This window comes from Eulemur rufifrons, chromosome 28, assembly GCF_041146395.1.
Source record: "Eulemur rufifrons isolate Redbay chromosome 28, OSU_ERuf_1, whole genome shotgun sequence".
NCBI lineage: Eukaryota > Metazoa > Chordata > Mammalia > Primates > Lemuridae > Eulemur > Eulemur rufifrons.
The window spans coordinates 1,463,647-1,535,735 of record NC_091010.1 but is presented as its reverse complement, the minus strand read 5'-3'; positions in this window follow the sequence as shown (position 1 = coordinate 1,535,735).

The window sequence follows — 72,089 nt, the reverse complement described above, 5'->3', positions numbered from 1 at the left end:
ACTTGCAGCTTATCCTACAGTGGGTCCCAGAGCCCAAGCCCCTCCCAGCCCTGCTCCCTGTACCCATCTTTGCTCCAGGGTTGGCTGGGAAAAGATGTTGTATTGGTGTTTCTGGTGCCTGTCCCCTGAGTAGAAGGACAGCTATCTTGAGGACAAATTCCACTTGGAATGAATAATGTAGAAGAGAGAGAAATTTGGGAAGGAAATATATATCCCATTATTTTAGAAGGAAATACACATTCCAATTACTTTGGGTGAAAGAACAGCCATAGATCCTAGTGACCTTGACTTTAGGAACCATCATTTCCAACACAGAAAAACAACAAGAGAAACATAACAGGTTCTAGGATAATGAACTCTAAAATAAAATTCCTTTTAGGAATAACAGAAGAATCTTAAGAAATGAATCATGAATGATCTCAATGAGACAAAAAAGGGATAAACACTTCCCCTAACACCTATTTTAAGAAGATATACATAGTGGATGGAAAAAGGGGATATCAACTCAGGGTGGATCAGTAGCATGCCCAGGATGTTCAAAAATCAAGCTGAGGCTACTAAAATAAAAGAGCTTAAGATAATATAAAGGGCCTTTTCCAGTCCAGGTTGAGGAAATGCCTGGGAGCAGTAGGGTTCTGGATTTGTTTGTTTGTTTTGGAATATTTGAATTATACCAGTTGACTATCACAAATCCAAAATCTGAAATTTTCCAATGAACATTTCTTTGGAGCATCATTTCAATGGTGAAAAACTTGAATTTTTCAACATTTCAGATTTGGGATGCTCAATCTGTACTTTAAAATAAGGAGACATGTCTACCACTTGGAGAAACTAGTGTAATGTTAATAGAGGATAGCAAGACAATAGGGATTCTCAATACTTGGGTTACCTTCATTTTCTTCAGTAAAGAGAATTGTGAACTAAGAAGTAGAACACGTATAAGAGAGAGAACACTGAAGTTCAGGAGAGCTGAGAAGTTGATGAGTAAGTACCTGGCCTTCTTAAATGAGTTAAACTCTCTCGGACCAAAATCATATCTCATGATGCTAAATAAATTTGTCCTTTTGAGAAATTATAGATTGAAGTGTAGGTAGAAGACTACAGATAACAAATGAGTGAAATTTTTGATAATAGAAGTACTGGATTCCATAAATTGCAGACTAGAAATCCATGTGCTAATCTACTGTAGAATTTTAAAGAAACATTATAGACACTTATAGATATTGATACACATATAGGTAAATCTTTGGAGAAAACAGGGACTTTCTAACACAGTATCATAGTAACCTAAGCTTATTTTTTTCTAATATGATTGGTAAGCTGATATTCAGGGAATGCAATAGACATAAAGGATCTTAACTTCATCAAAACATTTGATTCACTGTATGTTAAGTTTTATTTCTCATCAGACAAGAACAAAATTTATAAAACAATGTGTTGGCGGTAGTGTGACTTCTTTTCCTTGTCATTAATTTTTTCTTTTCCTGATGTTTAATGCTTATTAACGATATATATGTATCATATGTGTATCAATATCTACACGTAAAAATTAAGTGCATAGACCAAGCTTACTCATATGTAAATATAGTTCATGAGACATTATTTCCATGGCTTAGTCAATCACCAATATTTGGATCCTGTGTTTTGGGGAATAGAGTAGGCAGACATAACTTATTTTTTTAAAAGAAATGGGGTTGATCATGACTTCCTACATGAGTTAATGATAAGATGCAATTGCTAAACTGCATTAAAAGAATGTTTTATCTTATGTGAGAGGTAATAGTGTGTGTGTGGTCTGTACTGGTTGGATGATATCTGAGGTGCTGTGTTTAAATATGGTCACTTTATTTAAGGGGGATGCTAACCAAATAAAATATGTTAAAAGGACAGCAACTGGAATGGTGAAAGGGTAAAAAATCATACGAGGAAGAAAAGCCTAAGGATCTAGAGTTTTCTCCTGGATATAAACCTAGAAAACTAAGTCTCATTTCAAATACTATATGGAAGAAAAACAAATGGTGGTACAGACAATTGAAGACTAGCAGGAGACAGACTCTTTGCTCAATGTAAGAAAGATACCACCTAATCACAGGACAGGTTGTGAGTTGTCCATCAGAAGAAGTATTTAAATAGAGGTGGTATAAACATCAGTCAGGGTAAGAGAGACTGAAGAAGATCTCCTAGGTCTTCTTCAGGATTTGAAGGAATCGAGATTCCCTGATTTTAACTCTACCTCTGCCTTTTTAAATTAAGAAAATTCTTAATAAAAATGAATAACAACTGGGAATGGTCGAGATTGGTGTTCCCAAAACTAATCACAGATTCTGTAAGATGTTAATAGACATGCTGCATTCCAAGAAGGTTGAGAAATACTCTACATTACATGTTATATTTGGAGTGTTGATCCACAATGCACACGGTTACCAAATCTGTGGAACCAGTTTTTGACATGATGCTTTGGATGCTCAGTTCACCACACAGAAACCTTACTGTGATGCAAGACTAAATTTCTTTTGAAGAAAAAATATCTTAGATTTCTGCTTTCAGAAATTAATCAGCAAAAGAACCTTACTAAGAAAGAATGTAATTAACTGCACATTGCCTCAAAGGACTTCAGGGCTGGAGGAAACCTAGGATTTAATCATTTGGGCCACTCTCTCATCTAGTGCTCAATCCTACTTTATACTTTCTTTATTACTGAAACAGTTCCATGATCTCAAGAGAATAAGAGAACCACTTTGTGCCAGACACTGCTCTAGGCACTATGTTTGTGTTTTTATTTTAAGCTTCATAACTTATATGAATTATTATCCCTTTCTATAGGTAAAAATGTGGGTAGGTAGGACTGCATGCCACAATGCCTGGTCTAATTTTTAGATTATTTTATGCAGTTAGTAATGCTGATATCTAAGCTCCACAGGGGCTACAACATTGAAGACTTGGCAAAAATCCCTACACTTGTGGAGCTTACACTCGATCAGAACATATATGAAAGCCCAGAAATTTAGAGAATTAATGAATCACATTTTTTCCTCAAAATTCTGGGGACAGGAAGGGAAGCCTGATGCTGATCTTATTTTCTTCCACTTTCTTTTCTTTTCTTTTTTCTTTTCTTCTTTCTTTCTTTCTTTGAGTATCATGCTTTTAACTATCTGGATGTTCTGGAATATTTTTGTTAGTCTTAAATTTAGATTTTTCTTTGCGTTATTTCAAAGTTTAGCTATAAGGTTTTTTTTTTTTTTTCTCTCTCTCTCTCTCACTATATCCCCTGTCCCCTAACTATGCCTGTTACTTTGGATGTTCTTTCAATATGAGAGGCCACGTTCTGGGAAAAATTGTCTCCTATTATTTGTTTTTGGTATAAAAACACACACACATACACATATTAGCATATACATTTATTTATATGGAATCCTATGTATCTATTTTTCACATTTCCAATCTCTTCACGTAGAATTTTTACCTTTTTTTGAGTTCTATTAGAATTTCTTTATCTTTCTTCTCATTCACTTATTCAGGTTTATTCAGTATTTAATCTGCTCTTCACTGCTTTGTTTTAAAATTCTGAAACTGTGTTTTAAATTTCCAGTAACATTTTTGTTCTCAGTTCGTTTTTTTTTGTTTTTTTGGATTAACTGATCTGATTCTAAATGATGCCATACCGTCCTAATTTTACTTTGAATAATAATTTATTTTCTAGGTTTTCTTCTGTACAAAAAGTCTGTTTCAAACAGGCCTATTTGCTTTTGTTGATCAAATTGGTCTTTTGCAAATTTCTTGGCTCAAGGGATCCTCCTGTCTTGTCTTCCTGGGTGGCTAGGACTACAGGTGCATGACACCACGTCTGGCCTAATTTCTTAATTATTTCATGCAGCTAGTATAATGCTGACATAAACTGCATAAATATAACTACAAATATAAGCATTTGAATAACTACCAAAAAACCTGAATTCATTGCTCAGTAACATAGTTGAAATACACTCATCAAATAGTTTATTCAAGGAATACAAAACTGGTTTAATATTAGGAAATGTGTTAATATGATTCGTGACATAATTGGATCAAAGAGAAAAACCGTATGTATCAACTGAAAGATGTAGAAAAGACTATATGATAAAAATCAGTATACACTTCTTAAAAATTAATGTGGTAAATTAAAAAAGGAAGATACCTTCTTTTTAATTGTTAAGACTATCCACCTCAATTCTCAGGGATATATAATGTGAGGAATAAAGCAAAGATTCTTATTGCACCACTGTTTAATATTGTTCTGAGATTTATAGCAAATGTAGATAAGCAAAGGGGGAAAAGCTATAAATATCCAGAGAAGCTATTTCCCTAAGAGAAAAATATACAGGTTAAAACAGTATAAAGTATTATTCTAGTACACAAAAGCTACTGAATTTTACACTTAAAAATGATTAAAATGGTAAATTGTATGTTGTGGTTTGGGTTTTTTATTTATTTATTTATTTTACCACAATTTAAAAGTATATGCACCCATAGGAACAGAAAAGGGTGGTGGTTATTCCTATAATAAATGTATGTAGTAGCAGGATTTCTCATTGCGCTTGTGTGCCCTGCACTCCACCCCAAACACATCACAATGTTCACTTCACCCGTGGATTATTCATTTCACCTCCAGAAAAACCCCTGACCCTGTTGATCAAGAAGGCAGATTTGAGACAGTCCATACTTCCCTTCTCCCAGTAGATACGTCCACTGAAATAAATCCTTTCTTCCTTGACATTCCCCATTGTCTCAGTAATTGGCTTTCTTTGTGGTGAGCAACAGTGAACCCCCCTTGTGGGTTCATTAACAATTTGGAGGCTTGCCCAGGATTCATTGCTTGTGGCCTGGTGGCCATAGACTGGGGAAAGACTTTAAAGGCTCCTTAGCAGCTGCCCAGCTGAATTTCTGCTGTTGTTTGGTTTTGGTTTCTCCCACCAGCCTCACTGTTACCAGCCCCAAATGTATCCCTGATTGTCAGGGAAAGATAGACCTTTGACCTTTGGATTTTAATATCTGTGTCCCAGTGGATAAATGGTATTTAAAGGTAATCCATAGAGGAAAGCTCCTCTCTTCATTTGGGGAGTTTCTCTGGAGTTCCCATTTGGGTTGAGACCCTCAACCATTTGGGAGAGTAGGACCTAAAAGCTCCTCACTCCATTTGGGGGGCTCCAGAGAAATTCCTGTTTGGATTAGAAACCTCACCCATTTGGAAAAATAAGACCTCCAGCGGTTTACATTTGACACTCCCTAGACTTATTTATTGAAACTAGAGTCTCTCTGATATATAAGTGTATTTGTGTGTGTGACTATGAGAAATAGAAATTTGATCCCTAAATATAAAAATAATCTTTTCAACTACATTCTCCAAAACTGATGTACACACTAAAAATCCTCTGTCTCTGCCATTTGGGCTTTTATGCCATCTGGACCTAGGACAGGTCGTTTGTGGTACCGATTGGTTTAAAATAAAATTCTTGAAAACTTGTCTCCAGTCTCCCTCTGTAAAAATTCATTTAAAAGTACTCTGTTCTGAGTTTTGTTTTGTCTAACATGGTGATCCCAGGCTTGTTTTTAAACGTCTTAAATTTTTCTTTGTATTAAGTGTTTATGTATGTTAGTATGCGACATATAAATGTACTGTCTATTAGAAAAGTTTTAAAAAATGCCAGATATTTTAGGACTCCAGCTGGTCTCTACATACTATGTTCTGTTCTTGTACACATGTTTAAACTGATGGAAAAATTACCTCAAAAAAATTTCAGAGCTCAAATGGTCAACCTGCCACTATAGAATTAAAATATAGAGTTTGTTAAATATTTTTTTCTGCCTACTTGTAAACTGTGGTTGCTAGGTTACTGGTATTGAAATAAAAGTCAGTGTCTATGCTATCATTTGTTCAAAGTCAATTGAAACAGCCAGTTCTGACAACAATGTAAACAATAAAAACCCATTTGAAATTGAAAAAAAAAAAGGTTAAAGAGGCCTTTAAAGAAAACTCAAATGCCATAAAAGCTGCTTTATCCAAAACTTTAGTCCATAATTTTCATTACATTACCTGTTGAGATGACTAAAATTCGGCCATGTGAGAAGTTCCAACTTTGTCAAAAACAAGTTGATCCAACTATCTTTTACCAACTAGTCTGAATATGGGATAAGCCAAAAAAAAAAAAAAAAAAAAAAAAAAAGACATACTTGTGTAATACTGCCTGGCCCCAGTACTTTCTCAGGTCTAGGAAGATATGGCCCCTTTATAGATACCTCATGTATAGTCTTTTTAGTTCTGTATCAAAACAAGCCAGATCCAATTAAATGTAAGACTCTAGTGCAGAAGACAAAAGCCTTCAAAGAGGTCAGGAAACAAGAAGTGAACCCTGTCTTGCCATCAAAAAGAAAGTCCCTTGTTGCAGAAGACCTTTAGACAGCCATGGCAACAGCTCCACCTGTGGCTGCAGCAGCCCAGGTGCAGGTCTTGGCTGTGGTGGCAGCTCCAGCTGCAGCTCTGATTTCTTTAAGAGATTTCTAACCTTCCTGCCCTCCCCCAGCTTGTGAGTCTAAACCCTTTCTTCACCCCTGCTGGCTCCTCCAGCCATTTATCCTTTGCTTTCTTCCTTCTCTGAAAACAGTCATGGGAAACATAGGGACATGTTCTCTGCTTCACACACTCAGCAAGGTACAGAATTTGCTCCCAGTCCTCCCTCCTTCACAACAGGGCAATTTCCTTTGAGACGGGTCCCTGCAAGAAAAATAAATGAAAATGGACAACTGGCTAGATTAATATGGGTTTATAACCCATTTAACACTTCTGATTTATACAATTAAAAACAGAATAATCCTGCCTGCAAGGATGACCCAAAGTATATAATTGATCTATTTAAATCTATTTTCACCACTTATCATCCCACATGGACAGATGTCCAGAGACAGTTTAACATACTGTTAACCACATTGTCCTAAGAAAGAACTCAAAAAGAGACTGACCGACTACATGCAGAGGACCCAGGTAACCAGGTGAGAACTAGAGCTAATTTAGCCATCCCAATACATGACCCCGACTGGAACCCCAATGCTAGAGATAACAATAAGATTCAGTATTTTGAGACTACATTATGGCTGGGCTTAGGAAAGGGTTCCCCAAAACTAAAAGCCTGAATAAGGTTGAGAAAATAAGACAGGAAACAGATAAAAAAAATCCATCAGCCTTCCTAGAAAAGATTATAGAGACATATCAAAAATACACTGATATAGATTCAGAAAATCCTGATAAAACAAGGTTAATTAACAAGAACATTTTTGGCTAGAGCATGTCTGAAATCCAACAAAAGTTACAGAAGTTACAGGGGGTTCTCACTTTGCCCATATCTTATTTAGTTAAAATGGCTCATAAGGTCTTTATAAACTGTATACAGACTAAGAAACAACAATAAAAATTTATAAAATAAAACAACAGACAAAATTTTTGACAGCAGTTCTGATGAAAAACTCTAGGGGGGTCCCCTCAACCCCTGTTGACCACCATCTCACAGAAAAAAAAGAACCCACTATTGGACAGGAGAATGTCAAAAGCCTTTTTTTGACTATTAAAAAAAAAGACAAAAAAAAAAAAACTTATGACTGTCCCAGCATTGGGCATCCTGGATTTACACAGCCTTTTGATTTGTTAATCCAAAAAGGACAAGGAATTGGACTGGGGGTATTAACCCAAACTTTGGGGGCTCATAAACATCTCATGACCTATTTCTCTAAACAACTAGGTATAATGGCAAAAGGATGACCCACTTTTTTGAGAACAGTTGCCTCTACTTGTGATAGTTTACAAAAAACTAAAAAGATTACACTTGGACAGCCAGTGACTGTTCATACTACACATTACGTGTTATCCCTACTAGAACAGAATGGGGGCTATTTGTTGACAACTGGCCATTTGGACAAATATCAAGCTACTCTGTTAGATAATCCTAACGTAAATTTTAAGACAATGTCTACCTTGAATCCTGCCATCTACTGCTTATAGATTCTCACCTCTCTAGTTCATGATTACATTCAAATCACTGACCAAGTCTATTCTAGGTACCTAGATGTGACTGATCAGCCCCTGTTAGACCAGGATAAAATATTCTTCACAGATGGGAACAGCTTCCGGGAACATGGACAACACAAAACTGAGTATGCTGTGGTTGCCAGCCAACAGGTCATTGAGACAAAAGCCCTACCCACTGGGATGTCTGCCCCGAAAGTGGAATTGATGACATTGACTAGAGCCCTATATCATAGAAAAATAAATATATCACTATATACACAGACTTTAAATATGTCTTTATGATGATACATGCTCATAGAACTATTTAAAAGAAACAAAGATATCTTACTTCTAAAAATAAATTAAATATGGGCCTCAAATTTTTAAATTATTAAAAACAGTTTTACTGCCTAAGGACATAGCCATTAGGCACTGCTGGGGACATCAGAAAACAGACACTCATATTACAAAAGAAAACACTATGAAGTTTAATTGCAAAAAGGGCAGCCTGACTAATAAATTGTCAACTGACTCTAATTCCTTCTTTTCACTTAGGTAAACATGATCCCCAATATTCTAAAAAGAATCTAGAAAGAATTAAAAAACAAAAATTCTCAAAGTGGAATAATCAAAATTGACTCACAAACCCCAAAAAGGTCCTCCTTTTCAAATGTCTTTTCAGACCAGTGCTTAAACAGAGTCTTCAGAGTGCCCATGTTAGATGAGATGCCACCTTCCAATAAACACAGCCCCATATGCCTGGGCCCAACTTACAGAAAACTATTCAAACAATAGTCCCAAACAAACTTACATACTTAGAAAATAACCCAAAGCCTCCTGAAGCCTCACAGCCACCCCTAAAAGAAAAAATATAATACAAAAGAGTTTCCCAAGAAAAGACTGACAGGTAGGCTGTACTGTGATGCCATGACTCCCTACAAATTTTCAATATTTACTGGTATTTCTTGATATTTTTTGAGGATGGGTTAAAGCTTATCCCACCAAGACTAAATAGACATGAAAAGTTGCTATGGTCCTTCAAAAAAAAAAAAAAAATATTCCTAGCTTGGACTTCCATAAACTCTCCAAAGTAATAACAGAATAGCCTTTGTTGCCAAAAACACCCCAAAAGTATCAAAATTTTAAAAATTAATTAAAAACTATTAAGACATTTATCATAGAGACCCCTTTGAAAAAAAGAACTAAACAGATAATGAAAACCTTAAAAAAGACTCTCTCTAAAATTTGTCAGGGGACCAATTGAACTTGGCACAAAGTGTTATCCCTTGCCCTGTTAAAAATTCAGGTGGCCCCCAGAATTAAGCTGGAACTTAGCCCCTTTAAAATTTTCTGAGAGGCCATTCCTAAGAGCCTCCAGCCAGGGCTTACCCAATAATTGTCTGCCCCCAGTGATGGAGGCTCACTCGTATGTAAAACAGCTTGATAATATACTAACTGATATTTCTGAGTTTCCTTCTGACAGCCTCCAGTTTCCAATGGATGTGCCCCTTTATTCCATAAAGGCAGGAGATGAGGTGTAACTGAAAACCTGGAGAAACCAACATCCTAAAAGTCAACTATAGCCACAATGGATTGACCCATTTGAGATGCTCCTGACAGCTCACTCATCAGTTAAACGCACAGGAGTTAAGCTGTGGATCCACCACACTCAGATAAAAGAGACACCCCTACTGGAGACCCCCACATCTCCAAAATTCATCACCTTCTGAGAGACTAGAGGAACAGTGGACTTATGAGCCCTTAGAGGACCTAAAGTTACTCTTCCACAAAAAGAGATAAGTAACATAAAGTTATATGCCCTATACATCTTACTTGTTCCTTCAAAATTTTTGTTTGCCTAGTGAGATAACTCTTTAGTTAAGATTTCTCAAACTGTCACCTCCTCCACTAACATGTCTTGCTACTGGTTTTGTCATCTTAAACCTCATTCAGTACAAGACCATTCTGACCCTATAGTTGTCCCTGTATACAATTTCACTAATGTACCCTCTGTACATTAAAGTCATAGAAGTCTGTCCCTTATGTCACCTACAGGGTATAATGAATAACTCCATATCCAGAGGTCCCATGTTTCTTTTGTACCCAGCCCTTTATCAGACATTATGTACAAGGTGACAGTAGGGACCCGTGCTTTCACAAGTGTACTTCCTACTGGACAATTGTTCTCTCTAAACTGACCACCTATTATAAAAAATTGACAGTTACAGTCTCTTCAATACCCTGTTTAAATTATTAACAAATCTTTTAACCCCTCGGACAAAGACCATGAGACCCCTATCTGTACTATAGTACGCCAACAATAACCGTGTCTTCGAGACTATGGGAAACTGACAGCCTGCCAACTAACTCCCAGAGAAACAGAATCAACTCTCTTATTACAGACCCTTAGTTTAAAAATATAATCTTAATGTTACCTAAAATGGTTCTATAAACCTTCAAACAAGAACAAGTACTGTTTGTACAGCCCTTAGATATATTTTTGTCCGTGGAGACAAAAAAAAAACAAAACAACAACAAAAAAAAAAAAAACCTTCTTGGACTTATAATTACTTAAGCAGGTAGACAATGGGGGATACTTGTTTATTAGGACTCCTCATCACTCCCTTCTCAGTCCATGACAGATCTAAAGTTGCTCATTAGACCAGTTTGCTAAAATTATTTCCATGAATAATTAGAAAAATTTTAGACAGAGCCTCGATCTGGGGAGCTCCTAGCATGAGACTACAAAACAGATTCTTGAATTTTCATAAAAGAAAATTTGCCATCATATGAGATAATAAAAGTAGTCATGAGAGGGCCACGTCAAGCTACTTATATTAACCAATCTTGTACGAAACTGGGCTGAGATCCAGACAGATTAATGGCTATGGCAATATTTCTCAAAACTCATAATAATTGCTCTAAGTTTTAAAAAGGGGTTTAGTGGTCAAATTACAATACACTATATCCCTGGCTCTTACAGAATCAAAATGCACCTTTATATATCAAAAACTAATCAGTCTAGCAGTGAATACAGTCTAACTCAGCATTCCACAAATTTATCTACTTAGAATCTTTTTCTTCCCTTGTAGTAATATGGATTGAATCTTACATGAATACACACAACTTGGGCTTCCCATTTTAATAGAAATCTGAATCATCCATTTTAATGATACTGTCAGATCACTAGAAACTTACAGAGCTAAACCAACTGCTTTGTTCTACATGGAAATTCCTCCACTGATTTGAAGTTTATTAAACTGTTTTTGGAGAAAACTATTCTTATGTAAAATATCCACACAAAAATTATTTTAAAGGTTTTTTTCCCCTATATTTTAAAAAAGATGATGAGACAATACTAGCTATTTAGAAAATAACTTTTTGTCACAAAGTGGCAGGAAGAGACTCACAATGGTCTCTCATCTAAAGCTTCTGAAATTATTCATGACTACTTCCTACAAAAAAATGAATCATACATACTACCATTGAATCTAAAAAATGAGAATATCTGCAGAAGAAGCCATATTAGGTATCAGTACCTAAGTCATAATAAAATTTAATTAAGAATTTTCAATGGAAGTCCAGGAAAATTAGGTACCAGAATCAAATAGAAGCAGACTTACACACAGACACACACACACACACACACACACACACACACACACAGAGCCCCAAGATGTTCTACTATGTATTAAAATACAAAGGTCAAGAAGGCTACAATAAAAGAAATGACAGTGCACAGGAAAAAAGCAAAATTACCCAAATGACAAGCTGGTACTCCCCTACCTTGAGGTTTCAGTATGGGCACATGACCCAGGACTAGTCAATCAATCACAGCTCTGCTGGGACTTCCCAAGAAACAGGGGAGAAAGGCAGAGCTGTATTCTATGATGGTGGGTACTCAGGAGCTGCCAGGGCCCCAGAAATATGAACATAGAAAGATTTAGAAAGATGTCCAGAAAATAAAAACACATCAGTTACCATGCATCATATGTGAATGTCTTAAAAAATTATTTTAAAAAAACCTCTAAGAATGTTTGGAACCTGGGAAAATATTTTTGATCTTATGATTAGTGGTTATGACTAAAATTATATTTTAAGACCCACTACTTTTGTATTACCAATTTAAATTAAAACTTAATTAAACAGCATGAAATTATGATGGGGGAAAAATAAGACTTAAAAATTAATCTCAGGTCTTAATGTAAACATCCTTCAGAGGAAAAAAATCTGTAAGCCACCACTAACAGTGACTACTTCTTTTCCTCTAATCTAAGATTCTATTACTAATAGTTATAAGATCCATCTCAATTACACAGATGTTAAAAATATAAAAATATATACAACTTAGAGTAAATGAAATGTATTATTAAATTTAGTGTTAAATTTATGCAATTATAAACTGTCAAGAAATTATTTTTCTTGTCAAAATGTTAATATTAAAGGGAGAGTGTAGTGACCAAGAAGTTAACTGACGGAAGTGGCATATTTTAGAGGAAGAGATTGATTTTAACATATTAATTTCAATATATCCCAGTTAAATAGAAGCAGCGTCTGGGCTAAGTGCTGGGCACCCACCATTTAAAGGCTGGCTTCGTTGACTGGCCTGCTCTGTCATCCCTGTGCTGCACACTATTAGTTCTATGGCCCGTAACACACGCATTTTAAGTCTCTCAGTTCCAACGTGAAGTCTGATAATTTTGTCTGAGTCCACACTGTCTTACCTGGTGGCCTTGAGCTGGCGGTTCTCTCCAGAGGGCACACAGCCACAGCAGAGCTTCCATGCCCAGGCCAGTGCTCACGCATGGCTCGCTTCTGCTTTCCTGGCCTCTGACAATCCGAACTCTGGCTTCAAACCTCTTCTATACCTGCTCTGTGTCAGTTCTCAGTCTTGTCTTAACTGTTTTAATCCTCAATCTATGATTTAGTGACCATGACGAGCTGTGACATTTCATATACTGTAGTATAACTGTCACCCTTTATATATGTCTTAGTAGCCCTTAACTCCATTTCTTAGACTTTTAAAAACATTTCTGGGTTATGAGTACCTCCATATTATATATTATTCAATGTTACTGTAATATTTTAACCCTAAAGCTTACTTACTTTAATATATTAAAAAAGGTGATAAAAAGGTAGTATTCAAAGAGGTCCATATAAGTCATTCTATAAATTCTGTTCCTATATACCATGGATCTGGAATTTACATTCTTGATCTACCAAGTTTTATTTTTTTAAAACCTTGGAAACTCAATTTATACTTCTCAGAGCCTGTCTTGTCTTATGTAAAACAGGTATAATTCCTAGACTACCTAACTCAAAACACTGTGAGGATCCAACGAAATGGAAGAGCAATATATATACTATATAATGCACAATAAATTATGAAATGAAGATTTCACTAACTTAAAAGCAAAAATTAAACATTTAGCATTCATTGGAAAACCCATGCCAAAACAATATCTTGGGCAAATATGCAATTTGGCTACCTACTAAAGTTAAAATGAAAATAGTCACACACAATCACAAATGTTCTTTTTTATTAAATAAGCAAATACATATTTCCCATGTTTTCTTTCATATAGACTAACATATGTTCTCTCTCTTGCTTTTTTCATGTAACATATCGTAATGATCACTTGCAGGGAGTAAGCTATGCTCCCTGCAAAGAGGTTTTTTCTTCCGATCAGGTCTCTCAGGCAGGGGTCATCGCAAAGGATGAAAAACTAGTAGGAAAAAAATAAAAGTAAAATAATGATAATAATAATACACAGAGCCAAACATATAGTTTACAAAGTAAAGGTTTATGAAAATAGATATAAGGAGGGTATCCGGATGGATTTTTTTTTTCCCACATAAAATATATCAAAGACTGAAACTCCACACAGGTATTTTATAGGGTAGATACAGGCTCAAGTACTACTTCCTAATATCCACCACACTGAATGTCTCTTGTCTAATCACTTGCTCCTCAAGCGAAGGCCCGTTGCTTAGTGTGGAAACCAGGGCCTCACACCATTCTCTGCATATAGCAGATATCCAACTAAGAGTTGGTGATTAAAGTTATGCTCCTTATTTGATAATGTTTTTGTGAGGTGGCAGTGTGTGGACTGTGCCTGATCCCTGTATCTATTGGCCTTGTTATCTGTGTCCCTTATTTTTTTCTCATGTGTCACCTGCGTATTTTTTCATCACACTAGCAGTATAACATAATATTTGCCTACAGCAGCTCTAAAATTATAATATTTTCTTTTAGTTTCCGTTAGAGAGCTCTGGATTACTCCCTTCATTGCTCTATGAAGGAAAAGTAGTTAGGTGAAATTTATCTATCTTTTTAAAATTTAAAACCACCACTACCACCACACTCTGAAAGACCTTTTGTTGCCAAGCAGATGGAATACAGATAACACATCTTTCACCACAGATTTGTCCCTTGATCTCTCTCAATTTGAACTATTTAAATAATATCTGTCATTAAGCCTTTAAATCAGTATTCTGGTGTTTCTCCTGAGTCAGTAGGACGTCAGATCTTCAGTCAGTTTATGTCTTCATTACAGTTTGGGAGCAAGCTGGACAACTCACAGGTATATGGTATCCTTATAATCAGCCAGTATCTGAAGGGAGCACTTTATACCTAGACTGACTACTCAACAGCATTCTTTGATTTACATCTGCACCTGGGAATTTGACATATTTTTTTACCAGTTCTATTCAGCATTTTAAAGAATCTTATAACTTGAGAATTATAGTTGTCTGCACTAAAAGTTCTTAAAATATATAGTATTTCTCCCCAAATCATAAATATACAGTGTATACATTAAAAAATATTTCACAGATATTTGGTGGTAGGCAATAGTATCTCATGAGAAATCTAAAATTTCTAATTTGTACCCCCCCATATTCCATGTGGTAATAATAGTTTGTAGAGTGTGATTTTTTAAGTCATTGGAAATATATTTTATGATTTAAATAAAAGTTTGATGTAATACTCACTACAATGAATAGTAGCTTTATATGGCAATAATTAGTTTTTCTATAACATAAAGCCAGGTCTTTCATCTGCAATGACCTCCTTTCCTCCTTAATACATCACTTATTTTATAAAAAATAATCTCATTGTGGGTTCTCCATTTAATCCAGAGGTTAACTAAAGAGTCTTATATTAAATATGCATGTGGCTAGAAATTACCTTTTTGGTTACACTTTAACTGATAGTTCTTATTGTCATTTCAGAGTGCCTAAAAAAGATGGCCTGTTGGATTTTTTTCTTTCATGGGTTTAATGAAATTTTTTAGGACTAAAACATTACAATTAAAAATTTTATATTTAAAAATACTATATTATACTATATTATGTCTGTACTGGTCAACATTGCTGCCCATTTGTCTTTATGCTTAATTGGCCAATGTTTCTAATAAAGTTATTTAACATTCTTTTTGTTCATTTATTTGTTGTATACCAAAACAGTTGATTTCTACAATGGCTTAATGGCAACTAATATGGTAAATGTTCCAACTTATTATATTTATGAACCTTTCTGTTATACATTTTTAACATTTTATTATTAAATTTATATGTGTCAATGCCTTGAAATAGTGCCTAAAATGTTGCATATATTAAGTATTACAAATTCTAATTCATGAAGTTTTTACTTGTTCCTATCATCCTACATTTGCTATATAACTTTGCATTTGTTCTGATAAACTATTTTTGTCCGTATTAATTTTCCAAGGCTGTTATAACAAAATACCACAGACAGGGAGGAAGGCTTATACAAACCAAAATTTATTCTCTCACATTTCTGGAGGCTAGAAGTCCAAAATCAAGGTTTGGCTTCTCTTGAGCCCTCTCTCCTTGGCCTGCAGTGTTGGCCATCTTCTCGCTGTGTCCTTGCATGGCTTTCTGTCTGCATGGACACCAGACTTTTTGAACTTAATTAACCTAAATTACCTCTTTATCAAATTGAAGGTTAGAGCTTCAACACATAAATTTAGTGGTGACATAATTCAGTCCATAATATGTCCCAACGTGCCCTCCAAAAATTTGTTTTTTTTTTTTTTTTTTTCTTTTTGAGACAGAGTCTCACTCTGTTGCCCAGGCTAGAGTGAGTGCCGTGGCGTCAGCCTAGCTCACAGCAACCTCAAACTCCTGAGCTCAAGTGATCCTCCTGTCTCAGCCTCCCGAGTAGCTGGGACTACAGGCATGCACCACCATGCCCAGCTAATTTTTTCTATATATATTTTTAGCTGTCCATATGATTTCTTTCTACTTTTTAGTAGAGATGGGGTCTCGCTCTTGCTCAGGCTGGTCTCGAACTCCTGAGCTCAAACGATCCGCCCACCTCGGCCTCCCAGAGTGCTAGGATTACAGGCGTGAGCCACCGCGCCCGGCCCAAAAATTTGTTTTCTTCTCATTTATCATAATACTTTCACCCCATACCAACATTCCCAATAGTCTTAAACTATTGTATCATCAACTCTAAGTACAAAGTCTCATTATCATCCAGATTAGATATGAGTGAGACTTGAGGTATGATTTATTCTGAGGCAAATTTCCTCTCCACCTGTGAACCTGTGAAAGGACACAAATTATGTGCTTCCAAAATAGAATGGTGTAAAAGGAATAGGATAGACATTCCCATATTTCAAAAGGGAGAAATCAGAAATTAAAGAAAGAGATTACAGGTCCCAAGTAAGGCCAAGCATGGTAGGGTGACTATAGATATTAATTTAATGCATATTTCAAAATAACTAGAAGATAAAATTAGATATAATTCTGATACAAATGGTGTTTGAGGTAATGGATGTCCCAATTACACTGATTTGATTATTGGTACATTGTATGCATGTATCAAAAATTACATGTATCTCATAAATATGTACAATTATTGTGTGTCAATTTTTAAAGGATAACAAGGAATACTGTTAACAACTCTAGGTCCCAAATTTGATAACCTAAAGGAAATAGACTCTGCAGATAGATAAAATCTGCCAAAGCTCACATGAGGATAAATATATAATTTGGATAGACCTGTATCTTTTAAAAAAATGGAATCAATAATTAGTAATATAAAACAGAAAATACAAGGCCCAGAGGGGTTCATTAGTAAATTCTACCAAACTGTGAAGGAATAAATTTTACTGATTTCCTAAAATTGCTTCAAAAAAATAAAAGCATAGGTAATAGTCCTTAGTTCATTCTATTAGCCCAGGATTACCCTAATAACAAAACTATATAAAAACATTATAAGAAAAAGAAACTACATAATAACAATTACCATGTATGTAGATGCAAACATTCTCACCATCTTAGAAAATCAGATATAACAATGTAAAAAAAATATACACCACAACCAAATGGGAATTATTCGAGGTATGCACAACTGGTTCAACATTTTATAATTACTTAATGTAATCCATCAAATTAAGAGGCTAAAAAATATGATCATATCAACAGATTTAAAAAGCATTTGACAACCAACATTCATTCTTGAAAAAAATACTCTCATTAAGTTAGGAATGAAGGGAAACTTCCTTAACTTGATTAAAAACATCTCAAAAAACAAAACAAAACCAACCAAACAAAAACAGACAAGGCAAGAATGTCTGCTCTCATAATTCTTATTGAGCAATTCAGCAGTATATTGGATGGCCTACCTAGCAAATGCAGTAAGTATACAGCTTGAAAAGAAGAAATAAAACTGTCTTTGTTCCCTGATAACATGATTGTCTCTGTAGAATATCCCAAAGGACCAAAAAGAAAATAAAGTATTCATGAAACTAATAAGCTATTGTACAAATGTTGCATGATTAAAGGTTAATATACAAAAGTCAATTACTTTCTTATATGCCGGCAATGAACAATGTGAATTTGAAATTAAAAACATAATATGATTTATGTTAGCACTCACAAAAGTTAAATGCATGGGTATAAATTGAAATATGTATAAAATCAATATGAAAAATACTACAAGCTTCTGGAATAAAAAAAAAAGAACACGTAAATAAATAGAGAAGAAATATTTGATTTTAATGAATAAGAAAACTCACTATTGTCAAGATGCTGGTTTTTCCCAACTTGATTGTAGATTCAGTGCAATCCCAATCAAACTCCCAGCAAGTTTTTTTGTGTATATCTTCAAACCAATTCTAAAGTTTATTTGAAAATACCCAGAATAACCAATACAAATGAACTCACATGCAAAAAAAAAAAAAAAAAAAAAAAAAAGAATCTAGACCTAGACCTTACGTCTTTCACAAACCTAATTATAAAATGCATAACTATAACAATCCTAGAACATAACATAGGAGAAAATCTAAGTGACTTTGGGTTTGGTGATGACTTTTTGTCTTGCCCTCAGGGACCCATCTCCTGGCACAGACTTAGGCAAGATAACCCCTCTACCTCCACCCTCCATCTTTGCAGCCAACGGAGGCCCCACCACCAGCTGCTCTTTCAGGGCCAGGCTCTGCCTCATCAGGGTCTAGAATCTCTGAAGATCCAGAATCTGGGGCAGGAATGTTGCAGAGGTTAGGGGTTGAGGCAACACCACACAGGGAAGGGCTGCAAACATAGCCCAGAGTCACCTCTGGGTCCCTGGGCCAGTTGCTTCCCCTCTGACCTCAGACTTCTCACCCATCAAATAGGTACATTAGCACCGAACCCTTAGGGTTGCTGTGAGGATGAATGAGGTGATTGTATACACAGTCAACACAGAATGGTCACCCAGTGAGTGCTCAGTGGGCATTACGCTTAGCAGCCACCCAGAACTGCCCACATAGTAGTGACTGCCCTCAAATCAGCAGGACAGGAAGAGAGCAGGTCACACTCACCTGAATCTGGTCAGTCAGCTCTGCCAAGATACGCCTCTAGCCTGGAAAAGAGTCCCACGCACACAGCTGCTCACAGACGCTGCTATGTCCCTCTAACTGCTCCTGAACATGGAGGCAGGTGAGTACTCAACAATGGCGGCCTCATGAGGTTTCACTACCCCATAAACAATGATACCCTTGGAGGTCAGCAGGACTGGGATTCATTGTCCTCAATCCCCTGAACTGTCAACATGTGTGAGTGCACATACGAGAGTGCACGGGTATGCGTGTGAGCATGTGTGTGCATGCATGCGCTGCTTCTCTGGCGTGATTTGGTTGCTTCATCCAGGGGTGCACACAGGTTCTCCTCATTGTCACCTCCAAGGCATGTGGCTGGCATCAGAGTGCCTGTAGGTTCTCTTCAATCTCTGCCATCCCACTTGTGTCTGTCCTGGGGATTCAAGTAGGGAGGGCTGTGAGCAGTGGGCTAGCCCCCTTCTGAGGTGTAACTCAGGTAGTGTATAAAGTGCTAGGTGTGCCCAGCAGGGCAGGAATCAACACATCTCACATCCTCTTCGCAGTAGCCCTCCAGTAGTGCTGTGATCAGCCTCCACAAATGGGGCAAGGAGGCTTCAAGGACGAACCTCCTGTCTGAGGTCATGTGACAGCCAGCCTGATCGGGCCCCCAGTGACCAGGCCCCACTTTACATAAATTTTTCTTACATATAAAGGTAAACTATTACTACTGTAAAGCAACAATATATATTTCTTTAACACATTCTAACAATCTGTCTTTTAATTAACGTGCTTAGACCACTTGCATTTAATGTAATTATTGGTAAGTTTGAATTTAGTTCTATGATCTTGTTATTTATTTTCCATTTCTGTTGTCTGTTTCTTGTTTCTCTGTTTCTGCTTTTCTGCCTTCTTTTGGGTTCTGTAAACTTTTCTTGGTGTTCCATTTCAATTGTGTTTCCGGTAAGATCTCCTTGTATAAATACTGAAGGGGTGGCCCTGGAAATTGTGATCTTGTATTTCTTCTTCAGGCCATTCCTACAAAAATTAAATCTATGTTGGTCAAAATCCTAACTTAAAAAAAAATCATGTTTTAAAAATGTTTAGAAGTAAATATCCTTATGACCATAGGTAAAAAAGGATTTCCTAAAAAAGTCGGTAACATTATGCAGAGTAAAAACAGATAACTCAATAAAAATATAAATGGCTGATAAATATATGAAAATATACTGAGCCTCACTAGTACTTGGTGAAATGCCAACTAGAACCACAATCAGAAACCATTTCATATTCTTAAGACTGGAAGTGGTGTTGAGACTGTCAAATCAATTACTGGTGAAGATCTGGAGCATGAGTAATCTTGTGTCCTACTCACGGGAGTGTAAATTCCTGCAACCACTTGGGGGGTGATTTAACAAGACTGTTCATGCTATGATTCAACAAGTCATCTACCTTGGGGCCCCAGTACACAAAGAGACATGTAAAGTGTATTTGCAGCAGCACTATTTGCAATAGCGAAAAATCAGAAACAAGAGAATAGATAAATACATGTTGGTATAGTCATCCAATGGAATACTCTACAGCTGTTAAAATGAGTAAACAACATTGTATCAATATGGACAAATCATATCCCAAATTTTATTGAATGGAAAAAGCAACTTGCAAAAGGATGAACACAGTGCACCACTTACATATTGCTTAAAATATGTAAAATAGTCTCTGTATTGTTTGGGAATGTGTACATACATGATACAGTCTAAGGCAAACATGGGAATAATGAAGACTAAATTTAGGTTCGTGATTACCTTTAGAGGAAGATTACAGGATGGACTAGAGAGGGCTATTCAGGGGCTCTGATTATGTTTTTTAAGATAGAAAGTCCATCATGGTGTTTGTTGTTATTTAAAATTTTTTTGTATGTTTGAAACATTCACTAGTAAAATTCATATGTATATCTGCTCATGTAGACATAAATAAACACACATCAAAATCTTAGGACTGTTTATTGCTGAGTAAGAGAATTATGGGTGATTTTTGCCTTTCTTATTTATACTTGTATGCATTTTCTAAAATAGTCTTCTGGAATGTGTATCATTCTTATTATAAGAAAAAAGCTATAAAAATAGTTTTTCATGAAAGGGATGTTTTATCACAAACAGCCCCACAGAAAGAGACAGCCCCACAGCAGAAAGGTCAGGTCATATTTGCTTTACTACAATAGATTTTTTTCCATTTCTCCAACATTTTATTCTTTTGCTGTAGGATGCTGGCCTGAAATCATCACTCAGGTCAGCAGTAGCTAAACCAGTTTATAAATGCTGCACTTTCCACCACACAGCCTTAGCCTGTTAGGTTGTGGATCATCTTCTTGCTGGTGCTTCCACCCATGTCCCCTGCTTCTCCACTGATGTTTCTGTCCAGGATGACTTTCTCCTCATGCACTGCTAGCCTGTTGGCAGAAGGGGGCACAGGTGAGTCCTGCACAGCTTGCCCAGTTGTGTCTGCAGCACTAATGTCAACATAGAAGGTAGAGCGAGGCCATAAGATGTGAGTCAGCTCATATTACTTCTCTTGAATATATACTCCACATTGGAGGAGGCATTAGTTTACGGAATTATTGATCCCTAGTGGTGGACACCTTAAAATAAGGTAGTGGCTCATGGAATTTCCCAATGAATATCTGTTGATGGAATGAATGAATGAATAAAAATAAGTTAGAAGCAAAGGGGTAAACCACATGATGCCAGTCAAATAAAATATAAAGAGAAATGTAATGTTTTATATACTTAAAAATAGTGCTGGACATTGTAAGGACAAATGGCACTATAATGATGGATGATTGTAAATATGGACATAGAAAACAACAGGAAGTAACACAAATCATTAAGTAAAGATGATTAGAATTATATAAAGAACATAATAAATTTGAGAATTCCATTTTAATATTCCAAGTGAAAGACATAGTAGAAGACTAGCAATTATTCTTTACTCAAGAATGTGTTGCTTTCCCTGCAAATGAAAATCAATGCAAAGTATCTGTCTTCATTTTCTTCAAAACCTCTCCTCCTACTATTTTGTTTTATAATCTTTGCTTTTTACCTTTATCTTTGCAAAGTCAAAATTCAATTTTACATGGACCTCTATTTTCATTTTTAGGCTAATGACAAGTTCCCATTTATTTGAATTCATAATTTATTACTTATATGTAAACACCAAACAATGTGTATAGCCTGACATATCTTTTATTTTTGTCTACTATCTCATGTGGAGACTTCAGCTATGGTGAATATGAAGTAACAGAGACTGGATTTATCTATACTCCTGAAACAACTCCCCTCCAAAAAACCCACCAAAATATATTAAATGATGTCAAAGACTCTGGAATTAGTCAACAAAGGTCAGTGATCCCTGGGAGACAAGAAACAGATGAGGGGATCCCTACAATTACCCCAGCTACTTCTTTGAGAAATGTTTAGTGCTTTGTGGCAAGGAGGGAGAATCCAGGCAGAGCCAGGTGGTTTCCTGGGTTGAGAAGATGGAGGTGAGAATGCAGGGAGACCAAGGACACTAGAGTTTGCAGGACAAATCATGGGAGAGAAGAGAGCTACAGAGAAAGAAATCTAGGGTTTTTCAGAGGGTCCACCTCAAGCTGGGTACATATCAATGCAGGCATGTTAGAAAACTACCTGAGCTGTATAAAGAACCAGATGAAAAACTTCCCAAAACAGTATCAGGTGCTTAGACAGGTCCAGGAGCACTGCAAGTTCCCATCAGCCAGACTTGAAAATCTCCTAATTCATAGTGCATTAGGTAGAATATTCAGACTGGTCTTATCTCAGTAGTGGGTAAAAATTGACTCCAGGGGAAAAAAGATTGATTTGATTCCATGTGATAAACCTTAAAAGCAAGACCTAAAATAATTGAACTGTTTCCAATTAACATTACTATGTCCAAGAACAAAAGCTCAAGATTATTTATATGACTATAAAATATTCAGCACCCATCAAGATAAAACTCACAATGACTGGCATCTAACTAAAGGTTATTATGCATGTTTAAAAAAAAAGGAATATAGAAGCCATACTGAAAATAAAAGAATCAAGATCAAACCAAATTGACACAGATGTTAGGATTATCAAAAAAGAATGTGACACAGTTATTATACATGTATTTCATATGTTGAAGGTTGAAGGCATATGAGACCACACTAACTGGATGGGAAATAAATTTTAAAAACTAATACGAAAATAATTAATTGTTAAGGCATGGAGGTTACAACAAAGACACAAATGGAAATTCTAGATATAAAATCTACACTGCCTGACATGAAAAAAACCCCTAGATTGAATTAGCAGGGGATTAGACATTTTAAAAATTAATGAAAATAAAGGTATAGCAATGAAAACTATCCAAAATGAGAGTGAAAAAGTACAAAAGATAAATAAATGGGGAATCAGATGTGAGAGAACTTCAAATCATCTAATGTATGTGTAATATATATGCAATTGGTGTCTCCACTGAGAAAGAGAGAAAAGGTATAAAAGAAAAAAATTTGAAGAAAATATTCCCAATTTGATTAAAACCATAAGCCCACAGATTCAATAGGCTAAAGAAACATGAAGTAAAGTATACCTGAGCACAGCATTATCAAACTGCTCAAAAAGATAATTTTTTTAATTGGCAAAGAAAAAAGTCACATTAGATAAATAAGTAAAAAGATACAGATGTTAGTAAATCTTTTGTAGAAAACAAGGCAAACAAGAATAAAATGAAGCAGTATCTTTAAAACAGTAAAAAAAGTCTACATCACACGAAAATTCTATACCAAGTTAAAATTCCATATACCATCAAAGTCAAAAAGCCAATTTAATACACACAAAAATTTTTATGTGTATTAATTTTCTTAAAAAAAACTTTTAAGAAAGTTTTTTATGTAGGTTGCAAATAAGTAATTATACAAAAATTTAAAAATACTAGAAATGGTAATCGTATGGGTGAATTACATATTGCTATTATTTAAAACTGTTATTTAAAAGACAATTGAGTTTTATAACAATAATAATAATACATTGTAGGGTTTATAACATATATAAGTAAGATACATACAACAATAGCAGGGTACTGTTTTAAGGTTTTTATACTGTCCATGAATTAGTATACTGTCACTTAAAATTGGACTCTGAAAAGTTAATGTTTTATGCTGTAGATCCTAAAGCAATGAATACAATAACAAAACAACCACTAAATTTTTTTATAAAAACAAAACCAAAACCAAAAATATCCAACAAAGGAAATGAAATGAAATAATACTCCACAAGAAGGCAGAAAAAAAAAGAAGTAACAAAGCACAGATAGAACAAATATCAGGATGACAGATGTAAACCTTAACATGTTACGTGGAAATGATCTAAAGACCACAGTTAAGCTTTGATTATTAGACTGTATAAAAAGCAAATGTCCCATTGGAAGACTCAATATTTTAGGATGTAATTAAGGTTAAATGAGGTCGCAAGGGTAGGACTCAACTTTAACAGGACCGGTCTTTTTAAAAAGGGGAAGAGACACAGGGATGTGTGTGCACAGAGCAAGGGCCTGGTGAAAAGGCAGTCAGATGGGCCTGGGAAGAAACTAAACCTGCAGACACCACCTCATGTTGGCCTTTCAGCTTCTAGATATTTGAGAAATTGAATTTTTATTGTTTAGGACACCCAGTCCATGATACTTTTATATGGAAGCCCTAACTGACTAATACAGAAGGCTAAGTCCATATATTTTCAAGACTTCTTATAAGGCTAAAGTAATCAACATGGTGTAATACTGTTATAAAGATAAGCAAATTGGCCAATAGAACCTAATAAAGAATCCAGAAATAAATGCTTATATATATGAGCCGGTGAATTTCCACAAAAGCACAACACAAAATAAGTTGAGGAAAAACAGGCTTTTCAACACATGGTACTGGTATGACTGGATAATCATGTGCAAAAAATATGAGCTTTGATCCGTACCTCACACCACACAGATAAATTAACTCAAAATGCGTCAGACATAAATGTAAAAGCTAAAAATATGAAACATCTAAAATGTATTGATTTTTAATAGCCTAAAACTAGACACAACCAAAATGTCTATTAACAGGTAACGGGATAAAATGTATTTTATTTTGTATAATGTAGTACAACTTAGCAATAAAAAGAAATGAACTATTGATACATGGAAAAACATGGATTAATTTCCAAACACTATTGATGACTGAAAGAAACAAGACCAAAAAGAGTACATACTCTATCATTTCATTGTATAAAATTATTTTAAAAAGCAAGCTGATCTGTAATGACAGAAAGCAGATCCATGACGGCCTGGACAGAGCAGCAGGGGGAGGGCTGGGCAGCAGGGATTATGAGGAGTCATTAGAAGACTTTGGGAAGTGAGGGATATTTTCACTCTCTTGACTGTAGTGATTGCTGGTTTCACAGGTGTCTACATATTAAATTGTGTCAAACTTATCAAACAGTATATTTTAAATGTAGACAGTTGATTGTATGGCAATTAGATCATAATTTTTAAAATGGGGGGAAACTACATGTGGCTACATCTTCTCTCTATATAATGGCTATTAATTTTTTTTAAAAAAACTTTTGATTCTAATATCTAGAAAAAAGTCATCAAATAATATAAACTTAAGAGGGCCAGTATGTTCTCTTGTGGCCCTGATAAAGAATTATGCTACAGACCATGTCCCAACACCCATGAGGTCATTCTGGAACATAAGCTTCTATTTGTGGTTAGGTTCAACATCAACTTTATTACAGTCACATTCCAAAACAATTATGTCCGCATTATATAAGAGCCAGGGTGTAAATAAGATAGCAAGAGAACTGGGCCATCCCTGAGATCCTAAGAAGCAGCTACTACTTCCTAGCATGTGGTAGATATTTAATAAATATTTTGGAATAAATAAAGTAAGAATTCTAGTGTGGAAGATTTCCTTTCTTTAAGACCAGAAGGAAGAACAATGAGGACTACTTTTAGTAAGTCAGAAACAATGCTATAGGCATAGTTAAAATTCTGCTTAGCATAGGGCATTATAATTTAATACCAGAGAAATGTTAAGAAAAAAAGTCAGAGAATAAATTGTCTTATTTTGAGCAAACCATCCAAAAATAAAGGCAGTTTACAATTGCAGCCAAATCTACATAAGCACTTGCTGTTAAGGATTCAGCTTTATTTGAATATGTTTTTGAAAATTTCCTTATGACTGCTATGGACAACATAAAGGCTCATTTTTACATGTCGATATAGTAAAGTATAGGATCACTATTACATAGGCTTCATTTCATTCTAAGATTGCAGCTAAAAAGAAAAAAGTGTTATACAAAGCATAATTCTAAATTTTTAATTTTATTTTCACTGAATTATTACAATATAGTACTCTTATTCCTGATATCACCATGATTCAACGTGCACTTCAATGTTCAATGATCATTCATTTAAAACACTTATTGAGCACCTAAAAAGTGGCACGTTGTGTCCAAGATAACGAAGACATAGTAGTAACAAAACAGACATAGTTTAGTCCTCATAGAGTTTACAATCTCAGGAAAACCTGAGAGACTACAGGGTGTCAGTTGAGAAGGGTAAGTATAGAGAAGGTCAGGAAAGGCCTCTCTCGGGAGCTGTTTCATCGCACTAAGATCCAAGTATGAGTGCATTCTACCAGCAAATGAAGGAGGAGATCAAGTCACAAGAGAAGCATAGAAATGGGTGAGACATATTTGAGGATCTGTAATAAGTAACACATGGTTGAAATGGAAACTGAGAGGTGGTTTTATGGAACAGAATTTCTTTTTAATTTTAATAGGTACTTCTAGGTTCCAATATTGTTTAGAATGCATGGTCTACTCAGCAATGTAATTTGTGATAGTATCATGAAAATAACTATAAGTTTTACTGTACTACATTCTAGGGAGGCTTTTTCCTTTGATCTAATGTTAAATATATTGAATGTATTGCATTTATCCAAATTCAGTGCATAAAAATGATAGCATGTTAACATCTTACCTGAAGTGAGTTTAGGAGGACACTGCTTTCCAGATTTGATTTCCTAATCATAAAATTCTTTTTATCTTGAGCAAAAGTAGGTTTTTACTTTGTTACAATAATAGACCTTTCTAAAAGTCCAGTGTGGTAGATGGCTATGTTGTTAGGATTATGCAAAGTCATAGTATAAACATAGCACATATTCCTGAGGAGCTTATTTTACTCTATAGCATTCAAATTAAAGTACTTTATATTGAAATAAATGCAAATGCATTATGGAATAAAATGTAAAATTTACATGATCTTTTAAACTAAAACATGAGCCTTCAAAGAGAGTTTACATGTATAATGAGTGATTTAAATTATACTTCTATGTCTTCTTATTCTCTTTTCCTATAAGCAATGTAAGTGGTAAAATAGTGAAAAAAAATTGAAAATAGGAATTGATCATTTGAACTTGTCTCATCCATTCTCTTGGTATTGGACTCTGATTATTCAGTGAATGCTCTCCTACATGTGAAAATTCTCAGATTTATATAAGGGTTCCATGATGCTGTCAACACAAAATAAGTGACTGAGGCAAAAACTCCATCAATGGAGGTTTATTAAGCCACAGTTGAGGACACACCTGGGAAAAACACAAACCACAGACAAAGCTGTGGCTGTTTTTCTGAAGGGGAATCTGGAAGTTTCAGCATTTAAAGTCATAAAGAAAGGAGAAAAAAAGCAGAGGGAAGTGAGACAAAATTGTTTCATTCTTGTGAGACCCAGGAAAATCTACATTTCACATAAGATAAGGTGAATGTTGGAGGAGAAAAAGAGAGTAAAGGAATCATCAATTATGTATTAATAGATGTCCCTGGGTAGGTGGCAGATGTCTGATCCTGTGGTTTCTGTCCTGCATCTGTGAAGATAAACTTGTAATTCATTATTAGTGTAGAATTGGACAGATTTTAGTTTTAGAAGCTGGACATAGCCTGGAGACTTAAAGTTACAGTTTGCTTGTCCTTGCTTATGGGAGGCTAGCAAGGAATTTCCTTAATGAATTATCTGTGGGGCCAGTCCTTGCCAGGTGCCTGGGGCTCTTATCTGCCATTTTTCATAAGGAGTTGGGAGAGGTGGTCCTAAGATCTTTATTTTCTTTTACAGTGCAGAACTGAATCTTCTTGAAAGAAATTATCAAACTACCTGATTATTTTAAAAAGTATTATATATGATAAATTATTTGAGATATATTTCCAGTTCAAAATTGTAAATTTAAATAATTATTCCTGATGGAGTGCCCCAAGAAAGTTTGTGGAGGCTTGCAGCCTGCTCAGGTGGAATATCCTCCCAGAAGAGTTAAAATGGTATTAAAAATATTCGTTTAGTATCATCATCATCAAGTATGTCAGTTTAAATTTGACAGAATAAAAGAAAATATATTTTACGGTTACTTTCATTTGTAATAAATATAGGTTAATAGAAAACTCATAAATATAAAAACATAACTAATCTTTCAGAATGGACCATTCCAATTTTTTTTTGTTTCACGTCTACTATAATTCAAATAGACTTTGTCCCATAATTTTATAGTGGATCTTAAGATAAAATCATACTTGTTGAATATGTAAAACTGGTTACAAGAACTAAGGAGTTCTTTACTCAGTGTGGAAATTCAGAGAGCCCAAAGCTGTAGAGGGAGAAGAAAACGTTTTCAAACAGATTGGAAGGGACAAGAGTCAGAGGAAGTGATTCCCACTGTTTGGATTGACACATGTATTCTCACTTTAGCAGATACTGCATCTAATTTTGCACTTTGGTTTGTATCAGATGCTATATGAACCAGGAGCAAGTTCATATCCAGAAGTGCTCAATGCAGAGGGTTTGTCTCCTGGCTGGTGACTTCAATTTGTCTTTCATAGGCTACTTTAAAAATTCCATAATGCTGGTAGGTTTTATTCCCTGCTTAGCTCACAGCCTCACAAAAGCAGGCAGGGACAGGTTGCACTTTGCAGACCTGTAGTTGAAATGAGGCTCAGAGGAGGGGATGAGGGAATGGGGCAAGCGCAGCCTCCTCACAGGGAGATTCACCCCAGGAAGGTTCCTCTGAGCCCCCTCCACGGCCCCCATCTCAGGTTCAGGAGCAGTTCAAGTGGAGAGCAAGGGGACAGGACAGGCCTCAGCAACAGCAAGGAGACATGGGGTCAGCCAGCCATGTGGATGGAGTGTACCCAACAGTGCCTGCTGTAGGGACTGCTTGCCCTGAGCTGAGCACAGACATGACAAGCCTAAGGGGGGCCAGATGGGGGTTCTCTTGGACGGGGAATATTTTGTGCCCTGCAGTTTATATGGAAGCTCCACATGGCAGTGCTTATAGGAAACACACACAGAGAAAGAGCAAAATACAAATAGGACACCAGGTCCAGCCAGTTGGGTCTCACAGCCCAGTGGGGTGAGGCGGCCCTGGTGGGCACACAAGAGGGTCTGGTGGAGAGCTCCTGCCTGCAGGGGACCCAGGACCCCCATCTCACAGATGAGGACACAAGATGGGGGAGACAGCTGTCGGAGTCACCGGGTGAGTGGGACAGAGCTGCTCAGGAGCACTGGCCCACGCCCTAAGGGCTGAGAAGCTGGAGTGGGGGCACATCCCAAGGGTCGGGGCACACAAGTGGCTCCTTGTCCCCTCCCCCTGTTCAGTCCTTGTCAGTTCCTGAGGGGCCCTGAAGGCCTGAGATTCATGGACATACACCTGACTATCACCCCAGGCCTCTCTGCCAGGGTCAGACAACACCCAGTGCAGGCAGATGGTCTGGGCTTGGTGCCAGGGACAAGTGTGGGTGGTCCTGCCAGGCAGGCCTCCTTCCCCAGACCCAGATAGGTCAGTTGCACCATCAGTTGCCATTCTACTGATGTGTGGCCTAGATTTGAGGGCCCAGCTGCCTACTCTGGCCATACGAGTCTCTGGCTCCCTGGTCAGGCTCAACTCTGTCCATCCCACCCTAGCCAGCCCCACATGCCCAGTGGCTACCAGGATCCTGCCAGCCACAAGGCCCCCTACTCATCCCCCAAAGTATCCATGTCACCCACAGCTCAGGGCTAGCCACTGTGGAGTCCCTGTGGTAAGTGGAGGCTTCTGGCCTGATCTCTAACCCTCCAGCTCTGGCCACCATGCCCTGTGGTAACCACTCAGCACTAGGACATTCCTGAGGCCATCCGGAAGGCAGAGAAAAGGTGGGTCTGGCAGCCTCAGCCACAGGCGCTGGCCTAAGGGTAACGGCTGGTTGGCTATGGTTTGATCAGGGGGCTACAATAGGCCAAGCTACCTGCACAAGTATTCCCTTCAACTTGGTCCAGTGACGACTGAGGGGAGGGGACACAAAGCAGCCCCCAGACCAGCCATGCCCAGATGTGCCACTGCTGTGGAGTGGGGGGGGGGGGAAGCGCACTCTACTGGGCTGAGGGATAACCCCTGACCTGCCCACCCACTCTGCCCACTGGATACCAGCACAGGCCAGGGACCCCTGACAGCAGATGCAGCAGCAGGGCACAGGCCAGCTAAGCCTCCACAGACCCCACCCGGCTGCCAGGCATATGTGTTACCCATAACACCCCCGGTGGTTCCAGGAAGGGTTATTTCTTGATCAACAAAATTTGGGGCCCACCCCTCCCCCCCACACAGGTACTGTTGCCCACATACATCAGAGAAAACTGCTGTGCCCAAGGCACGCAAAGAGAGCAATGCCCCCTCCTTTCCACATGGATCAGCACCTGCTCCTGCAGCCAACACCACCCCAACCTCACCCCTAAAATGTGCTGATCTCAAACAGGGTGCTGCATGCCAACAACGGCCCTCTAGTGCTGAGTCCTGGCTGAGCTGGGCCTAGCGGGCATTTCTCAGTCACAGACTCTCCTTGACTTTACTACTCACTGGCCCTGTGCGTCAGCTTTCCCCACTATGGGAAAAGGTAAAAATCACACAAAGAACATGCATACATGCATTCATCAAATATTTAGATGTCCAGAACAGAACTATGCATATATGGATAATTGATTTATGGTGGGGGTGCCACTGCAGTAAATGGGGTGTTGAGACAATTAGATATCTACATGGAAAAAAATAAAATTGGACTTTTACCTCACACCAGACAAAAACTTATTCCACGTAGATGGTGGATCTAAATGTGAAAGGAAAAATAAAACAATACAAAAATCCAAGAAAAAAATACAGAAAATATTTCTAACACCTCGGAATAGGGAAAGATTCTTCAAAAGGACTCATAGTCATTAAGCGTAAAGGAAAAGATTGATAAATTGGGCAACATTAAAATAAGAAATGGTCATTAAAAACACCTAGGAATGAATACAAGCAAACAGTAGTGGAAAAGGCTATTTTGAAGACATATAATAGACAAAGGGCTCTTATCACTCATATAAAAAGAACTCGTACAATCAATTACAAAAATACATAATGTATTAGAAAAATGGTAAGAGACTTGAAAAAGCACTTCACAAAGGAGAAAAGATGACTAATAAAAGTAAAAATCATTGATATTCAGGAAAATATATATTCAAACCACAAGGAGGTAACACCACAGACCCATAAAAATGGCTAAAATTGAAAAGACTGTAAATACCAACTGCTGGAGATGTTGTGGAGCAATTGGAAGGCTTCTACAGTGATGCTGGATATGTAAATTGGTATAACCACTTTGGAAAATCTTGGACATTATCTACTAAAGTTAAATAAACACATATGATCTAGCAATTTCATGCCTATCTATATTTACAAAAGAAATGATTACACATGTATAAAAAAATTTATGAAAAAGGTTCATAGCAACATTTGTAATACACCCAGACTGTGTTATGGATAAATTAATTGTAGCATGTTCATATACCGAAATATTATACAACAGTAAAAATGTATGAACAATATGGTTATCTACAATAATATGAATAAATCTAGAATATATAATGTTGAATGAATAAAGATATACACCAAAATGCATCCTGTATAATTTTATTTATATTTTATTTATATAAAGTTCAAAAGTAGGTGAAACTAATCTGTAGCATTTTAAGTGAAAATACGGTTTTTCTTTGGGAAAGATGAAGGGCATAGTGATGGAAGGAGATACTGGGCAGGGGGCTGCCATGCTAGCAATGTTAAAAATGCCCAAATGATTTTTTGGCCATTTAATCATTCCTGATTAAACCCCTTAGTAACCTAAGAATATAATGTTATTTTCTTAACATAACAATTAAATATCTAACAGCCAATAGTATTTCTGATAAAATGTTAGCAAAAGAAGCACAGAGGTGTTCCAGATTGTCTATACCAGCAGAATCCAGCTAAAATTGATTCTAACTACATTAATCTTGTACAGACTGGTTCAAGTGGATCAACCCGTTGCAAATTTCTCCATGTAACCTCAAACTGATCCAAATAATTTAAAATTAATGCAAACTATCTCTTTGTGCAATTAATAAATATATGACTTTTAAAGTTGACACTATTATTCACTTATTACAGATGAAGAAAGACTGTCTCAGAAAGACAATATGGAATAAAAGAAAGAAAAGAGATTAGTGAACATTTTGGCATCAGACGGCCTAGCTCTATCACCTACTGTGAATCTAGGCACATGACTTAACCACTCTATACCTCATCTCTAAAAGGGATAAAATAATAGTTCCTATCTGATGGAATTATTTTAAGCCCTAACTAAGGTATTATATGTAGAGCATTTAGCCCAATGCCTAAGCATTTAATGCAGGAAGCACTCAATAAAATGCTATTATTACTATCCACTTCATTAGACAGTATGGGACGGGCTATATCCTGGTATCAGCCAACTTCCAAATATCTGAGGCTTAACATGGCAAAGCTTTGTTTCTTGCTTATTTTTCAGGTACAGAGGAGTGAGAGAGCTTTTCTTGGCACCTCTCCTGCAGTGACAACTTGGGGTTCTTGGCTGGTCCCTCTTGCAATTCTTAAGAGAAGTTCCATCTTAAAAACTATAATAAAACCTCACTAATTTGGTGTCTAGGAGAAATTTAGCCGTAACCATGACCAGGGCTTCCTGCCCCACACCCCACCTGCCCAGGGACAAACATACCTTTCTTCTAGACTAGACATAACTGGTGACTGGGATATTCAGGTAAACTTTTGGTGAGAAAGTAAAAAAAAAAAAAAGAAAGAAAGAAAGAAAAGAAAATGACCCAATACCTCTTCCAACCTCACCCCTTTCTCTCTCCCTCAAGCTCCTGCCTCCATCTCCCAGCCTCCACTTTACCTTGATGAGCAGTTCCCTGCTCAATGAGTTATCTGTTTTTCAGAGGTTTTTAAAATTTCTGGAGCTTTTCTCTGTGAAGGGAAAAGAAAGAAGGATAAATTTGGGAATAATCAGGAGGTGTGTAAGGTCAAATTCCTTTTATTTCAGAATCCCTTCAAAATACCAAACTGCCTGGATGAGAGTTTCCACTGGGTTCCTCTGAGTCTCAAGGGCTCCATGAGACTGAGGAAGGAGCTGTCATGCTGGTCCCCTGGGCTCCAGCCCCATTTCAACTGAGCAGCTGTCTTTACAGTTCAGATGTCAGCTGGGCAAAGAGTTCCATTGCTGTGTAGTAGACACTTGAATGTCTCCAGTTGGCAACAACTCATGCCTGGTGGTTAAGAAAACTTAGTTCTGTGTTGGAAATCCTGGCCCAAGGTCCCAGGGAGCTTAGATACCTCACCTACCACCCCGTCCTTGCTTGTAGTGTTCCTGCCTTCCCAGACCTTCCCAGTGTCATTGAAGGGGTGTGGCCAGACCGGTGGAAGGTCCCTGGTCCACCCTGGTGCTCCTCTGGAGAGAAGACTACCCACCTGGAACTTCTCTCCATGTCTTGAAGTGATGGGTCAGGGTGCTCTCCAGAGCAGAGAGGGTGGCACAGGCTGAGGAGAGACTCCTGGGGAGAGAAGAGAGTAAAGCATGAGTAAGCCCCTCTGCTGATATCTCCCCTCCTGGGTGAGACAGAGACCCAGGGAGCCACAGGAGGGCACACCTGGGACCCCATGAGCAACACTCACAGGGAGGAGGATTTTAGTTCCACCTAAGTCGGGATTCCAGGGAGGAAGTGAGCATCGCCACCGGGCCATGGGTGTCAAGGCCAGTGTGCCCCTGACAGGAAGGGCCTGGGAACTGTGCAGGGACTCACAACCCAGACTGCAGTCCTGAGAGCTGACGGGGGGAAGGGGCAGCTCCCATGTCTCCAAAGAGAGAATCTCCTGGGTCCTCCCATGGCTTACCCTGGCCACCTTGACCCTGTGCTCCATTGTCCTGGCCCTGTCCTGGGCCTTCATGCTGTGGTCCCTGAGGCGGATGGTGATGACACAGTTGACCACACTATAGACATGGGTGAGGGTGGCACAGATGGTGGGTGCCAGTTGCTCCTTGTACTTCTTGTCCCACTGGGTCCAGATGGAGCGCAGACATCCGTAGGGCACGACCTTCCCGAGCAGCTCCTGGGGAGGAGGAGACAGTCACATGGGCACAGCACAGCCCAGCTCAGTCCGCAGACACCCACAGTCCCAGGCAAGTTTATCCTTTCTTTTCCCTCTCCAAAGAAAAAGCTCCAGAAACTATAAAAACATCAGGAAAGACAACACACTGAGCAAGAATCTGCTTAGGAAAGTTAAGTGGAAGTCAGGAGGTGGGGCAAGTGCTGGAGGCAGAGAAAGGGGTGAGGTAGGAAGAGGTACTGGGCCAGGTGTGGCTTTTAAAAAGTTTTCTCACTGACAGTTTACTTGAAAAATTCCAGTCGTGTCTAGTCTGGACTAACAGGAGAGCGATGTGTCTGTCCATGGACAGGTGCACTGGGGGCAGGAGGCCCTGGTCAGGGGGTGTGGTGGTGGCAGCTGGGCTGTTCAGCAGGGCATGAGCTGTGGCGTTAGCAGGGCTCTGGCTCCCTTGCTGGTTGGTCCATCTGCTAACGGAGCTTCCTCCAGGCCGTAGGGTGGATGTGGCGGGTGGGACTTCCTTCCTTCCCCAAACTAGCGCAGCCATTCCTCAGGAACCAGGCCCCTGCTGCTCCTGTCTGCACCGCACCTCCATGGGGAAGGGCTCCCTGCCTGTACCAGGGATGGGGACAGCAGAGGGGTCCCACAGGCCAGGGGGGCAGATGGGCTGCCCGGCTTTGGGTCCCAAAAGGCACACTTGGGACAGACATGTGTTTTCTGTGGTTCCCCACTCTGCCCTTTTCAGACACTGCTAATCAATAACGTCGTAGGATTCTCAGCCCAGTGCCTGGTTAGCAGTGCCATGTGCTCCAGATGGTTTATGAGAAGGATCTGGGGGACTTATGCATTCCTAGTGGATCCTTCCTGACCAGACCTCAGAACCTTCCATGTGAATGAGGAGGAAATCTGTCCCACTCAGTACCCCGGGAAGACCCTGCTTTATCAGTCAGAGAGGGCACCTTGGGAGACTTTCTGAATAGAGGAAGAGGCAGTTCTGTGCAAACTCCCTCCATTAGTGTCATGAAGCCTTTGGTGCGGCCTCACACCAGCTTGTGGGGCAGAGGTTCTAGTGGGGCATGGGCAGGCAGGAGTCACTCAACCAGGCCTCCCAAAATGCTCTGCCTCTTTTTCACCATGGCTGGGGCCGGCCAGGGACCTGGACAAACATAGAGACATCAGAAGGCAAGACCCGGGTCAGTGGTGGTGCTGGGTGTGGCATGGAGGCAGCTGGGACAGGGCATCTGTGTGGGGGGCAGAGCTGGCCTCTCCTGGCGGGGTCCTAGGCAAGTAACTGCCCTCTCTGGGCTGCTGTTTCCTCATCTGGAAAATGTAGGAGAGATGGACCTATTGAGTAGGCCTCACAGGGTCGTGATGAGGTTCAAGGGAGGAAATAAATCCCAGGATGTTTTTGCCTGGTCCTTCTTCAGAGGGCTGATGGCAAGAACAATGATGACAGCTGTGTGACACTGAGTCCTCAGGAGATCCTGTGAGGTAGGCACGATTCCCATGCACATTCCAGAGGCAGAGCAGTCTTAGGGAGGCCGGGCTGTATGCCTAACGTGACACAGCCAGTGAATGTTGCAGCTGGGAGTGGATCTAGAGTCAGAGCTCGCTGAGGTGCTCATAGCACTGTGCCAGCTGACTCAGGCCAGGTATCCAGGGCCCAAGGCCAGTGGGGCTGTAGTGTAACTGGGTGAGGGGAGGGTGGTCTCACTGACTTTGTCCCTGACCCTAGCAGGTGGGGAACTCCAAGTTGGCCACCCTGGAGTGGAACCCCCAGAGAGCCTAGATGAGGCAGCAGAGGCTGAAGGGGAGCGTCCTGTGGTGGGGAGGGGCTCCAGAGAGTCAGAGGACAGGGTCCTCCCTCTCAGCTGGAGGCCTCCACATCTAGAGAGCAGGGGCCTCCCTGCCGCAGCCCTTCCTTCCTCAGCCGCAGTGCCTGAACTGCCTCCCTCAGATCAGAGCCAGCGCCTGGAAGAGCTGGACAGATCTGAGGTTAGGGGGGACAGGTGTGGGGTTGGGAGGGCAGGTATGGGGTATTCAGGTGGAGTGGTGTAGAATTTCAGGGGCTGTGGGCGGTGGGGTGGGAAGGTCTGAAGTTCCAATGGGAGCAAGGGTGGGTCAAGGGTTCTGAAGTCGGGGTTGGAGGAGGGGGATGTTCTCTGTGATTTGCAGGGCAGACAGGCCTTGGGTCCCGAGGACGGGGGACTAGTGCTCACCTGGGTCCTGCCTGCTAGCTGGTGCAGCGCCCCTGACCCACTCCTGACCTCCTGCCGCTTGGCACAGTGTGCTGTCTCTTGGCACAGCCACCTGTCGGCTTAGGGCATGGAGATTTGTGGGTGCGAAGGAGGTGGCCGAGAGTGCAAGGGTTACTGGCGCTGTGTCAGGGGCTGGGACAGGCCGGGGGCGGGGTGGGCTGGAGGCACCAGCCCCGACTGGCTGCAGTCGCTCGGGCTGAGCTGGAACCAGAGTCTAGGTTCCAGTCCCAGTGTCAAAAGGGGAGTTCCGCTGTGGCTACAAAGCCCCAGCCCCAGGCCACGCGCTCTGGGCCCGAGCCACAGGTGTCGGTCGGGTCACACAGATCTGCCCTGGCATTCAAGCCTTCCCCAGTAACAAAAGAGCGGGCAGATCACACTCTGTCCCTCCCTTTTCAACCGTCCCCCAGTCCCAACCAGCCTAGCCTACTCGTCCCCACTCTGGAGCTGTCTCCAACTGCCGCTCCCCTTCCGACACCAACAAGACACTTCTGCCCAGGTCCGAACTCCAGGCTGCAGGTGGGGGGATGGGGATGCGGGGCGGAAGGCGGGCTTCTCCGCAGCCTGGGAACTGGGTGTGGAGTTGGGAGGGCAGGTCTGGGGTTCCCAGGTGAAGTGCTGTAGAATTGCGGGGCCGGGGCGGAGGGGTGGGAAGGTGTGGAATTTCAATGGGAGCCAGGGCTTGCCAGTGGTTCAGAGGGCGGCTCTGGGGGAGGGGGTTGCTCTCTGCTATCTGAGGTGGGGACAGGCCTTGGGTTTTGAGGGCTGGGGACTGGTGCTCACTCGGGACCGCTCGCTGGCGTGCCCTACGCCCCAGCCCCACGCCGCCTGGCAGACCTGCGGTTGCCCGGGGCAACGGGCCCTGACTGCACAGCTCACTGTGCGGTCTCAGGGCGTCGCGCACGAGGGCCAACCAAGGTCATGGAGATTCGCTGGATCGCAGGAGGCGGCAGGGAGTGCAGGGGTTACTCACACTCTGTCAGGGGCTGGGGCAGGGGCTGAGGCTTGGGGTGGGCGCCTCCCCGAAAGGCCGCAATCGCAGTCAGTGGCGCTCAGGCTGAGCCCCGGTCCAGCTTCCAGTCCGAGTGTCCAAGGGGGTGGGTCCTCCTATGGTCACGAATTCTTCGTCCCAGCCTGCGCGCAGTGTACGAGCCGTGGCTGTCTGGGTCACACAGATATGCCCTGGCATTCAAACTTCCTCCAAGTAACAAAAGAGGGGGCAAATCTCACTCTGTCCCTCCATCCTCAGTTCCCAGGCCCGCCTGGGTGCTGTCTCCAATTGTTGCCCCCTCTGTCCCCCAACAAGATGCCCCTGCCCTGGCCCAGACACCAGAGCTGGAAGTGGGAGATGAGGATGCGGGGCAGAAGCTGGGTTTCTCCGTGACCTGGAAACTGGGTGTCCTCTGGTGTATTGTGGGTGTCCCCTTGTAGGCTGTGGGTGATGAAGGGGCCAAATCAGCTCCTCTGTCCCACGGAGGAACTTGGAGCGGCCTTGGCCTTTCAGGGTAGCTCGCTGGGGACCCGCGCTGCACCCCGGGTGTTAGCCCTCACATCCACACAGCAGTGTCCCATTCCACCCAGACACCACACTCCAGGGCAGTTTGCTTCCTTCTTTACCTTGCCTCTGCTCTGCATCTTGATGGGGTGGGGGCGGGAGAATAGGAAGGACTCACCCATCCCCTCAGTACCTTCACTCACGTTAACTTTGCAAAACCTAGCTGTTACCTTTATTCGGTTTAAAATTAACTTTATGTTTCACTTCTCAATATATCCCAAAAGGCAGGTTCTGCTGTCACGTTGAAGTGGCTCTTGGAGGGCTACAAGTGCAGGGATGGGCTGCTTCCCCTTGCTGGGATGGTGTCTTTCCTGTCTTCACCCCAGGAAAGACACTGAGCTCTCACCAGCCCCTGCTCCAGACTGGCCTCTGGGGGCTACATAAATCGGTGAATAAATAAAAAGATGATCCTCACATCCAGCCACACCTCTTATGTTTTACTTCCCTATTTTTTCAGAACTTAGGTGAGCCAATCTTGCTGAGACCCAATATTAAATAGGCCACAGGCTACATTTACCTATGAGAGCGTATTATTCAAGCGGTATTAAACTGTATCAAACAAAAATGCCCCGCCCACCAGACACGAGGCCCCTCCTTCCAGGCACATTGCCCTCTGTGCCAGGTGTGGCGTCACTCCTGTTCAATTCCTCACCTCCCTCAGTCTCCCTCTGGCTGACAGATGCCTACTGCCAACCTCTAACTCAGAGGTCCCCAACCATTTCGGCACCAGGGACCAGTTTCATGGAAGGCAATTTTTCCACAGACGGGGTTTGGGAGGGGATGGTTTGGGAATGATTCAAGCACATTATATTTATTTCATTGGTGCCGCTCCCCAGCGCTAGCTAGCATCGCTGCCTCAGCTCCACCTCGGAGCATCAGGCATCAGATCCTCGTAAGCAGGGTGCAACCTAGATCCCCTGGATGCACAGTTTACAGAGGATTAGTGCTCCTATGAGAATCTAATGCCGCTGCAGATCTGACAGGAGGCGGAGCTCAGGCGGTGATGCGGGCTTGGGAAGCCGTTGTAAATACAGATGAAGCTTCACTGGCTCCCGGACTGCTGATCTCCTGCTGTGCACCCGGTTCCTAGCAGGCCACGGACCCTACCTGATTAATACTCAGGTCCCTTGAGTGGCACTGCTCACCTTTGCAGGCCTCACTTAATGCCGGTTAACTCTCTCTATTTTCCAAGTCTATGTCCTTCCCAACTCCCCTTATTATACACAACTTCTCAGAGCAATCACTTCTATACCCATGGCTTCAATTACTTTCTATGTGCTCTGATGACAATACAGTTTTAACTGTTGCTTCCATTTAACACCTTTATTTTATATAACACCTCATTTGCTAAAATTGTAGTTTCAAAATTACTCCATGAAAGTAATCACATAAAAAAATGATATTCATCTAGGTGTGGTGGCTCACACCTTTAATTCTAGCAATTTGGGAGGCCAAGGCAGGAGGATCACTTGAGGCCATGAGTTCAAGACTAGCCTGAGCAACATAGGGAGACTTCATCACTTAAAAAAAAAAAAATTTGAAAACATAGCTGGGCATGTTGACACACAACTGTAGTCCCAGTTAATTGGGAGGCTGAGGCAAGTAAATCTCTTCAGCCCAGGAGTTTGAGGTTGCAATGGGCTATGACCATGCCACTCCATTCTAGCCTGGGCAACAGAGTGAGACCCTTTCTCAAAAACAAAGGCCGGGCGCGGTGGTTCACGCCTGTAATCCTAGCACTCTGGGAGGCCAAGGTGGGTGGATCGTTTGAGCTCAGGAGTTCGAGACCAGCCTGAGCAAGAGCCAGACCCCATCTCTACTGAAAATACGAAGAAATTATATGGACAGCTAAAAATATATATAGAAAAAATTAGCTGGGCATGGTGGTGCATGCCTGTAGTCCCAGCTACTCGGGAGGCTGAGATAGGAGGATCCCTTGAGCTCAGGAGTTTGAGGTTGCTGTGAGCTAGGCTGACGCCACGGCACTCACTCTAGCCTGGGCAACAGAGTGAGACTCTGTCTCAAAAAAAGAAACAAAAACAAAGGGATATTCTTAGCAATAACTGTAAGGAAATTTCTCTGATTACTCTCAATGGTTTGACTCAGTATGTACGTTACTTTTGAAAACATAAGTTGGGATGTCATAAGATAGACTTAGCCTACAGAGGTTTATATCCAACTTTCAACCAAAGAGTTCCATTTCAATGTGCCTCTTAGAATCAAAATTTTCTTCTTCCCCGAACCTATTCCTCTTCCTGCATTCTCTGTCTAGAAGAAAGGCACTGCTATCTACCCAGTCCTCCAAACCAACGCCTTAGCAGCACTTTCTTCCCCCTACCTCCACGCTCCTTCCACATCCAATCATCCAGCACTTCCACTCCCAAATGACCACAGATGTTTTCCTTCCACTTCAGTCACTGCAACTGCCCTTATTTGAACCTCACTTCTCTACTAGATGCACATAAAATCTTTTAATTTGTCCTGTTGCTTCCTTCAATCCCTCCTTATTGTGAAGTGACCTCACTGCAAACACATCTGATAGTGCCTCTTCAACTTTACATATTCTATGGCTTCCCTGTTTCCAGGATAAAATCTGAACACTTTATCCTAGCTTCTAATTTGAGGTCAGATAGGTCTGAGTTTGTATCCCAGATTCGAGCACTGTCCAGCAACTATTCAGACAACTGGACTGTCTAAGCCTATGTTTTTTAATCTGCCTGAACTCACTGGGGGATGGGACTGTTTCATACATACAGTGCCTGGCACACAGGAGGGACTTAATCAATGTTACATGAAGGGAAGGCATTTTAAAGTCTACAGCAAAAAATTATTCTTCTTTTAAAAGGTACACTGATATACAATGTCACTCCCCTTCCCCAAGCTTGACTTCTACATTTATTTTCTGATAATTAGGATCAGGGTCTTGTGGAAAGCCAGACTGCCTGGGATCAAATTCTAGTCCCACCCTGCCTGTCATGTGACATTGGGGAAGGTACTTAACTTCTGTGTCTCAATTTCTCCAGTAAAATCCATAGAATATAAAATGGGATTGTTTCGTAGGGTTAAATGAGTATACCACAGTTGGAACAGTGTCAAGCCCATAGTGCTTGCCAAATGTTAACTATTCATCTTCATGGATTCAGGATTGTGGTACCCCACTGTGTGATTCTCAATTTTATATGAGAAAATCATGCTTTGTGGGTTGATATTAACAAAAGAAGGAAAATCTGGCAACCCCTGCCACAGAAGGCAGAGACAGAAGAGTTAAAAGGGAGTGGGCCAGTCCCAGCATTTCAGAGATGGGAGGGATGAGTTTGGTCCCGACTTTACAGATAAGGAAGTGGAGCAGTGATGTGTCCTTGGTTCTCATTCAAGACACAAAATTACAGTCTTTATTGAAACCAGGACCGGGGCCCTGAGGCTTGCTATGCTCAAGTGGCAGGTGAAAACAAAAACTCATTGGAAGGCAAGAAAGGAGCATTTAGTTACAAACACAGTCGACAATTTGGGTGTAAATAATTCGGAGCAAATGAAAACTGTCAGACTAGGAAAACCTGATTTGCTAACAGAACCGGTTCTTTACTAACATCAGTTTTTTACAGAGCCTAGTGACGAGGGTGGCTTCAAGGAACAAATGCTCACTGCACTTTCCATGGGACCAGAAAGCCCCTGGCAAACAGCAATAAAATATTCCGGTACTCAGCACACAGGGGCGGGGCAGCCATTGGGTGGGGCGGGGCAGGGACGGGCGGGTCATTGTGAGTCACGTGGCTGGGCTCTGAGGTGGCGATGTAGAAGAAATTCTGGATGTGATTGGTTACTTGTAACAGGTGACCACAGGACACATTCTGTTTGGTAAGCACAAGCCAGAGTAAGCAGCCTTCAGTCTGGAGGCAGTAGCCGGAGAAGGCTCTCTGACTGCTCTCTCCTGCCAATGGCTCTGCCTGTCGGTGTTTGCTTTAAGTAAGTCTGGTTGATCCCCGCCCCCCACCCCAAGTCAGCTCAGAGGAGGCAGCTGGACCTTGCAGTGGGGGTGTGACTGAGGCCAGAGCCCTGTGCAAGCAGAAGGCAGGCAGCAGGCTGCCGAGTGTGGCTGAGTTGGGGGTTGATGAAGGCACAGGCAGCAGGCAGCAGCAGCAAACAGCAAAGGCACCACCTGGGGAATGCATTGAGCTGTGTGTGTCACCCAGGGCAAGCCCCCCCACGGTGGGCTGACAAACCCATCGTCTGAGTTAGACTATGAATCTGAGATCTAGCGGGTGGAGGGTAGGGACATACTGGCACTAGCGCTGGCACCGACTGCCATGGAGCCTCCCAAGTTGGATTTTGGAGCTGGTGAGGGCCACCACCTGCAGCACATCAGTGCCCAGGAGATGCCTGACGGTAAAAAGACACACTTCTGGCCTCTGCTTCCCTCAAGGTCCCCCAGGAGGCATCCACACCCTCGGGCTCCTTCCTGCCCGGACCCAGTTCTCCCGAGGCTGGGCACCCGGGGTGAAGCCTGGCTCTGCCTCACAGCCCCACCCCTGATTCTTTCCCTGCCACTCGGCCTGTTTCTTCCCCTCCCTCCTGCCCAAATGCCCGGTTCTTGCCGCCTCTTCCCACTTCCCCAACTCCGCATGGGGCCCTCCCTGAGGCCTTTTATTTTTGTAGCGCTATTCATCATCCCATGGGACTTGATAAAGATGTTTTTGGTATATTCCCTCCCATTTCTGAATGAAAACTCACACGTGCCGGCTTCGGAGTTCCCATCCCATCCTGGGTCCTTCCCGTCCAGATGGAACCAAAGTGAAGGAGCCGGGGAAGGGCCTCATTGTTCCTTCCTCCCACTCATTAAGTATCTGATACTTGGGACAGTTGAGACCCAAATGTTTGAGGATTTCTTACTTAAATTTAAAATATAGGTTGCCATGGGACAGTCTATATGGTATTTTTAATAGGTGCTTTATTCTTTCCAACTGTAATTTGAACACAAAGAAAGAAAATTGAGGGGTTGGTTCCAATAACTGTAAACAGTGTGAATGTTACTGCCAGGGCTGCAGAAATTTTGTTTTGTTTGTCTGGTTTATTTTTAACCAATGTGTTTTACCCATAGAGTTCTGATTACTTTAAAATTCCCACTTTGAAACAGACATATCTTCAGCCCTACTCCAGTGATATAACAAATTTCATTTTCCCCTTCTAAAGGAGAGGTGGTGTAAAGGTTTGGGAGTTAAAATGCCAGACCCTGCCTGTGCGAGACTGTTTCCATGGCTCCCCTCCTCCACCGGAACAGAATCCTGTTCAAAGATAAGAATGTTTAGGTAAAAGTTTTTCAGACTTCAAACCACTAGCTGGGGGGTGATGGGTGGGGTAGAAGAAAGGAAACGTTTGATTTTTTTTACTTCTATGATTTTGGAAAGGGATAAATCTAGGTAAAAATAATTCAGGGTAACAAGGTGGTTCTTTAATAAAAAATGAGTGTTTTCGGCCGGGCACGGTGGCTCACGCCTGTAATCCTAGCACTCTGGGAGGCCGAGGCGGGTGGATCGCTCAAGGTCAGGAGTTCGAGACCAGCCTGAGCAAGAGTGAGACCCCGTCTCTACTAAAAATAGAAAAAAATTATATGGACAACTAAAAATATATATATAGAAAAATTAGCCGGGCATAGTGGCGCATGCCTGTAGTCCCAGCTACTCGGGAGGCTGAGGCAGGAGGATCGCTTGAGCCCAGGAGTTTGAGGTTGCTGTGAGCTAGGCTGACGCCACGGCACTCACTCTAGCCTGGGCAACAGAGTGAGACTCTGTCTCAAAAAAAAAAAAAAAAAAAAAAAAAAAAAAAAAAAAAAATGAGTGTTTTGAAGTAGAAAGCATTGTATCATAAAAATGGTTAAATATGTTTGGCTTTTTTGTTGCATTTAAATGCCAGTGGTTTCATTACTATAGAGGAAATATCTTATAGCTCTTCTATTTAAGATTTGTTAGCTTCAACCTATTTAAAAGCTAGAATAATTAAGCCTCATGACATAATGGATGTGCCTTTGTAACTGGGAAGTACTGTATTCACTATTAAGAATATTAAAAAATTATAAAAGAATTAACAAATGTATTATGTTAATTATTTGACGGTGCCTTTATACACAAAGCATGTAAGCACTTGTGAAAAGTTCTGCTCTGCATGGTGGTATAGGGTGAGTTTCTCAGTGATTTTACAAACCAGTTAGTAGATGGGTACCATAAAAATTAGAGCCCCAAATAGACTCTTTATATCATTCTTTAGGATTTGCAACACATTTTTATGTACATCTTATTAGGCCCTTCCAAATACAAATAAGGCATATTTTCCCTATATTGCTGATGAAGAAACAAGGACTTAAGGATCTGAAATGCCTATGTAAGTCCGCTGCTAAATAGGTTCTAAGTCATCAGACTGACATGGAAGTGTTAGATATGCCAAATTTGGTTGTTGAAAAATTTAAAACACTGAGGCATGCATCTTAGATTAATACTTTCCTCATAAAGTAGACCTATTTCTTAGAACTTACTCTTGGGTTGATTACTTCCACTTAAACTTTATTTTACACAACTCAGAGGCAACATTTTTCTCTCCATCTTTTTTTTTTTTTTTTTTTTTTTAAAGGGACAGGGTCTCACTGTTGCCCAGGGTGGGCTCAAACTCCCAGCCTGGGCTCAAGCTCCCATTTCAGCCTCCTGAGTGGCTTGAACTACAGGCCTGGGCCAACTTGTCTGGCTCCATTTTGTGTCCACATTCATTTCTGTGGATGAGAATAAAAGTAGAGGAAACAAAATGGCCTAAATTTATCAGTCAAATAGATGGGTAAAAAATTTTAAAGAGTTTGTTCCGGTAACTGTGAATTGAAGCTGAGAATGCCCTGGCAGACGAATGTTGGGAGAAGCTGGCAAGAGGCCAGGTAAAATACCAGACATTAGGCATAGAGTGATGAAAAAAAGTGTTAAATCAGAAAAGTTAAAAAAATAGTTTGTGAGCACAAAATGTATCATTTTATGTTTATTGGAATTACAGTTAAATTTTCATTTCAATGTGTGTCCTAAAACTGAATTTTGTGGCATTCAGTAAAGTTATAAGAGAAACCTCAATTTTAGCATTTCCCCATTATTCTTCAGTTCCCATAGAAACATGATTAAAACACCAAATATAAAGTATAGATACATTGAAAGTTTACTTTTAATATTTTTATTTCAGATAATTTTATATCAGTTTCCCTGGAAACTGAGACATTTCTACTTAGATATAAAATATTTTAACTTTTCTACGGTGAAGAATTGAATTATTTTGGTTACTTAGACAAAATCATATTTAAATGGTGCTCTGCTTTGTTCTTTTTCTCTGAAACATTTTGGAAGAACATGATTTCTTCAGGACATTTCAAAGAGATGTTCCTAAGAATCTAGTATAGATTTCAGATAGACTAAAAAGTATTTTCTGCCACCTAGGCTTTATGTAATAGTACATGTAGGCCAGGAGCGGTGGCTCACGTCTGTAATCCTAGCACTCTGGAAGGCCAAGGTGGGAGGATCGCTCTTGGTCTCAAGGTCAGGAGTTTGAGACCAGCCTGAGCAAGAGTGAGACCCTGTCTCTATTTAAACTATATATATATATATATATATATATATATAAATAAAAATAAGGCCAGGTGTGGGGGCTCACACCTGTAATCCTAGCACTCTGGGAGGCTGAGGCAGGAGGATCAAGACCAGCCTGAGCAAGAGCGAGATAAAAGAAATGATCTGGACAGCTAAAACTATATATACAAAAAAAAAAAAAAAAAATTAGCCGGGCATGGTGGCGCATGCCTGTAGTCCCAGCTACTGGGGAGGCTGAGGCAGAAGGATTGCTTGAGCCCAGGAGTTTGAGGTTGCTGTGAGCTAGGCTGATGCCACGGCACTCTAGCCCGGGCAACAGAGTGAGACTCTGTCTCAAAAATAAATAAATAAGCAAATAAATAAAAATAATATAGTACATCTAATATAACTAATGGTATTATCAGTAACACAAAATAAAATGCTAAGATCTTATTCTCCAATCTAATTATTATTCATCAACTTTTCATGCAATCTTTTATGTTTTAATGTTAGGAACTTGTTTTAATGTTAGGTACTTGTTCTGGGCAGTGGACAGAAAGACACAAGGGTGGCTGCAGTTGAGTGAAAAGGATGATAGGAGGAGTATGGTGGGTTAAGGCCTTGTACGCACAGTGGGCCTTGACAAAGTATATGGACTTTAGTTGTGATGGGAAACCACTGGAGGACTCTAGCCTGGGGAATAATGTTAATCTTTAAGAAAAATATTAGACTGGCTTATCAGAGAACAAACTGTCATGCAGGCATGGGTGAGGAAGGGAGACCAGCTAGGAGGCTGGTGGAGTGGTTCAGGTGAGAGCCAAAAGTGAACAAAAAGAGAATAAGGACCGAAAATAGGCTGACTTGAAGAAAGTAAGTGAATATAAAAGTAGATAACAACATTACGAATACACAAGTCACAGAAAAAGAAATGCAGATGATCCTTAAACATATCTTCACACATAAGAGAAAGGCAAATGAAAACTATACTGCAGTCTCTCTCCTATTGGGAGAAAATCAAAAACTTAACAGTACATTTTTTGGTGTGGCTGTGAAGAAAGTTACATTCATATATTGCTGGTGGAAATGCAAAATGGTTCTAGGCCATGAAGGGGAATTTGGCACAATCTCACAACATTGCAAATAAGTGTAATGCAGATATCCTACTTTGTCAAATTTATCCTGCAGGTACATCCCACAAATATGAAACAACCTATGCACAAAGTTTTTGCTGTGTTCTTTTCTTTTTTTAAAATGAGAGACAGGGTCTACTCTGTCACCCAGGCTAGAGTGCAGTGGACTGATCTTAGCTCACTGTAGCCTCCAATGACTGGGCTCAAGTGATCCTTCCACCTCAGCCTCCCTAGTAGCTAGGACTACAGAGAAACATAATTGGCTTTTTTATTTTTTGTAGAGACAGGGTCTCAATATATTGCCCAGGTGGGTCTCAAACTTCTGTCCTCAAGCTTTCCTCCTACCCCAGCCTCCCAAGAACTGGGATTACAGGCATAAACCACCACACCTCACCTGCACTATTTTTAATAGCAAAATATTGGAAATAAATGTCTAGTAAGGGACTGGTAAAATAAAGTGGTACATCCACACAGAGGAGAACTATGGAGTGATAAAAGAGAATATTTCTATATGCTAGGGAGTGATCATTAGGATATGGTACATGAAAAATGCAAGAGAGAGAACATATGTTAATCTATAAGAAAGAAAACAGAGGAAATATGTATTTGCTTATTTAATAAAAAAACAACATTTGTGACTGTGTGTGACTGTTTTTCCTTTAACTTTAGTAGGTAGCCAAACTGCATATTTGCCCAAGATATTATTTTGGCATGGGTTTTCCAATGAATGCTAAATGTTTAATTTTTGCTTTTAAGTTAGTGAAATCTTCATTTCATAATTTATTGTGCATTATATAGTATATATATTGGTCTTCCATTTCGTTGGATCCTCACAGTGTTTTGAGTTAGGTAGTCTAGGAATTATACCTGTTTTACATAAGACAAGACAGGCTCTGAGAAGTGTAAATTGAGTTTCCAAGGTTTTAAGAAAATAAAACTTGGTAGATCAACAATGTAAATTCCAGATCCATGGCATATAGGAACAGAATTTTCAGAATGACTTATATGGACCTGTTTGAATACTACCTTTTTTAGTATATTAAAGTAATTAAGGCCGGGCGCGGTGGCTCACGCCTGTAATCCTAGCACTCTGGGAGGCCGAGGCGGGTGGATTGCTCAAGGTCAGGAGTTCGAGACCAGCCTGAGCGAGACCCCGTCTCTACTAAAAATAGAAAGACATTATATGGACACCTAAAAAAATCTATATAGAAAAAATTAGCCGGGCATAGTGGCGCATGCCTGTAGTCCCAGCTACTCGGGAGGCTGAGGCAGTAGGATCGCTTGAGCCCAGGAGTTTGAGGTTGCTGTGAGCTAAGCTGACGCCACGGCACTCACTCTAGCCTGGGCAACAAAGTGAGACTCTGTCTCAACAAAAAAAAAAAAAAAAAAAAAAAAAAAAAAAAATAAAGTAATTAAGCTTTAGGGTTAAAATATTATAGTAATATTGGATAGTAAATAATATGGAGGTACTCGTAACCCAGAAATGTTTTTAAAAGTCTAAGAAATGGAGTTAAGTGCTATTAAGACATATATAAAGGGTGAAAGTTATACTACAGTATATGAAATGTCACAGCTCGTCATGGTCACTAAATCATAGATTGAGGATTAAAACAGTTAAGACAAGACTGAGAACTGACGCAGAGCAGGTATAGAAGAGGTTTGAAGCCAGAGTTCGGATTGTCAGAGGCCAGGAAAGCAGAAGCGAGCCATGCGTGAGCACTGGCCTGGGCATGGAAGCTCTGCTGTGGCTGTGTGCCCTCTGGAGAGACCCGCCAGCTCAAGGCCACCAGGTAAGACAGTGTGGACTCAGACAAAATTATCAGACTTCACGTTGGAACTGAGAGACTTAAAATGCGTGTGTTACGGGCCATAGAACTAACACAGTGTGCAGCACAGGGATGACAGAGCAGGCCAGTCAACGAAGCCAGCCTTTAAATGGTGGGTGCTCAGCACTTAGCCCAGACGCTGCTTCTATTTAATTGGGATATATTGAAATTAATATGTTAAAATCAATCTCTTCCTCTAAAATATGCCACTTCCGTCAGTTAACTTCTTGGTCACTACACTCTCCCTTTAATATTAATATTTTGACAAGAAAAATTATTTCTTGACCGTTTATAATTGCATAAATTTAACACTAAATTTAATAATACATTTCATTTACTCTAAGTTGTATATATTTTTATATTTTTAACATCTGTGTAATTGAGATGGATCTTATAACTATTAGTAATAGAATCTTAGATTAGAGGAAAAGAAGTAGTCAATGTTAGTGGTGTCTTACAGATTTTTTTCCTCTGAAGGATGTTTACATTAAGACCTGAGATTAATTTTTAAGTCTTTTTTTTCCCCCATCATAATTTCATGCTGTTTAATTAAGTTTTAATTTAAATTGGTAATACAAAAGTAGTGGGTCTTAAAATATAATTTTAGTCATAATCACTAATCATAAGATCAAAAATATTTTCCCAGGTTCCAACATTCTTAGAGGATTTTTTTAGGCATTCACATATGATGCATGGTAATTGATGTGATTTTATTTTCTGGACATCTTTCTAAATCTTTCTATGTGCATATTTCTGGGGCCCTGGCAGCTCCTGAGTACCCACCATCATAGAATACAGCTCTGCCTTTCTCCCCTGTTTCTTGGGAAGTCCCAGCAGAGCTGTGATTGATTGGCTAGTCCTGGGTCATGTGCCCATACTGAAACCTCAAGGCAGGGGAGTACCAGCTTGACATTTGGGTAATTTTGCTTTTTTCCTGTGCACTGTCATTTCTTTTATTGTAGCCTTCTTGATCTTTGTATTTTAATACATAGTAGAACATCTTGGGGCTCTGTGTGTGTGTGTGTGTGTGTGTGCATGTGTGTGTGTATGTGTCTGTGTGTAAGTCTGCTCCTATTTGATTCTGGTACCTAATTTTCCTGGCCTTCCATTGAAAATTCTTAATTAAACTTTATTATGACTTAGGTACTGATACCTAATATGGCTTCTTCTGCAGATATTCTCATTTTTTAGATTCAATGGTAGTATGTATGATTTATTTTTTTGTAGGAAGTAGTCATGAATAATTTCAGAAGCTTTAGATTAGAGACCATTGTGAGTCTCTTCCTGCCACTTTGTGACAAAAAGTATTTTCTAAATAGCTAGTATTGTCTCATCATATTTTTAAAATATAGGGAAAAAAACCTTTAAAATAATTTTTGTGTGGATATTTTACATAAGAATAGTTTTTTCCAAAAACAGTTTAATAAACTTCAAATCAGTGGAGGAATTTCCATGTAGAACAAAGCAGTTGGTTTAGCTCTGTAAGTTTCTAGTGATCTGATGTTATCATTAAAATGGATGATTCAGATTTCTATTAAAATGGGAAGCCCAAGTTGTGTGTTTTCATGTAAAATTCAATCCATATTACTACAAGGGAAGAAAAAGATTCTAAGTAGATAAATTTGTGGAATGCTGAGTTAGACTGTATTCACTGCTAGACTGATTAGTTTTTGATATATAAAGGTGCATTTTGATTCTGTAAGAGCCAGGGATATAGTGTATTGTAATTTGACCACTAAACCCCTTTTTAAAACTTAGAGCAATTATTATGAGTTTTGAGAAATATTGCCATAGCCATTAATCTGTCTGGATCTCAGCCCAGTTTCGTACAAGATTGGTTAATAAAAGTAGCTTGACGTGGACACTGCTGAGGAGTGTCATAGCCCTCTCATGACAACTTTTATTATCTCATATGATGGCAAATTTTCTTTTATGAAAATTCAAGAATCTGTTTTGTAGTCTCATGCAACTAGGAGATTATCCCACTTTGGTGCAAGGTGGACTGCAGGCATAGATAGGGCCAAAAGTTTTAGAAGAAGCCCTATGATTTTCTTCAGAAGATACTTTTGATGAAGGTCCAAATTAATCATGCTGTTGGAAGGAAGGCATGAGAGTTTAGCTTTGGAAATTGAGGGCAAAATTTAAAAATTTCTTTCTGTCGTGGAAGTGTTCCTGTAAATTAGAACATTGAACTTCTTATGCAGCCCTCGTAAATCTGCCATGATGACTAACCCCCAAATAAACCACAGCTGACTAAATTTGTTCACTTGTTGAATGGAGCTAAAATTAGCCATTTGAAGCTCTAAAGAATGCTAGCCACAAGCAACCTTCTTTGTTTTTTTTTTGTTTTTTTTTTTTTGAGACAGAGTCTCACTTTGTTGCCCAGGCTAGAGTGAGTGCCGTGGCGTCAGCCTAGCTCACAGCAACCTCAAACTCCTGAGCTCAAGGGATCCTCCTGTCTCAGCCTCCCGAGTAGTTGGGACTACAGGCATGCACCACCATGCCCGGCTAATTTTTTCGATATATATTTTTAGCTGTCCATATGATTTCTTTCTATTTTTTAGTAGAGATGGGGTCTCGCTCTTGCTCAGGCTGGTCTCGAACTCCTGAGCTCAAACGATCCACCCACCTCGGCCTCCCAGAGTGCTAGGATTACAGGCGTGAGCCACCGCGCCCGGCCCAACCTTCTTTGTTTTAGCATATTTGATATATTGAGCTGGTGTCTGACAGTAATTGACCACAACATCATGTGTTGCTTGAGACTGTTCCTGAAATGTGCCAGTCACAACAGTATAGAGGAGGGTGATTGTTATTTGTATTTGATAAGCAGAGGGGAGAGTATGTATATGATTTACCTAAAAGTTGCCTCAGATTATTTAGGTACAAATTTTTTTTAAAAAAATTCACAGAGATACCCTAGCTTTAGTCTACATGTATGGAGATATGCAACAGCTATGCATTTCCCAGTGAAATTTTTAAATTATTTTCTTTATATTTCTTTCATATTTATTACTAAAAACTCCTCTCAGGACTGCTAAAAGTGATTAAAATTGATGTGTAGTTTTTGTTTTATTTATTTATTTGTTTATTTTGACACAGGGTCTTGCTCTGTCTCCTAGGCTGTAGTGCAGTGGGGTGATTATAGCTCACTGCAGGCTTCAACTCCAGGGCTCAAACGATTCTCCCACCTTGGCCTCCAAATGTGCTGGTATTACAAGCATGAGCCACCATGTCCAGTGACGTATAGCTATTTTAAAAATCAACTTGTCTACTCACCTATCTTCTTCTTCTACAGATTAACCTTCGGAATTAAACCCTTCTGATCATTCAAGTGCAAGCACAATTCTCCTGAGAAAAATCTCAAATGGATTCCAAGACGATATTTTATTTCCTCCAAGGAAAAATCTGAAAACTGTTTCTGTTTTATGGGATGTACTATAGAAGATATTTAGAAGAACTCATAATTAGTTTATATTTTTCAACTTTTCATATATTCATTTATCTTATTTTAATACATCATCCACTTGTTTTAATTGTCACTGTTTTAGTGAGAACCTGTAGACTTTCTGTTTACACATTTTGCCACCTTTTTATCCACACAATGTATTGGTCATGTGATTTAGAAGTGGTCATAGATTTATCCCTTTTGCTCCATATTTCTTTGCCCTTTTTCTGCTGATCCAAAAAGCACACTTTAAAGATGAATGACAGGGTTTAGTCTACAATTAGGTTTTCATTTCAACAAATCAAAAAAAATTTGTTGTTCACATGTAAGAATTGAAACTGTAATTTGGCTTCCTTTATCACAATGACCTAACCAAATGAGGCTGTCACATCCAAATTTGTGCTACTCAGAACTTTTAAGCTATTTGAAACCTTTTCATCCTAATGTAATGCAAATGCAAGCATGCCCTGTGGTGTTTCAGTTAGCCTCAGCAGTGAGACTAGTGTAAATTTCTATGTCCTGTTTGTTTTAGGATGAGACTCAGCACTGAGGACTTTTCTGCACTTCTGTTTTATTTCTTTTTTTTTTTTTTTTTTTTTTTTTTTTTTTTTGTTGAGACAGAGTCTCACTTTGTTGCCCAGGCTAGAGTGAGTGCCGTGGCGTCAGCTTAGCTCACAGCAACCTCAGACTCCTCGGCTTAAGCGATCCTACTGCCTCAGCCTCCCAAGTAGCTGGGACTACAGGCATGCGCCACTATGCCCGGCTAATTTTTTCTATATAGATTTTTAGTTGTCCATATAATGTCTTTCTATTTTTAGTAGAGACGGGGTCTCGCTCAGGCTGGTCTCGAACTCCTGACCTTGAGCAATCCACCCGCCTCGGCCTCCCAGAGTGCTAGGATTACAGGCGTGAGCCACCGCGCCCGGCCTGTTTTATTTCTTTAATGTTATGTTAAATTCTAGTTTATGTGCTAAAAAAAACCATATACAACTAAGTTTTTTAGTTGATCTGAACAGCAGGAATACAAGAAGTGAGGATTCTATAATATTTGAATTGATGTAGCACAATAAAAAATGAGGGTTTCAATCTGTCACTTCAGGGGAGAATGAAAACTCTGTTCCAGTCAGCAGGTAAAGCGGCTGCATTCAAAGCCAAACTAAACTTATGGGGGCAATGAGTGAACACTGGGAATTTTGACCTGTTTCAAACACTAGAGATTTTGGAAGAGACTGAGCTGCGCCTGCCTTTCTCCCAGCTGGTGCATGATCACCTAGCTCAGCTTTCAAAAGGGTTTGAGCACTACTTCCTGACCACAAAGGAGCCCCAAACTGGAAAGGGATAGATCCACGACCCATTTGTGAATAAGCCAGGTGAATTGATTTCGGGCTAGAAGAGGATCAACTGCTTGAGAACGTAAATGCCAATGGCCTTAAAAGTATGTTTGAGACAACTTTGAATCTCCATACATTCTGGATTAAAGTCAAGGCAGAATATCCTGAGGCTGCCACAAAAGCACTGAAAAGCCTGCTTCCATTTTCAACCTCCTATCTTTGTGAAGCATGGTTTTCTGGAGTGACAGCAACCAAAATGTGACTAAGGATTAGACTGGACATAAGCAACACAATTGGAGTGTATTGTCTCCCATCACTCCCAGATGGGACTGTCTAGTTGCAGGAAAACAAGCTCAGGCTCCCACTGATTCTGCATTATGGTGAGTTGTATAATTATTTCATTATATATAATTCAATAATAATAAGAATAAAGTGCACAATAAATGTAATGCTCTTGAATCATCTTGAAACCATCCCCCTCCCCTGTCCATGGAAAAATTGTCTTCCATGAAACTGGTCCCTGGTGCCAAAAATGTTGGAGATCACTGTCCTAGACCATAGGACAGAGATGTCTTCTAACCTCCAAGAATTTAGGATGAAGATGTTTTTAACCTTTTAACCTTTTAGATCTAGAGCCCCAAGATAAACCACCATTAGAGGATTCTTTCAACTTCTCAGACCTTGTAATGTGCTTATAAAACCATCAACAGCATATTGTAAGTAGGCAAGAAGAAAAGAGAGACAAAGAGCTTAATAGAGTTTGCATTTATGTGCCACACACCAATACAGAAAAACACTCAACATAAAAAGAAATTCAAGAAGTTCCAAACAAACAAACTGCAGTTTCACCTAGTAAGCCCTGGGAGTGCCAAATGAAAACAGTTAGGTTAGTTTCTCTGTTTTTCCTCTCACAAACCAAATGGTTAGGGGATTATCCAATCCCAAACTAATGGGAATTCCAACAGAATTTCCCAAGTTGAGAAGGGCATCCCTTCCTTACTCCGTGGTGTTTTTGAACAGCACCCACCTGCCTGGACACAAACTTCAAAATCCAAATTGAAAGTTTTTTCCTTCAGAAGCAAGCGGGGTGCAACCATGGATGCATGAGAGGCTGGTGAGAATGTGGTGGAGGCGGGTAATTGTGGAGAGTCCAAAGCTGCCCCCTGGCAAATATGGCCAGGCAGATGCTAAGGGGTGCTGTTGGTCTCTCTCTGCTCTGCAGCCACTGAACCACAAGCAATGACATCCTGAATGAGCCTGTTACTGCATCTATAAGGGGGGCTTACTGTTGCTCATCACACAGAAAGCTAGTTATTGAGACAATGAGGATTATCAAGGAAAAATGGATTTATTTTAGTGGACATGTCTACTGGGAGGGGGAGGGATGGAATATCTCAAATCTGTCTCCTCAACCAACAGGGTCAAGGGGTTTTCTGGAAGTGAAATGAACAACGTATGAGGGGAGTGAGCATCATTACACATTTAGGGTGGAGTGTGGGGCACGTAAGTATAGTGAGAAATCATGTTTGATCATATCCCGTGATCAAAAAATGGTTGATAAGTGCCTTCCAGGGCGGGGATTTTAGTATTATGAGCTAGGGGTTACTATTAGTCATTTTTTAGCCTTGTGTATAGTCTCAGTGGGCCCCTGGGCACAATCTGAGGTGGAGCATCACTTGTCTTGACTTCTCTGAACAAACAGGTGGGGCGAGGCTTTGTAGTTTCTCATGACTGTGAGGAGGCACCACCATTTCTGAGAAAGAAACTCAAAAGGGAATGCGTCAGTGCAACAGAAAGTTACAAAGTTCTGGTCAGAAAATTTTACTGGTCTGGGAACTTGAAACATAAGAGAACAAAAAAACAATTAAAAAATTTTCTTGCTTATGGAGCTTGTTACAATTCCCGCCTTTAGTTTATTTTTTAATCTTGGGGAATCAGGGCATCAATTGATCTGGCTGTTTTCTGTTGAAATTGAGTATAGTTGGAATATGAGAAATGAAAGTTTTGAGCCTGTTGTTAAAAGTATTTATGAGTCATCACTGAATGTCTTTAGCATAATTCTTTGAGTGTTTTGTTTGTTGTTTTGAAACAACATTTTAGTTCACACTTAATTAATATATTTGTTATGAGGTAAATTAAGAAAATCAGTAGTAAAAGGGAAAGGCTAAATTTTAAGATTCCTGAAAGAATAGAGCGAACATCTTGAGGAATTTAAGAGAATAGTCTTGAGAACTAATTTTTTTTTTTTTTAGATTATTTCTGTTAACCTATTTCACTATGAAGCTTGTTGTCTAATTTTCTTAACAGGTATTTTTACATTCGTGGAGGTATTTATATATGTTTATCATGAAGAATTAGCTGTAAAACAAACATTTTTTGTTCTGCTAAAATGTAGCCAAGAGTACTGTGATTATCAAGATCCACTCGAGCTAAAGCATCTAAAGAGTTTGTTATTGTAATTTTATTAGTGTTAATTTTCAACACTAATTTTATGGAGAGGTTGCAGAACATGTATTGATGAGCTGTCACTTTCTACTAGGGTAGTAGGATGTACTCAAAGAAATAGTCATCTCCATCTGGATTGTCCCTGAGAGATACTGCTTTGGGGCTCCCCAGATGGAGGCTCTGTCTAAAATTTTTCTAGTTATCCATGAAAATAATTTTAGGGAACTGGTCTAATGAGCAACTTTAGATCTGTTATGGACAGAGAAGGGAGCGGTGAGGAGTCCTAATAAACAAGTATCCCCCATGGTCTACCTGTTTAAGTAATTATAAGTCCAAGAAGGTTTTTTTTTTTTTTTTTTTGTCTCCACAGACAAAATATATCTAAGGGCTGTACAAACAGTACTTGTTCTTGTTTGAAGGTTTATAGAACCATTTTAGGTAACATTAAGATTATATTTTTAAACTAAGGGTCTGTAATAAGAGAGTTGATTCTGTCTCTCTGGGAGTTAGTTGGCAGGCTATCAGTTTCCCATAACCTCGAAGACACGGTTATTGTTGGCGTACTATAGTAAAGATAGGGGTCTCATGGTCTTTGTCCGAGGGGTTAAAAGATTTGTTAATAATTTAAAGAGGGTGTTGAAAAGACTGTAACTATCAATTTTTTATAATAGGTGGTCAGTTTAGAGAGAACAATTGTCCAGTAGGAAGTACACTTGTGAAAGCACGGGTCCCTACTGTCACCTTGTACATAATGTCTGATAAAGGGCTGGGTACAAAAGAAACATGGGACCTCTGGATATGGAGTTATTCATTATACCCTGTAGGTGACATAAGGGACAGACTTCTATGACTTTAATGTACAGAGGGTACATTAGTGAAATTGTATACAGGGACAACTATAGGGTCAGAATGGTCTTGTACTGAATGAGGTTTAAGATGACAAAACCAGTAGCAAGACATGTTAGTGGAGGAGGTGACAGTTTGAGAAATCTTAACTAAAGAGTTATCTCACTAGGCAAACAAAAATTTTGAAGGAACAAGTAAGATGTATAGGGTATATAACTTTATGTTACTTATCTCTTTTTGTGGAAGAGTAACTTTAGGTCCTCTAAGGGCTCATAAGTCCACTGTTCCTCTAGTCTCTCAGAAGGTGATGAATTTTGGAGATGTGGGGGTCTGCAGTAGGGGTGTCTCTTTTATCTGAGTGTGATGGATCCACAGCTTAACTCCTGTGCGTTTAACTGATGAGTGAATTGTCAGGAGCATCTCAAATGGGTCAATCCATTGTGGCTATAGTTGACTTTAGGATGCTGGTTTCTCCAGATTTTCAGTTACATCTCATCTCCTGCCTTTATGGAATAAAGGGGCACATCCATTGGAAACTGGAGGCTGTCAGAAGGAAACTCAGAAATATCAGTTAGTATATTATCAAGCTGTTTTACATACGAGTGAGCCTCCATCACTGGGGGCAGACAATTATTGGGTAAGCCCTGGCTGAAGGCTCTTAGGAATGGCCTCTCAGAAAATTTTAAAGGGGCTAAGTTCCAGCTTAATTCTGGGGGCCACCTGAATTTTTAACAGGGCAAGGGATAACACTTTGTGCCAAGTTCAATTGGTCCCCTGACAAATTTTAGAGAGAGTCTTTTTTAAGGTTTTCATTATCTGTTTAGTTCTTTTTTTCAAAGGGGTCTCTATGATAAATGTCTTAATAGTTTTTAATTAATTTTTAAATTTTTTGATGCTTTTGGGGTGTTTTTGGCAACAAAGGCTGTTCTGTTATTACTTTGGAGAGTTTATGGAAGTCCAAGCTAGGAATATTTTTTTTAAAGGACCTTAGCGACTTTTGATGTCTATTTAGTCTTGGTGGGATAAGCTTTAACCCATCCTCAAAAAATATCAAGAAATACCAGTAAATATTGAAAAATTTTAGGGAGTCATGGCATCACAGTACAGTCTACCTGTCAGTCTTTTCTTGGGAAACTCTTTTGTATTATATTTTTTCTTTTAGGGGTGGCTGTGGGGCTTCAGGAGGCTTTGGGTTATTTTCTAAGTATGTAAGTTTGTTTGGGACTATTGTTTGAATAGTTTTCTGTAAGTTGGGCCCAGGCATATGGGGCTGTGTTTATTGGAAGGTGGCATCTCATCTAACATGGGCACTCTGAAGACTCTGTTTAAGCACTGGTCTGAAAAGACATTTGAAAAGGAGGACCTTTTTGGGGTTTGTGAGTCAATTTTGATTATTCCACTTTGAGAATTTTTGTTTTTAATTCTTTCTAGATTCTTTTTAGAATATTGGGGATCATGTTTACCTAAGTGAAAAGAAGGAATTAGAGTCAGTTGACAATTTATTAGTCAGGCTGCCCTTTTTGCAATTAAACTTCATAGTGTTTTCTTTTGTAATATGAGTGTCTGTTTTCTGATGTCCCCAGCAGTGCCTAATGGCTATGTCCTTAGGCAGTAAAACTGTTTTTAATAATTTAAGAATTTGAGGCCCATATTTAATTTATTTTTAGAAGTAAGATATCTTTGTTTCTTTTAAATAGTTCTATGAGCATGTATCATCATAAAGACATATTTAAAGTCTGTGTATATAGTGATATATTTATTTTTTCTATGATATAGAGCTCTAGTCAATGTCATCAATTCCACTTTCGGGGCAGACATCCCAGTGGGTAGGGCTTTTGTCTCAATGACCTGTTGGCTGGCAACCACAGCATACTCAGTTTTGTGTTGTCCATGTTCCCGGAAGCTGTTCCCATCTGTGAAGAATATTTTATCCTGGTCTAACAGGGGCTGATCAGTCACATCTAGGTACCTAGAATAGACTTGGTCAATGATTTGAATGTAATCATGAACTAGAGAGGGGAGAATCTATAAGCAGTAGATGGCAGGATTCAAAATAGACATTGTCTTAAAATTTACGTTAGGATTATCTAACAGAGTAGCTTGATATTTGTCCAAATGGCCAGTTGTCAACAAATAGCCCCCATTCTGTTCTAGTAGGGATAACACGTAATGTGTAGTATGAACAGTCACTGGCTGTCCAAGTGTAACCTTTTTAGTTTTTTGTAAACTATCACAAGTAGAGGCAACTGTTCTCAAAAACGTGGGTCATCCTTTTGCCATTATACCTAGTTGTTTAGAGAAATAGGTCATGAGATGTTTATGAGCCCCCAAAGTTTGGGTTAATACCCCCAGTCCAATTCCTTGTCCTTTTTGGATTAACAAATCAAAAGGCTGTGTAAATCCAGGAGGCCCAACGCTGGGACAGTCATAAGGTTTTTTTCTTGTTTTTGTTTTTGTTTTTTAACAGTTAAAAAAAGGCTTTTGACATTCTCCTGTCCAAATAGTGGGTTCTTTTTTTTCTGTGGGATGGTGGTCAACAGGGGTTGAGGGGACCCCCTAGAGTTTTTTGTCAGAACTGCTGTCACAAATTTTGTCTGTTGTTTTATTTTATAAATTTTTATTGTTGTTTCTTAGTCTGTATACAGTTTATAAAGACCTTATGAGCCATTTTAACTAAATAAGATATGGGCAAAGTGAGAACCCCCTGTAACTTCTGTAACTTTTGTTGGATTTCAGACATGCTCTAGCCAAAAATGTTCTTGTTAATTAACCTTGAATTATCAGGATTTTCTGAATCTATATCAGTATATTATTGATATGTCTCTATAATCTTTTCTAGGAAGGCTGATGGATTTTTTTAATCTGTTTCCTATCTTATTTTCTGAACCTTATTCAAGCTTTTAGTTTTGGGGAACCCTTTCCTAAGCCCAGCCATAATGTAGTCTCAAAATATTGAATCTTATCGTTATCTCTAGCATTGGCGTTCCAGTCGGGGTCATGTATTGGGATGGCTAAATTAGCTCTAGTTCTCACCTGGTTACCTGGGTCCTCTGCATGTAGTCGGTCAGTCTCTTTTTGAGTTCTTTTTTAGGACAATGTGGTTAACAGTATGTTAAACTGTCTCTGGACATCTGTCCATGTGGGATGATAAGTGGTGAAAATAGATTTAAATAGATCAATTATATACTTTGGGTCATCCTTGCAGGCAGGATTATTCTGTTTTTTTTTTTTTTTTTTTTTTTTTTTTGAGACAGAGTCTCACTCTGTTGCCTAGGCTAGAGTGAGTGCCGTGGCGTCAGCCTAGCTCACAGCAACCTCAAACTCCTGAGCTCAAGCGATCCTCCTGTCTCAGCCTCCCGAGTAGCTGGGACTACAGGCATGCGCCACCATGCCCGGCTAATTTTTTCTATATATATTTTTAGCTGTCCATATAATTTCTTTCTATTTTTGGTAGAGGTGGGGTCTCGCTCTTGCTCAGGCTGGTCTCGAACTCCTGAGCTCAAACGATCCGCCCACCTCGGCCTCCCAGAGTGCTAGGATTACAGGCGTGAGCCACTGCGCCCAGCCGATTATTCTGTTTTTAATTGTATAAATCAGAAGTGTTAAATGGGTTATAAACCCATATTAATCTAGCCAGTTGTCCATTTTCATTTATTTTTCTTACAGGGACCCGTCTCAAAGGAAATTGCCCTGTTGTGAAGGAGGGAGGACTGGGAGCAAATTCTGTACCTTGCTGAGTGTGTGAAGCAGAGAACATGTCCCTATGTTTCCCATGACTGTTTTCAGAGAAGGAAGAAAGCAAAGGATAAATGGCTGGAGGAGCCAGCAGGGGGGAAGAAAGGGTTTAGACTCACAAGGTGGGGGAGGGCAGGAAGGTTAGAAATCTCTTAAAGAAATCAGAGCTGCAGCTGGAGCTGCCACCACAGCCAAGACCTGCCCCTGGGCTGCTGCAGCCACAGGTGGAGCTGTTGCCATGGCTGTCTAAAGGTCTTCTGCAACATGGGACTTTCTTTCTGATGGCAAGACAGGGTTCACTTCTTGTTTCCTGACCTCTTTGAAGGCTTTTGTCTTCTGCACTAGAGTCTTACATTTAATTTGATCTGGCTTGTTTTGATACAGAACTACAAAATACTATACATGAGGTATCTATAAAGGGGCCATGTCTTCCTAGACCTGAGAAAGTACTGGGGCCAGGCAGTATTACACAAGTATGTCTTTTTTTTTTTTTTGGCTCATAGCCATATGCAGACTAGTTGGTAAAAGATAGTTGGACCAACTTGTTTTTGACAAAGTTGAAACTTCTCACATGGCGAATTTTAGTCATCCCAACAGGTAATGTAATGAAAATTATGGACTAAAGTTTTGGATAAAGCAGCTTTTATGGCATTTGAGTTTTCTTTAAAGGCCTCTTTAACCTTTTTTTTTTTTCAGTTTCAAATGGGTTTTTATTGTTTACATTGTTGCCAGAACTGGCTATTTCAATTGACTTTGAACAAATGATAACATAGACACTGACTTTTATTTCAATACCAGTAACCTAGCAACCACAGTTTACAAGTAGGCAGAAAAAAATATTTAACAAACTCTATATTTTAACTCTATAGTGGCAGGTTGACCATTTGAGCTCTGAAATTTTTTTGAGGTAATTTTTCCATCAGTTTAAACATGTGTACAAGAACAGAACATAGTATGTAGAGACCAGCTGGAGTCCTAAAATATCTGGCATTTTTTAAAACTTTTCTAATAGACAGTACATTTATATGTCGCATACTAACATACATAAACACTTAATACAAAGAAAAATTTAAGACGTTTAAAAACAAGCCTGGGATCACCATGTTAGACAAAACAAAACTCAGAACAGAGTACTTTTAAATGAATTTTTACAGAGGGAGACTGGAGACAAGTTTTCAAGAATTTTATTTTAAACCAATCGGTACCACAAACGACCTGTCCTAGGTCCAGATGGCATAAAAGCCCAAATGGCAGAGACAGAGGATTTTTAGTGTGTACATCAGTTTTGGAGAATGTAGTTGAAAAGATTATTTTTATATTTAGGGATCAAATTTCTATTTCTCATAGTCACACACACAAATACACTTATATATCAGAGGGACTCTAGTTTCAATAAATAAGTCTAGGGAGTGTCAAATATAAACCGCTGGAGGTCTTATTTTTCCAAATGGGTGAGGTTTCTAATCCAAACAGGAATTTCTCTGGAGCCCTCCAAATGGAGAGAGGAGCTTTTAGGTCCTACTCTCCCAAATGGTTGAGGGTCTCAACCCAAATGGGAACTCCAGAGAAACTCCCCAGATGAAGTGAGGAGCTTTCTGCTGTGGAGTACCTTTAAACACCACTCACCCATTGGGACACAGATGTCAAAATCCAAAGGTCAAAGGTCTATCTTTCCCTGACAATCAGGGATACATTTGGGGCTGGTAACAGTGAGGCTGGTGGGAGAAACCAAAACCAAACAACAGCAGAAATTCAGCTGGGCAGCTGCTAAGGAGCCTTTGAAGTCTTTTCTCAGTCTATGGCCACCAGGCCACAAGCAATGAATCCTGGGCAAGCCTCCAAATTGTTAATGAACCCACAAGGGGGGTTCACTGTTGCTCACCACACAGAAAGCCAATTACTGAGTCAATGGGGAATGTCAAGGAAGAAAGGATTTATTTCAGTGGACGTATCTACTGGAAGAAGGGAAGTATAGACTGTCTCCAATCTGCCTCCTTGACCAACAGGGTCAGGGGTTTTTCTGGAGGTGAAATGAATAATGCATGAGGGGAGTGAACATTGTGATGTGTTTGGGGTGGAGTGCAGGGCACACAAGCACAATGAGAAACCCTGCTACTACATACATTTATTATAGGAATAACCACCACCCTTTTCGGTTCCTATATATGCATATACTTTTAAATTGTGGAAAAAAAAAAAAAAAACCACAACATACAATTTACCATCTTAATCATTTTTAAGTGTAAAGTTCAGTAGCTATTGTTTACTAAAATAATACTTTATACTGTTTTAACCTGTATATTTTTCTCTTAGGGAAATAGCTTCTCTGGATATTTATAGCTTTTCCCCCTTTGCTTATCTGCATTTGCTACAAATCTCAGAACAATATTAAACAGTGGTGCAATAAGAATCTTTGCTTTATTCCTCACATTATATATCCCTGAGAATTGAGGTGGATAGTCTTAACAATCAAAAAGAATGTATCTTCCTTTTTTAATTTACCACATTAATTTTTAAGAAGTGTATATTGATTTTTATCATATGGTCTTTTCTACATCTTTCAGTTGATACATATGGTTTTTCTCTTTGATCCAATTATGTCACGAATCATATTAACACATTTCCTACTATTAAACCAGTTTTGTATTCCTTGAATAAACTATTTGATGAGTGTATTTCAACTATGTTACTGAGCAATGAATTCAGTTTTTTCAGCAGTTATTCAAATGTTTATATTTGTAGTTATATTTACGCAGTTTATATCAGCATTATACTAGCTGCATGAAATAATTAAGAAATTAGGCCAGACGTGGTGGCATGCACCTGTAGACCTAGCGACCCAGGAGGACAAGACAGGAGGATCCCTTGAGCCAAGAAATTTGCAAAAGACCAATTTGATCAACAAAAGCAAATAGGCCTGTTTGAAACAGACTTTTTGTACAGAAAAAAACTTAGAAAATAAATTATTATTCAAAGTAAAATTAGGACAGTATGGCATCATTTAGAATCAGATCAGTTAATCCAAAAAAAAAAAAAAAAAAAAAAAAACGAACTGAGAACAAAAATGTTACTGGAAATTTAAAACACAGTTTCAGAATTTTAAAACAAAGCAGTGAAGAGCAGATTAAATACTGAATAAACCTGAATAAGTGAATGAGAAGAAAGTTAAAGAAATTCTAATACAACTCAAAAGAAGATAAAAATTCTAAGTGCAGAGATTGGAAATGTGAAAAATAGATACATAGGATTCCATATAAATAAATGTATATGCTGATATGTGTATATGTGTGTGTTTTTATACCAAAAAGATATATTAGGAGACAATTTTTCCCAGAACCTGTCCTCTCATACTGAAAGAACATCCAAAGTAACAGGCATAGTTAGGGGACAGGGGATACAGTGAGGGAGAGAAAAAAAAAAAAACTTACAGCTAAACTTTGAAATAACGCAAAGAAAAATCTAAATTTAAGACTAACAAAAATATTCCAGAACATCCAGATAGTTAAAAGCATGATACTCGAAAGAAAGAAAAAAAGAAAAGAGAAAAGAAAAGAAAGTGGAAGAAAATAAGATCAGCATCAGGCTTCCCTTCCTGTCCCCAGAATTTTGGGGGAAAAATGTGATTCATTAATTCTCTAAACTTCTCGGCTTTCATATATGCTCTGATCGAGTGTAAGCTCCACAAGTGTAGGGATTTTTGCCAAGTCTTCAATGTTGTAGCCCCTGTGGAGCTTAGATATCAGCATTACTAACTGCATAAAATAATTTAAAAATTAGACCAGGCATTGTGGCATGCAGTCCTACCTACCCACATTTTTACCTATAGAAGGGATAATAATTCATATAAGTTATGAAACTTAAAATAAAAACACAAACATAGTGCCTAGAGCAGTCAGTATCTGGCACAAAGTGGTTCTCTTATTCTCTTGAGATCGTGGAACTGTTTCAGTAGTAAAGAAAGTATAAAGTAGGATTGAGCACTGGATGAGAGAGTGGCCCAAATGATTAAATCCTAGGTTTCCTCCAGCCCTGAAGTCCTTTGAGTCAATGTGCAGTTAATTACATTCTTTCTTAGTAAGGTTCTTTTGCTGATTAATTTCTGAAAGCAGAAATCTAAGATATTTTTTCTTCAAAAGAAATTTAGTCTTGCATCACAGTAAGGTTTCTGTGTGGTGAACTGAGCATCCAAAGCATCATGTCAAAAACTGGTTCCACAGATTTGGTAACCGTGTGCATTGTGGATCAACACTCCAAATATAACATGTAACGTAGAGTATTTCTCAATCTTCTTGGAATGCAGCATGTCTATTAACATCTTACAGAATCTGTGACTAGTTTTGGGAACACCAATCTCGACCATTCCCAGATGTTATTCATTTTTATTAAGAATTTTCTTAATTTAAAAAGGCAGAGGTAGAGTTAAAATCAGGGAATCTCGATTCCTTCAAATCCTGAAGAAGACCTAGGAGATCTTCTTCAGTCTCTCTTACCCTGACTGATGTTTATACCACCTCTATTTAAATACTTCTACTGATGGACAACTCACAACCAGTCCTGTGATTAGCTGGTATCTTTCTTATATTGAGCAAAGAATCTGTCTCCTGCTAGTCTTCAATCATCTGTACCACCATTTGTTTTTCTTCCATATAGTATTTGAAATGAGACTTAGTTTTCTAGGTTTATATCCAGGAGAAAACTCTAGATCCTTAAGCTTTTCTTCCTCGTATGATTTTTTACCCTTTCACCATTCCAGTTGCTGTCCTTTTAACATATTTTATTTGGTTAGCATCCCCCTTAAATAAAGTGACCATATTTAAACACAGCACCTCAGATATCATCCAACCAGTACAGACCACAGGCACACTATTACCTCTCACATAAGATAAAACATTCTTTTAATGCAGTTTAGCAATTGCATCTTATCATTAACTCATGTAGGAAGTCATGATCAACCCCATTTCTTTTTTTTTTTTTTTTTTTTTGGAGACAGAGTCTCGCTTTGTTGCCCAGGCTAGAGTGAGTGCCGTGGCGTCAGCCTAGCTCACAGCAACCTCAAACTCCTGGACTTAAGCGATCCTACTGCCTCAGCCTCCCGAGTAGCTGGGACTACAGGCATGCGCCACCATGCCCAGCTAATTTTTTGTATATATATATATTTTAGTTGTCCATATAATTTCTTTCTATTTTTAGTAGAGACGGGATCTCACTCTTGCTCAGGCTGGACTCGAACTCCTGACCTTGAGCGATCCACCCGCCTCGGCCTCCCAGAATGCTAGGATTACAGGCGTGAGCCACCATGCCCGGCCAACCCCATTTCTTTTAAAAAAATAAGTTATGTCTGCCTACTCTATTCCCCAAAACACAGGATCCAAATATTGATGATTGACTAAGCCATGGAAATGTCTCATGAACTATATTGACATATGAGTAAGCTTGGTCTATGCACTTAATTTTTAAGTGTAGATATTGATACACAGATGATACATATATATCGTTAATAAGCATTACAACATCAGGAAAAGAAAAAATTAATGGCAAGGAAAAGAAGTCACACCACCACCATCTTAACACATTGTTTTTTAAATTTTGTTCTTGTCTGATGAGAAATAAAACTTAACATACAGTCAATCAAATGTTTTGATGAAGTTAAGATCCTTTATGTCTATTGCATTCCCTGAATATCAGCTTACCAATCATATTAGAAAAAAAATAAACTTAGGTTACTATGATATTGTGTTAGAAAGTCCCTGTTTTCTCCAAAGATTTACCTATATGTGTATCAATATCTATAAGTGTCTATAATGTTTCTTTAAAATTCTACAGTAGATTAGCACATGGATTTCTAGTCTGCAATTTATGGAATCCAGTACTTTTTTCTCAAAAATTTCAGTCATTTGTTATCTGTAGTCTTCTACCTACACTTCAATCTATAATTTCTCAAAAGGACAAATTTATTTAGCATCATGAGATATGATTTTGGTCCTAGAGAGTTTAACTCATTTAAGAAGGCCAGGTACTTACTCATCAACTTCTCAGCTCCCTTGAACTTCAGTGTTCTCTCTCTTATACCTGTTCTACTTCTTAGTTCACAATTCTCTTTACTGAAGAAAATGGAGGTAACACAAGTATTGAGAATCCCTATTGTCTTGCTATCCTCTATTAACATTACACTAGTTTCTCCAAGTGGTAGACATGTCTCCTTATTTTAAAGTACAGATTGAGCATCCCAAATCTGAAATGTTGAAAAATTCAAGTTTTTCACCATTGAAATGATGCTCCAAAGAAATGTTCATTGGAAAATTTCAGATTTTGGATTTGTGATAGTCAACTGGTATAATTCAAATATTCCAAAACAAACAAACAAATCCAGAATCTTACTGCTCCCAGGCATTTCCTCAACCTGGATTGGAAAAGGCCCTTTACATTATCTTAAGCTCTTTTATTTTAGTAGCCTCAGCTTGATTTTGAACATCCTGGGCATGCTACTGATCCACCCTGAGTTGATATCCCCTTGTTCCATCCACTATGTATATCTTCTTAAAATAGGTGTTAGGGGAAGTGTTTATCCCTTTTTTGTCTCATTGAGATCATTCATGATTCATTTTATTTTATTTATTTATTTTTTTTTTGAGACAGAGTCTCACTTTGTTGCCCAGGCTAGAGTGAGTGCTGTGGCGTCAGCCTAGCTCACAGCAACCTCAAACTTCTGGGCTCAAGCGATCCTCCTGCCTAAGCCTCCCGGGTAGCTGGAACTACAGGCATGCGCCACCATGCCCGGCTAATTTTTATATATATATACATATATATATATATATTTTTTTTTTAGTTGTCCATATAATTTCTTTCTATTTTTGGTAGAGATGGGGTCTCGCTCTTGCTCAGGCTCGTCTCGAACTCCTGACCTTGAGCGATCCACCCGCCTCGGCCTCCCAGAGTGCTAGGATTACAGGCGTGAGCCACCACGCCCGGCTCATGATTCATTTTTTAAGATTCTCCTGTTATTCCTAAAAGGCATTTTATTTTAGAGTTCATTAGCCTAGAACCTGTTATGTTTCTCTTGTCGTTTTTCTGTGTTGGAAATGATGGTTCCTAAAGTCAAGGTCACTAGGATCTATGGCTGTTCTTTCACCCAAAGTAATTGGAATGTGTATTTCCTTCTAAAATAATGGGATATATATTTCCTTCCCAAATTTCTCTCTCTTCTACATTATTCATTCCAAGTGGAATTTGTCCTCAAGATAGCTGTCCTTCTACTCAGGGGACAGGCACCAGAAACACCAATACAACATCTTTTCCCAGCCAACCCTGGAGCAAAGATGGGTACAGGGAGCAGGGCTGGGAGGGGCTTGGGCTCTGGGACCCACTGTAGGATAAGCTGCAAGTTGCCCAGAGCACCAGCACTATTGCACTTTGGGAGGCTCTGAGAGGTATGTTTCCTGTGTCAGAGTTTTCATAGACTAGAGGGGAAATATCTTCCCCCCTGTTGTGACCCTGGGAAGAGTGCCTGGCGCTAGAGAGGAGAGGGAAGGTGGCTCCCAGTTATTAGTGGTCTTCTGCAGATCATGGACTTTTTTATATATAATTGATACTCACACCTGTTGTATGAGATAGGGTTAAGAAAATTCATTAGGTCCCAGTGAAAATTAGGTCCACAGCCCATGGTACTATTTCCCATTCAGGAGCTCTGAATGTATCACACAAGGATTCCAGTGATTGTTCCCTGATTTGTGTTAGGATCAGGTAAGTCATCAACAGGAGCTGAATATTCACTATGGCAGAGGACGGGAGGACTTGAGTACATCCATATTTATATTCTGTGCCTGAACTTAGGTAAAGTTGCTTGTGTCCAAGATTCAAAATTATTATCTTGACAGGTTTAGTTTTATAGACCAGTAAGTGTAGAAAAATAATCGGTTTCAGAAATTAGGTCATTGTATGTACTTGGAGCTGGGAATAGGAATGTGGATGTGAAACAATCTTTGTCTCCTATCTTAGAACAACCAAATAAACCTCAGAGAGATGGACAGCTTGTCCCAGGAGACAAAGCCCTTCAGGTAAGTTCATTACAAAAGTCAAGAATTAGAAGGTCTTCCCTCATCAAGTAAACTCTTTTTTCATTAAAGCGAAGAGTATTTTTTAACTTTCTATACTAGAACAAATTTATTGAAAATAACCAAAGACAAGAATATAGATGAGGTTCTAAAAGCAAAATTATAAATGTCAACCTAACCAAATGAAACAGACCACAAAAGTACTAAGACCTTCTTTTGATCCTACTGTTAAATGTACGGAGCCTGTGGCACAGAGGACATCTTCTAGAATTTTAGAAATGAAGGCTTTTTACCTTGTGGCACATATGGCCTTCAGTTCCCAGAAGGAGCCATTTGCAGCAGTCTTTAGGGAGTCAAAAAAAAGAAACAGCAAAAAGGAAAACAAATGAGTAAAAGTAAAAATAGCAAAAGAAACAGCAAAAGAAAAAAGAACAGCAAAAAAGAGAGGGAAAAGGACAGCAAAGAGAAAGCAAAAGAAAGACTTAAGAAAACAAAGAGGGAAAGAAAGCAAGCAGTTTACTTTGGGCTGACCAGAAGCTTTGGCCCCTCACCCACCCATTACAATTGCGAGAGAAGTTTGAGCCAAGAAGTTTGCAAATGGCTCCTTTTGTCCAACAAGCATGCACCCCAGGCTGGGTTCTCCACAGAGGTGGGGGCCTAAACCTGTTCCTTTAAGGTCTTATTGGGAGCAGGGGTGCAAAATCAAGGAACTTCCGGACCACTGGTGTTTTGCAAAGACACATAATAGTGGGTCAAGCATACAGCCCAGGGGGAAATGTGAGATCTATACTTGGGTGGTAAAGGATTCTACATGGAATGAACTAATGGGAGTGTGCTGTGGGGGTCCAAGGAGAAGTAATTTGGGAGAGTGCTGACCCCTTTCTGCAGAAAAACTGCACTACTGGATGAGAGCAGAAAGATCCCAGCCTGGGGCCTTAGCAATCAAGCATTTAGGCCTCTCATTCATGAATAGCCCTCCTGTATTGGAGAGTGCATTGTGACCCTCCTATCAGTGCCTCCCCCTAGTGGCCAGAAAAGCAACTTGTGAGCCTCAAAGAGGTTTTACAAATTCTTCCAGGCACCTACAACCTAGCCATGAACTGCTTTGCTCCTCCCCCAACCTCAGTGGAGATGGAGATCAAGCAACCGCCTGGGAGCTACAGGGTCTCTCCTAAAGCTTGGGGCACTCATGTATTCCACCTGGGGGACCAGAGCCTACCACAGGCACAAAAAAAAAAAAAAAAAATATCTTGGCAGCTGGATCTTTCACACAAACGTCAAACAATAAAAGAACAGCTCTACAGCTCATTATAACATCTTCCAACTTAAGCAAACAGAACATGGGTGATTCATACTCACAAGTGTCGCACACCATCTCAGAGATTAAACTAGGGGAACCAACACAATTCACACTGTTGGGAAGAGGTGAAGACAGCAGGACAGAGGCAACCCAAGAGGGTCATCAAACCGGCTTGAACACCCCATAGGCAATTCAGGATCAGCACTATTTTCCAAAGCACAGTAAGGAATTGACCCAGGGACAGGCCTGCAAGCCAGGCCTTGTATCCCCAGGACTCAATCAAGTGGTCACATGAGAAGGAATCAGTGAAAGAACCTTGGAAATATAAAAAATCAGAGCAAAAGGACTCCCCCAAAAGAAAACAACAGCTCTTTACCAAGGGATGCCAACCAAAATGAAAATACAAAATGACAGATTACCAGCCTGAGCAAGAGTGAGACCCCGTCTCTACTAAAAATAGAAAGAAATTATATGGACAACTAAAATATATATATGCAAAAAATTAGCCGGGCATGGTGGCGCATGCCTGTAGTCCCAGCTACTCGGGAGGCTGAGGCAGTAGGATCGCTTAAGCCCAGGAGTTTGAGGTTGCTGTGAGCTAGACTGACGCCACGGCACTCACTCTAGCCCAGGCAACAAAGCGAGACTCTGTCTCAAAAAAAAAAACAAAAAAAACCAAAATGACAGATTAAAAATTTGAAACATAGATTGTAAAAAAGAACAACAAAATATAAGTGAAAATGAAAAGCCAACACAAAGAAACCACAAAAACAATTGGGAAATGAATGAAAGATTCACTAAAGAAGTCAAATTATTTTTTAAAAATCAAATAGAACTTCTGGAAATGAAAAATTCATTCAAGTAAATAAAAAACAAAGAGGAAAGTGTTAAGAATAGATGAGGCCAGGCAGAATAAGGAATCTCAGAGCTTGAAGACAACACCTTCAAATTAAAACAGCCAAAGAAACAACAGAGACATAAGAGGAATGAACAAAGCCAAAGAGATATGGGATTATGGAAAGAGGACAAACAAAATAATCATAGGCATCCCTGAGGGTACAGGAGAAAAGACACATGGGTTGGTGAACCAATTTGATAAAAGAATTGAGAAAAACTTCCCTGGTCTTGCTAAAAATTTAGATATTCAGGTACAAGGAGCTCAACAAACATCTGGGTAATTCATTGCAAAGAGGCAGTCACCGTGACAAATAGTCATTGGACTGGTCACAGTTAACATGAAGGAGGAACTCCTGGGAGCTATAAGGCAAAATATCAGTTAATCTACAAAGGAAAACCCATCAGGCTGACTGAAGATTTCTCACCTGAAACCCCAAAAGCCAGCAGGGACTGAGGTCCCAACCTCAGTCTTCTTAAAGAGAACAATGGTCAGCCTAGAATTTTACATCCTACAAAACTAAATTTCATATATGAGGGAGAAATAAAGACTTTTTCAGACAACCAAACACTGAGGGAATTTGTCAGCACCACACTTGCCCTGCAGGAAGTACTCAGATCTCCATTAAACATGGATCAGCACAATAGTCACCCACCAGAGTAAAATCACCCAAAAGCTAAAGCTCAGAGCCCATATAAAATAATGGCTCAACAGGTAAAACAAATCAATAAAGTTCTGCCCAACAAGATGAACAGAAAGGCACCTTACTTATCTATTCATTCCATAAACATGAATAGCCTGAATTCCCCACTCAAGAGAAATAAGTTGGTTGAATAGATGTAAAACACACACACACACACACACACACAGGCCAAGTATCTCCTGTCTCCAGAAAACACATGTCACCCACAAAAACTCATTCTCACTCACCAGTGTCTTCTCCTCTTTACTCAAAATTAATGGATGGAAAAAAAAATATTCCATACAAATGGAAATCAAAAGAAAAGAGGTGTAGCCATTCTCATTGGATAAAACAAACTTCAAATTAACAATAGTAAGGAAAAACAATGATGGTCATTATATAATGGTAAAGGGAGCAATTCAATAAGAACACATAACAATCCTATATTTATGCACCTAACTCAGGTACACCCACATTCATAAAGCAAACCCTACTAGATCTAAACAAAAAGATAAAGAGCAGCATCATAATTACTGGGGACTTCAACACCCCACTGACAGAACTGGACAGATCCTCAAACCAGAGAATAAAGAAATAAACACTGGTCTTAAATGGGACTCTAGAGCAAATGG